The 72,089-nt window shown below is 47.1% G+C and overlaps 1 long non-coding RNA gene across 1 annotated transcript; it reads right to left on the reverse strand.

Moving 5' to 3' along the window:
• Positions 1-10,900: 10,900 nt before the first annotated feature.
• On the reverse strand, positions 10,901-48,005 carry LOC125939608 (uncharacterized). Its single transcript, XR_007464959.1, has 3 exons — positions 47,904-48,005; positions 29,334-29,456; positions 10,901-11,018 (listed from the first exon to the last, which is right to left on the reverse strand). It is a non-coding gene; the product is annotated as an uncharacterized LOC125939608 (long non-coding RNA).
• Positions 48,006-72,089: the final 24,084 nt, after the last annotated feature.

The following is a 72,089-nucleotide window of genomic DNA, read 5'->3' on the forward strand; positions in this document are numbered from 1 at the left end:
TCTTTGCAGCAAGAGTGAATCAGGTAACAATGTGCAAGGTGGCAATTACCTTAAATCATGATTGGATATTGCGAACCTATAAACATGGCCAAGCTACAAACGTAACGCGCACGTCTCGAGCGGCTGCTTTCCGATCTGCCGCTTACCGACGCAGGCGACGACCGCGGCTTGCATTAAATACGGACTCCTTCCATACAAAATACAAGCAGCGCGCGGCCTCTTTCGTTACCTCCACTAGTAATTTAGGACGCAGCCTTTGGAAAAGGGCAATAATTCTTTTGAGCTCGTGCTTGCCTATCGCGAGTGAGCGCACAGTACAATAAATTAAATCTGAGGGTTTTCAATCAATCATTTATTATTATACAGTAATATTGTTACGAAGTAATAGTAATACAGAAGGAGGTCCCAAAGTAAGAACTGTCAGGGGGACCTCCTGTTAGTGCATGCATAAAAATGTCGAACATACGATTAGCAACTAAGCTAAAAATAGCAGGAAAATACAAATCAATATAACCAATGTCAATAAATAAAATCATATCGCCTAAGCCTTAAGATTATGGAAAAATAAAAATCAACATATCAGAAGTAATGAATCAATCATATGGTATTTTAAGATTTGAGAGAAATGAGCAAGAATAATTATATTTTGAAATACACATGTAAGAACAAACATAAGAATAATTCAACAGGCCTATAATGCTTAAATAACGGCAACAGTGTGCAATCCATCGCACCAACAAAATGAATGTGTAAACTGATAATACTATGGGAACACAAACCGAGAAACACAATGAGACGTGGATACACCATAATGTGGGCACACACACCCACACACACGCGCGCGCGCGCGCACGCACACAAGTAGCTTGGCATCAATCTTCAGTCAAACTTATCATGGAATCATCTTATTAATCGTACCCTTGCCTCTTCAAAACGTACTCTCGGACTTATTAAACATAACATGAAAGAAGCCCCACTGCATGTTAAAAAGACTAGCGTACGCAACATTAATCCGTCCTAAACTAGAATACGCGCCTGCCATTTGGGATCCGGAACAAACTTCTATCATTAGTAACATCGAAGCCTTGCAAAACCGTGCTGCGTGATTTATTTTTTCAGATTATTCACGTTACACCAGCGTCACCTCGTTAAAGAATAACGCTGAGTTGGACAATTTCTCGCCTATCACTTTTCTCGCCTATCACTTTTCCATAAGCTTTATCACCATCCATCACTTCATGATGATTTTTTTCATGTCACCACCAGGTATCTTTCCACGCCGTGACCAATCCATACAAAGTCTTGAAGCATTAACTGCCAGTCATCCCATTATGCATATTCCTTCTTACCGCGCACAATAACTGAATGGAACACCTTACCATCAGACATTGCCACGGAACCAGACTTGACTAAGATACAAGATTTATTTCGCTCACGAATTGTCAACTAATCTCATTATTATTTTGGGACAGTGTATTCGATGTTTGTTGTTTTGCTTTTGATTACAGTTGCCTTATGTTATCCTAATCTGTACTAATGTTTTCTATGAAATAATTGTGACTTATTTTGTATATTACCAATGTTTCACTCTATTACTTTTGTTATATTCTCTTATTTTTAATATGATGTATAATCTATGGCCAGTGCCTATCTGTATAATCTATAATAGCCGCCAGTCATAGCGGGATACAATATCCACAAATTTCACAGAAACGAAAGAAAATTTATTAATCATTTTATGTTTGCATTTAGTTTTATTTCGTGCCAAAACCACGAAATCATTATGAAGCACGCTGTAATGGCGGTCTTGGGAATTATTTTTACCACCGGGGGTTCCTTAGCGTGCACAGAAATCAAGTACATGCACGGTAACAAGGGTGTTCTTGCATTTCGCCCTCATGGAAATGCGGCCGCCGTGGCCGGGAATTGAGCTCGCGTCGTCGAGCTTAGCGGCGCAACACGTATGCATTTACTGCTAAGCTAACACGGCGGATGTCACTGTACAATTCAACTACGCGACACGACTAAACAACGGCCATGCGCTAAAAAGAGGCATATTACTATTGCGTTTTTATCGAGCGGTTGTGATATTGCACGCGAATGCGAAAAAAAGTGACTTACTTGGCGCTCTGCAGTTTCCATGCTTGTTTTCTGTCCTCGTACAACCTCCCCGAAATTCTGTAGTACTTCCCGGGCACCTTTCGACCTTTCGTGTTTTCGAGGCTGTTGTGTGGCAATCAACAACACAGCAGTACTGCGTGCCACCTTTCCTGGTTGATGAGGTCGCGCTCACCATCGCGAAAACAACGCGCACGAGCGCTCGCACCGTGCAGAACACGGGCGCGCGCTGGCACAGCGACGACCTTCGATACTTCCATCGGTCCGCTAGGGGAGCATTCGGCGCTGGTGCTGCGCGGGCAAACTTTAGGTAGTCTCGTCTATTGACACTTTTCGTGACGATCCCATGGGCACTGCCACGTTTGCTCACGTGGGGACGCGTCCATTGCTTGCCTCAGCTGCCTCCGTGTTTGCAATGGCTGTACATGACGGCCGGTGCGACTCAGGAAACCTCTGCTTCGGGAGATGTCGTAGACGCTGACTGGGTGGTCGACACAAAACTTTGGCCACAGCTTCAGAGGACATGTAAAGGCGCTTTCGAAGCTCATAAGCTTTGTCCCAACAGCGCGAGCTGAGTATATGAGGCGAAAAATGTATTCCTAGCTTTTCGCTTGGGAATGGAATCACGATCACTGTGTTTTGCTCCTTGTTCTTTATTTGACAAATACTTGGAAGCAGCGGCGTGTCAGGTTTCTGAGTCAGTGAAGTTCGTAGGTGCCGTCACTATGTGATTATTTTTCTGACTAATCACTCGTGGGTGGGGTCAGTTGCAAGAGATTTGTTTTTGCTGCACACAAGGCTTGTAACGTAGCTGTTCTGTTCTTTGTAATAGCTGGCAGCAAATATGTAGTATCGCTAGCAACTCGCTTACTCCTGGGGACCGTCACGAAACATTCAGCTTCGACCATTCGTGTGCTGTCGGTATAGTCGCTGTTACCCATGCTTTGGCGCATTAATTCAAGTGTGCGCCCATTCCCATATTTTTAATACGTTGGCGATAGGGTGCGCATAAGTTTGCGTGCAAGTTGGGGTAGATGTGTGCAGATAATGTGCCCGATACGTACTATGCCAGGATGTGACGCTACTCCCTTTGTCATTGTTTAACGACCGGTACTCACTCTTGCCGACGTTCTGGGGGTTGAAGTCTTTGGATGTTAGCGATATAACGTTAGCGATACAGCGCTGACATGAATTTTTGTGAAGTGATTTTTTTTATCCGCGAGGAAAGTCGTACATTGAGAAGGGCCGGCAACAGATGCTGTCCGTATGTAGCAATGGTCCCTGAACTTGGACTCACACATTCATTCTATTCTTTAATATGCCAGCCAACGTTTTTCAGCCAAATACGGCAGATGTCTTCAATCCACCGCTCCACATTTTGCTGCAAGAATGGGGCACAGTGCTTGAGCGAAAACCCAGTTGCATTTCCGACAGCTGATCGCATGGAAACAGGGCAGAAGCGATAATGGTTTCGTATTCGTGAGCATTCGCTAAGGCAACGTATGGCGCGCGGCCGAAAGCGCCATCTCGTTTCTCGATAACAAACTGCTCCGCGAATAGGGTGAATAGCAAACTAGCAAGGTACACGCTGTACGCGTGCCGCACAGCCCGTTCCACGCCACCGTTGCCGCCGGCCTCCGCAACTCTGCGTACGCGCACATTGAAGCAAACTGTTGAGTGATTTCCACGTGCCTCGGCAGACGGCGCTACGCGAAGAGAGAAGCAGGAATGTGAAGATATCCACCCAGATACAAGTTTACGCTCCTCTGGCCTTCTTGAAGTCCTTGGGTTCCGAGATAGCAGGGCTAAAGTAAACATGCCCGTAATAGAGGTTTATAAGAAGTGATAGGAGGTTTGGTGCCAGAAAGGTAGGGAGACCACAAACAACGCAGACCTACAAAAACAGAGTTCCCAGTAATGGCTTAAAAATTTTGATGCTGGGAATTCTTTGCATCTGTGTGTTTTCTCAAAAAGATAGGTAGGTCATTCGGCAAAATAAGAAGGGCTTGGTGGCACAACCCACCACCCCCGTTTCAAAGGTGACGCTCATAACATCCATCCATCCAGCAGAAGGCAAGGAGAAAGCATGTGCGAAAGAGTGAAGAGTAGCTGAAGGAGAGGGCAAAGGAATGAGCTATAGACCCCCAGCGTTCGCGTTGCACGGTTTGTACCGAGCGAATGCGCTGCGCGGAGTTGGCTCTCCTTTTCGTCCTACTCCGTGGCTCGGGCCTAACTGCGGCGTTGCTTATTTAAGCAGAAATTCTTTTCTCAGATAAAGGCGAAGCAGATTTTAATGAAATGTGCTGCATTTGAGAGATAAAGTGTAGTTAGTATTGGAAGCGAAATTTTAATTTAGGGTCTGAATTGTTTTGCGGGAATTGCCGGACGTCAGCATGTCTGGAAAAAATGAAAGCGCGAAATTTACGAATTCGTAACTCTCCACCAAGAACAGATATCGCAGTTCGGTAAACTGCATCTAAATGGGACAAATTTGGCGCGTTAATTTACAGCTTACGTGTATTTGTTACGTTACAAAGTTCACAAGAGTATTGCAAAAGTTCGCACATTTTAGTGGTGTACTTAAAATTCATGCATAATACAACAATTTCGTCTGCTTCAGATGTAATGTAAGATGCAATTCACAGAATTGTGATGGACGTTCTTTTTATGAAAGGTGTACAATTGCTAGTTTCGTTTTCTGAAAATTTTTGCTATTTGCACAAATTTTTATTAAATTGAAAGCATAAATCGAAAGTCCTCTTTCAAGAGGATTCAGATTTTACGTTGCTTTTACATGCAACAAATGTGATGAAATTCGGCGCAGTGGTTGCAGATAAAAAGGAGTTCTCCTTTCCCGTGTATTTAGATAGAAGCCCCCAAGCTAAAGCTTCATCTGAAAATGGTTTTATTCAAAAGGCTTAGAAAACAGCGCCTAAAGAAATAGTACAAAAATTAGCAGCAAAATTTTCCGATCTTGGCCGAAATTTCACTGCTATTGCTTAATTGAAATTGAATTCTGAGGTTATCCGTGCGAAAACAACGATATGATTATGAGGTACGTCGTAGTGAGAAACTCAGGATTAATGCTGACCATCTGGGGTTCTTTAAGGTTCACCTAAATCTAAATATAGGAACGTATTTTGCATTTGGCCTGCCCGAAACGTGGTCGCACGCGATTCGGGGAGGCGAACCCGCGACCTCGAGCTTAGCGGCGCAGCGCCTTAGCCACTAGGCTTATCGTGGCCCGTTCCTGCTGGTATTAGTCGGTGTTTTACAGGGTGGCCCAACTCTCTATCATGAACCAAGATCTAAAAATATGCAAATGCCACGTAGCTGGACAGAAACCAAGGTAATGCTCTTTGCCGTCGCTTAGAGATACTCTGATTACTTTTTGCATTCCGCCTAATTACATAATTAGTCTTCCTAATTTGTTGACCTTCTCAAATATTATAATTAGATTAAAAGTGTCAATGAGAAAATTGCAGAGCAGCACGAAAAACTCCCGATACAGCTTTATGTTGCTCAATACGTGCTACATAAAAGTGTTTTTTCGAAGCATGAGAGAATACACGCAGTGCCTTAGCGGCCAGTCACACGGCAATTGCGTTTATTCCCAGGCTTCTTTCCCACTCGGAAAAGCACTTTTATGTAGCGCGTATTGAGCAACAGAAAGCTGTATTGGGAGTTTTTCATGTTGATCTGCAATTTTCTCACCGACACATTTCATTTAATTATATTTTAGAAGTTGATTGAATAATAAAGAGTTATTATGTAATTAGGCGGAGTGCAAAAAAATCATCTGAGTATCTCCAAGCGACCGCAAACATTAGCTTGGTTCTATCCAGCTACGTGGCATTTCATCATCATCATCATGAGCCTATTCATGTCCACTGCAGGACGAAGCCCTTTCCCTGTGATCTCCAATTACCCCTGTCTTGTGCTTCATCACCCCACCTAGTTTTCTGCCGTCCTCGACTCCGCTTCCCTTCTCTTGATATACATTCTGTAACTCTAATGGTCCACCGGTTATCCATCCTACGCTTTACATGGCCTGCCCAGTTCCATTTCTTCCGCTTAATGTCAACCAAAATATCGGCCATCCCCGTTTGTTCTCTGATCCACACCGCTCTCTTCCTGTCTCTTAACGTTCGGCCTAACATTTACCGTTCCATCGCTCTTTGTGCGGTCCTTAACTTGTTCTCGAGCTTCTTTGTTAACCTCCAAGTTTCTGCCCCTTATGTTAGCACCGGTAGAATGCAATGATTGTACACTTTGCTTTTCAATGAGAGTGGTAAGCTCCCATTCATGATTTGGCCATGCCTGCCGTATGCACTCCAACCCAATTTTATTCTTCCGTAAGTTTATTTCTCATCATCAGTGTCCCCTGTTAGTAATTGACCTAGATAAACGTACTCCTTTACACACTCTAGAGCCTGACTGGCGATCCTGAATTCTTGTTCTCCTGCGAGGCTATTGAACACTATTTTTCTCTTGTGCATATTAATATTCAACCCCACTCTTACACTTTCTCGGTTAAGGTCCTCATTCATTTGCTGTAATTCGTCCCTGTTATTGGTGAATAGGACAATGCCATCTGCAAATTGCAGGTTGCTGAGGTATTCGCCATTGATCCTCACTCCTAAGCTTTCCCAGTTTAAGAGCTAGCATGAATACTTCTAAGCATGCAGTGAATAGCATTTGAGAGATTGTGTCTCCTTGCCTGACCCCTTTCTTGATAGGTATATTTCTACTTTTCTTGTGAAGAACCAAAGTTGCTGTGCAATACTTGTAGATATTTGCCAAGGTGTTCACGTATGCCTCCTGTACTCCTTTATTACGCAATGCCTCGATGACTGCTTGTATCTCTACTGAATCAAATGCTTTTTCATAATATATGAAAGCCATACAGAGAGGTTGGTTGCACTCCCCAGATTTCTCTATTACCTGATTTATGACATGGATATTATCCATCGAAGAATATCCCTTCCTGAAGCCAGCCTGTTCTCTTGGTTGGCTGAAGTCAAGTGTTGCCCTGATTCTATTGGAAATGATACTGAATATTTTATACAATACTGAAAGCAAGCTAACGGACCTATATTTCTTCAATTCTTTAACGTCTCCCTTCTTATGAATGAGTAGAATGTTGGCGTTCTTCCAGCTTTCTGGTACATTTCAAGTCGAGAGGCATTGCGTATAAAGGGCACCAAGCTTTTTAAGAATGGTATCTCCTCCATCCTTGAAAAAAGTGACTATTATTCCATCTTCTTCAGCAGCTTTTCCTTGGTGACGTCTTCAAGGCCCTTCTAACTTCATCGCTAGGCATAGAAGGAACATCTGTATCCTGTTCACCATTACTTGGAATGAAAGTAGCTTGTCTGCTCTGGATACTGTGTAGGTCAGTATAAAATTATTCCGCTGTTTTTACTATGTCATCGAAATTGCTGATATTATCCTGCTTATCCTTCAGAGCATACATTTTGCCTTGTTCTATGCCAAGTTTTCTTTTCACTGATTTCATGCTGCGTCCATATTTTTCTGCTTCCTCAATCTTTTCCACGTTATAATTTCGAATATCCCTAGCTTTCTTTTTATTGATCAGTTTTGACAGCTCAGCGAATTCTAGCTGACCTATCGAGTTTGACACTTTCATATTTTGCCTTTTCTTTATTACGTCCATTGTTACTTGGGAGAGGGTACCTACTGGTTGCCTTGGTGCCTTACCTCCCACTTCAATTGCTGCCTCTGAGATCAGCCTAGTTGCGGTTACATTCATTACTTCTATGTCGTCTTCATCGTCCTGTTCTAAAGCTGCATATTTGTTTGAGAGAATCAGCTTGAATTGGTCTGCTTTTACCCTTACTGCGTCTAGGCTGGCCTGATTCTTCTTGACTAATTTTATTCTTTCTTTCTTCAAATTGAGGGAAATCCTTGACCTTACTAACCTATGGTCACTGCATTTTACCCTCCCTAACACTTCTACATCCTGAGCTATGTTGCGATCGGCAGAGAGTATGAAATCCATTTCATTCTTTGTTTCTCCATTACGACTTTTCCAGGTCCACTTCCTGTTGTTGCGCTTCCTGAATAAGGTATTCATTATTCGGAAGATATTCCTTTCCGCGAATTCTACCGACATCTATCCTCTAGTGTTCCTAGAACCAATGCCGTAGTTGCCAATTGCTTGATCACCAGCCTGCTTTTTCCCTACTTTTGCATTGAAGTCTCCCATGACTACAGTATACTGTGTTTCACCTTTCTCATTGCTATTTCAACATCTTCATAAAACAGTTCTATTTCTTCCTCGTCGTGACTGGAGGTTGGGGCGTAGGCATGTACTACCTTCATTCTATACCTCCCATATTCAACTTTAATACGACGACTGCTACCCTCTCAATAATGCTGTAGAATTCATCAATGTTCCTTGCTATGTCCTTATGGATTAGGAATCCTACTCCAAATTATCTCTTATCTGGAAGACATCTGTAGCAGAGGACGTGGCCGTTAGTCAGCACTGTATAAGCCTCACCAGTTCTCCTAACCTCAATAAGTCCAATAATATCCCAGGCAATGTCTGATAATTCTTCAAATAGCCCTGCTAAGCTAGCCTAACTCGATAGGGTGCGCGTGTTAAACGTTGCCAGGGTCAGTTTCCAGTGGCGGCCTGACAGGACGCAGAAATTCTTAGCGCCCTCTGCCCCGTCGCAGGTCTGACCGCCGCCTTGGTCAGTTGCTTCACGGACGCTGGGGACCGAGGGCCATATTAGATGATGATGCATGGTGTTTAATGGCGCAAGGGCCAGATATGGCAAAGAGCGCAAGGCCAGTGTTCATGAGTTGACAATGGAGCAATGAATTGCGAGAGGTAGATGTGTCGTGGCTGGAAAGAGGCCTTAAAACAATCGCTGTAAAATGCGTAAAATGTATATGTAATAAATTTATGGCAATGGCTAATGAGGTGTGCTATGATCACGAAAGAACAAATTGCAAGATAATGACGATACGCGAAAAAATATCACAGATAAATCGTTTTAAAAAGCACTACTGCCTTGACAGACCGTTTGAAAACGTAAGGCCTGGAGGCGCGTGCTATGCAAAACTACTATCGCGGCGACATCCTCTGAAGAGAGGACAAGCTACGAAACTATTGGGCAAATAATAAGCAGTACAACATCGCTCAGAAAATCCATAACAGCTTTAGTGCTAAACAGAGGTTCGTCGCCAAGAAACATAGCGGGGTGGAGAGGGAGACGGTACTGGTACGCTAGAGGGAAGTGTCTTTTCCTCTCTCTTTCGGCTTCCCTGCACTACACGAGCACGTGTAGCACGGTAAGCCTCTCTCCACATCTACCACAGGTTGGCGGGTCATTTCCAGTTAACAGAAAATTGTGGGTGCCATATGCATGTCCTATTCTCAGACGAGAGAATAGGACATTTGCTCTTCGTATTTTCGTAACAGGATGCCACGGGCCAATCTGTGGCTTAACTAAGTGGAGCTTATTGTTCGTTTCGCCATCCCAAAAGCGCTGCCAGTGGCTTCGAAGTTTCTTTCGCAAGTAGGGCTTGAGATCTGTGGCAGGGATAGAAGCGGTAGGGTTAAGGGCTCGCGATGTAGTTGATGGGGCAATTTGGTCAGCCAGAACATTGCCCTCGATGCCTCTATGGCCAGGCACCCGGCACAAAATAATATGCTGGTTAGACATGTATGCTTTGCACAGAGCAGAATACAGTTATGAGTACAGGGTTTTTGTGTCTATGTAGATTCATGAGGGATTTTACGACGCTTAGGGAGTCTGTAAATATTATTGATCTTTTGAGGTTTGATTTGCCTATACTCTACACAGCCGATAAAAGTGCATAGGCCTCAGCCGTAAAAATGCTTGTTTCTGGGTGCAGTACATCTCACACGGAGAACGACGGTCCCACTACTGCATAAGACACCCCTGCATGCGACTTGGAAGCGTCAGTGTAGAACTGAGTGCTGGACGAGTACTTGGACAGAATTTCTAGAAAATGCATTCGAATATGTGCCTCTGGAGCGTCTTTTGTAACCTCTACAAACGAGGTATCACACTCTACGAGTTGTCACTGCCACGGTGGCACTGGCTGTGCTGGGGCCATCGGAGTATTTTCAGGTAGTGGGATATCCATTTGTTCACTAATTTTCCTTACACGTACTGAGAAGGGATCTCTTGCTGTCGGCCGGTTATTAAAGAGTGTGGCGCTGGTCATATCATTTACGGTTCAGAAAGACGGGTGTTCCGAGTTCGAGTTAACTTTCAGGAAATAGGTGAGGCTTAGGTAATAATTATTGGAGTCATCGGGAGGTAGTGGACGAATACAGCACCAGGGACGCCAATTGCTATTCGGGAAAGGGAGTGACTTTGTTCTCGACGATATTTTTTTTTGCCGCCGTCAGGCGCCACTCCATGCCTGAAATGCGACGTAAAACTGAAATGCCTGAAATGCACGTGAAAACGTGACGCATTTCACGTGGCATTTGCGTATTTTTAAATATTGGTGCATAATAGCTTGGACACCCTGTGTACAGAAATACCATTCGAACTAGGTATATTGCATTATGCCGCGTATCCACCATTCTGCAGAACTTGCCGTGATTCTCATCTCGTCTTTTTGCGACCCAGTCGGGGTCAGGGTGGTGACTTCAGCGCCGGTGCGGGGTGGGGTCGTCGTCATCGGTGAGACAGGGGCGGACAGGCTGCCCACCGCCGTGACGCCCACCGTCTTCGGGCTGACGATGCCGTTGCAGGAGCTGATCGTCACCGGGCTGGGTGACGGGACTGGGGGCACCGCAGTAGGGCGCGTCTGGGACACCGCCCGCTGCTGAAGAGCCTGGGCGAAGGAAGTGCGCGCTGGGGGGGCCACGCCTCCGCCGGGCACTGCTGCGAATCACGGAAAAGAACGCCGACACTGGTGAAAGAGCTTGTAAATTGGGCTACTTAGCAGTGTATAATAATAATTGTAATAAGTTTATTCGCATCAAAACACATGCGCGATGCAAGGGACCAGCGGAAAAAAAAGCTGCCGTCATAGACAGCTCGACGAAGCCACAGGCCTTCACAAAATAGCGACTGCACAGCTATGTGATGCCATACAGATCACTCGCAGTGAGCTTACAGAAAGGTCTTAATAATGCGAAAGTACATACGGAATGGCGACAGTTTTAGGGGGGGGAAAAGGCGGTTTACATTACGGCAACCAAAGAAAAGACCATTAGCAAAACTAAAGTCACATCTACAGATAGTTGCCGTGGTAAGAAACAAATATATTAAAGGGGTTTGAAATGACTGCGTAATTCTCTGAAAGTTAGGCTCTCTTAAATGAGCTTGTTTCTGTGTAATGTATTCAGTAGTCTGGTAAAAACCTAGTATCGCAAGAAACACAAAGCGCCCTTTCTTGGGCGTCTGCGAAACAGCTGAAGTTCGCAACATAGTTCCGCACCAAGTTTATTTCGCTGTCAGGATAATGCAGTAATCGCCTTATGCAGTCAACTAGTCTAAAAGTAAGAAAAAAATTGTACAGATCGATACTGTGCACATGGACTATGTCGAACCAAGCTTTCCTGAATATCAATCTATTTCGCCGTCAGGGTGGTACTGCCATAGCCTAAAACTTGTACACGAGGTAAATAGCAATTAGTCTTGCTAAAAGCATAACAACGCAATCAGAACACTCACATGAACCTAACTTGATGAAGCAGCGTAATATCGAGGCAAGTGATCACAGGTGGCGGGGGCCAACGTGGCCGAACAAGTTGTTGCCCTCATAGAGGAGTGTCGAAACATTGGCTCCAGCAGGAGCATTCCTTGTTCGACCGCTGTTCGTCACAGGGAAGCAGTTGGTGTGACACACGGCTGCCACTGTACACCGTGTTGGCTTTCAAAAGAATTGTTGATTCATGGGCGGTTTTGCGGTTCAATGCTACCCCGTAAACCAATTTGCACTCTCGATTGATCGATCATTTTACTTTCGTGAAAGTTCAAAAGGAAGAATACTTTCTATCGCACACCCTTAACGGGTGTGTGAAATAAATACATGGATTTGTACCCTTAACAACCTTGAAAGGTGTAAATCTGTTTGCTCTGGAGAGGCGCCCTATATATATATATATATATATATATATATATATATAGCAGAGGGCCCCTGATTTACCACCTGGAGTTATTAAGGCGACAGCCTTAGATGGACCATGGGTCGAAAAATCCACCATCCGGAAAATTCAATGGCACCAAAATGGATGCATCGTACCACCATTAATTGTCGAATTCACGACGTTTGGTGTTAATTAATGCACAGTTAAGATAGAGTTCATTAAGACACTTGAAGCCACGACCGTTGGTCGGTGAAAAGTAATAGGAAGTTACAACGCATCCGAATGATTCATGGAGCCACCATGCCGTATGGTGCGACCAACAAGGCTCGTGGGTTCGAGCGCCTTAATTAACTATCTTGCTTAAGGTAAAATTAATTAAGGCAATCGAACGCATGGCCATTGCTGGTGACAACATGTGCATGGTGGCTCCATGAACCCTTTGAATGCGTTGTCACTTCCTATTGTTTTCGCCGCCCAAGGGTCGTGTGTTTGAGTGCCTTACCTCTCTTAACTGTGCCTTAATTAAATTTGCTTTAACACCAAACATCGTGCATTCGACCACCAGTGGCGGCACCATGCATTCATTTTGTTGCCATCAATTTTGGTGCCATTGAATTTTCAGGACGGGTTGAAGCCTAACCCACAAACTTCGGCGGGAGAAAACAATAGGAAGTAACAACGCATTCGGATGAGAATTTCAAGTAATTTAATGAATGTCTCATGCGCGCGCAGGCTTTCGGCCTTCATGCTCTTTGGCGTATGCTAAAACGACTGCCAACTTTTTTTTTAACGAGCACCTTAATCTTAAGTGCAGGTGTGTTCGACCTCCATCGGCATGCGGCTGCCGGGAATCGAACCTGTGACCTCGTTCTCAGCAGCAGAACACCTTAGCTACCGAGCTGTGGCTTTCTGTAAGCAAAACATTCGCAATGTTTGCGTCTTCGTCGAGTTAGCGTTCGGCCTTCGTTCACTGCACCTCTTCTGTATCGTCCGAGGCATAGGCCCCCACACTTATCACAACGACACGAACAAGCGCCGACTGGAAACCGCAATATTTATCCGTAGTGAAAGAGTACTTATGTGCCGCGGCACCGCCTAGGACACATTTGCAAATTGCACTCAAGATATGGCAAATCCCGTTGAGCCAAAGATACGGAACTCTATAGAATTGACACAGAATTAGTTATAGTTGTAGATAGCAAATGCTCCAGAAAATCTCGGGCGTTCTTCGTTCCCGATATCTTGTCAAAATGGTGCATCAGTCAAAGTCTTGGAATGCATCTGCCCACCCTCGGAAAAATCCCGCTTTCAAAAGTCAGCGCTCGTGTGTGCGTGTGTGTTATCGTATACCGTTCTATAAAGCGCCGTTTATTCGCTCAAACTGTACGTCAACCGCTTTCTCTCTCTGCACCCAGTAAAACAATACAGCAACAATGTTGGTCGCATATTATCATCACGTTGTATTGACGGTGAAGAAGTAAACAGTGCTAGAAAATGCGAGTTGAGGTAACCCTTCGCTGGACGAACTTGCGCCCAGAAATGCGAGCAAGGGCAACACAAATCAATGTTAGCGGTGAGCACAGTGGCTGTTCGTCAAATATAACTGATGGGTTAACTACCACCGCTATCATCATTTATCATTACATTTATCATTACATTAGAGTTCTTTTGTAGTCGTGTACAATCTTGTCACACAAGATTTCAGCTGTAGAATCGACGACGACAATACTCGAAATTGAGGATACTGCATGCAGGCGTGTCTTGCCCCGAGCGATAACACGCAGCGCATGACTTGGACTGCACGTTTGACATGCGCGACGGAGACTGATATGCGAGTTGATGCACGATAGAACAGGTGCGTCTGAGTGACCAAGGCCATTTTTTTAAATCTTAATCTTCGCGCCAAGTGACCTATCACTCAGTGGCGTAGCCAGAAATTTTGTTCGGGGAGGGGGGGGGGCTCAGGTTGCAGCGTGGCCTCCTCCTTATAAAATTTGTCGAGGGATCAAATGCTTGCATAATAACTGCATTGCCAATATCATTGTATATTAGATGCTGCAAACGAATTATTGAACGCTACGCACTGTCAAGTACAATATGTATTTTCTCATAAAAGAATTTATTCGTGTGTCCCAAAAATTGTGGCAGAAATATCTGATTCTAAAGCTGCCGCGTTCTTTTTGTCTATTTAATAAGTAAAGAAAATATCACACCAACTTTAGAACGATATCAGTTCGAAACCAGCAAGGCAGTGCATGCAGCTGATATGAAATGAATAAGTTGAGGACAAATATTTTGATGAATCTTTGTCATTCAAGAACCTTGTTTACATTTTTGCACATATGCAACGGCCAGGGAAAAACCTCAATGACGCTGTCCTTCGTTGCAATACATTGCGCAGGAGCAGCAGTTACCGGTCGTGTATTGTAATTGAACCGAAATTATAGTCGCAACAGTGAGTACATATAAAATCAGGAGTTCTGCAAAATATACATTAGAAATGCGAAGATAGAATGCAATAACAAATGCCAGGTACAGCTCGCTAAAGGGCCTCGAAGAATAGTATCCATTATCCGCTCAAAAGTCGCGGGCGCGTTGTAAAGGCCGAATGGCATCACACGAAATTCGTATAAGCCATCTGGTGTGATGAAAGCTGTTTTAGGCTTATCGTCTGCAGCCATAGGCACCTGCCAATAACCAGAGCGTAAATCGAGAGAGGAAAAGAGCTCTGCACCTTGTGAGCAGTCTAAGGCGTGATCGATCCGTGGCAATGGATAACCATTCTTTCGGGTTATTTTGTTGAGGCGACGGTGCGTAAGGCTCCACAGTGCCGAGAGATTCACCGCTAAGCAAGGTAATCGGGAATGGGAAGTGGTTGTAGACAGGAAGGTGAGTCGCACCTGCTTGAAGGCCAAGCAGCGCGGTTGGGAGTGGTGAGATGTGGCGACGAACGAAAGCAGTGGAAGGTGTAAAGAGTACGGTAGAGTCGGAGGCAATGGAAGAGGATACAGGTGCCAGAACGGATGCGTGCGGAGGTATCTGGATGTCGTCAGTGAGGGATAACTTGGTGCAGGAAAGCGAAACGTCGTCAGATATGGCATTGCCGAGCGAAGAGAAGGCGACTTCTGCACGGGAGCAATCAATGACAGCTTGGTGACGAGAGAGAAAATCCCCACCTAAAATTATATCATGGGAACAGTGGGGAATAACGACGAACTCGACGATGTAGAGCACTCCTTGAATTTCAAATCTGGTGGTGCACGCAGCCACCGGCTGGACGTGCTGTGGTGTGGCCGTGCGGAGTAATGGACCGAAGACATGCGTCGTGACTTTTCGTATTGAGCGGCATAGTTTTTCGGTAATCACAGATATGGCGGTGCCTGTGTTAATGAGGGCAAGCACAGAGACACCTTCAACAGCGACATCAATAACGTTGGGCGGCGAAAGAAGAGGGCTTGAGCGTTGCGACGATGACGCAGTTCTTGCCTCGGAAACTGCGCCACTTAGTTTTCCTAGGCTAGGGCTGGGAAGAGGTAAATCGTGGTCTGGAGCGTAAGACAACGGATGGTCGTACGCTACTGTGCGTGGGTCGTCACGTGGATGAAGTGGACGGCGGCGGCACTGGCATGCAACGTGTCCGGGAATACCACACGAATAGCAGACGGGCCGATAGTCCGCTGTGCGCCAGGAAATAATTGCTCGATGGACTGGAGGTCGTGGTGGCGTGGAGGTAAAAACAGGGCTAGGCATCGGAGGCGGAGCCCGGAACGTTGGTGGGCGTGGTCGTGCGACGGCGTCGGCATAAGTCAGTGGGGCGGTGAGTTGAGGCACCCGCTCCAGAGCAAGGACCTCGGACACTTGTTCTTCTATAACGTGTCATAGGGTCGGACTAAGGGACGAACTGGACTCCGGCGGGTTGAAGATAAGGGAGAGCTGGCGAGCAACTTCTTCCCGGGCGAGAGGCTTGATCTGCGAGAGGAGGTTGAAATCGTGAAAAGGAGAGGTCAAGCCGGACAACGATTCCTGATGGGGAACAGGACGGCGGGTGAGGAGGCGTTGACGGCGGAGCTCGTCATAGCTTTGGCAGAATTCAATAACTTGGCAACAGTAGAGGGGCTCTTTGAAATCAGCATCTGAAACGCGTCCTCGTCGATGCCCTTCAGTATATGCTGGATTTTAGTGCCCTCAGTCATGGATGCATCGACGCGTTTGCAGAGAGTGATTACATCTTCGATGTAGCTCGTAAAGGTCTCACCAGGCTGCTGAGAGCGGGACTGCAGACGCTGTTCGGCACGAAGCTTTTAAACAGCAGGGCGGCCGAAGACCTCGCTGAACTTTGTCTTGAACACAGTCCAGCTTCGGACTTCGCTTTCGTGGTTGCGAAACTACAAGTGGGCAATTCCGGTGAGGTAAAAAGGGACGGTGGTCAATTTCGTGGTGTCATCCCATTTGTTGTTTAGACTGACGCGTACGTATGATGATAGCCAGTCATCAACGGCGTGGTCATCAGCACCGCTAAAGATGGGAGGGTGCCGCTGACGGAGTGTGCCGGGGCATACGGAGGACTGGGGAGCAGGTGGTGGTAAGCTCGTGGCGCTTGCCATCACTTTCATGGCATGCAAAAGTTTTTCTTCGGGACTGTGCTCTCCTGATTCAATAGCGAACGAAGCACAGAGACCGCAGGAATGAAGCTTGCAGCGCAGTTCGAAACCTGGCACAGCACACAGCACGCGTAGCAAGCGAGTGATGCTACGCCGATACTGCTGCCGGTTTCCCCCGGTTGACAATTCTCGTACTAAGTCGCAGTTGAGCTGACTTAATCACTAGGAGTCCTGCAATAAATTTTAAACTATAAAAAGCCGGCAGATTCTACGCCCTGTGGGAATCGATGTTATGCGAAGCCGTGTGCAAGGAGCCTACCAAGTTAACGAAACGACCATGAGAGCACCAAGACGTAGGCCGCTCTTTCATGACCTACATGACACGCATGTCATGACATTCATGTCACGAGTCCTCCAGAGTCCCTTTAGCTACACCTAAGAGACCTTAGGGCGAAAGCCTTAGTCATACTCGCGACTATGACTTCTACCGCCATCCTTTGGTGTTTCCTTCGCTTAGTACCCACGTCCGAACCCATTTCCGTGTTTTTTGCGTGTTAAATCTTTTTTTCGCTGAGTCATTATCATTTTTCCTCAGTCGTGCTCATGACTATGACTTCTACCACCATCCTTTAGTGTTTCCTTCACTTAGTACCCACGTCCGAACCCGTTTCAGTGGTTTTTGAGTGATATACTTTTTTCGCTGATTCATTGTCATTTTTTATGACTCATGCTCATGACTACGACTTCTAGCATAATGCTTTAGAGTTTCCTTCACTTTTTACCTACGTCAGAAACCAGTTCAGTGGTTTTTGAGTGTTAATCTCTTTATCCTGAGTCATTGTCATTTTTGCTGCGTCATGCTCATGACAATGATTTATGCCATCATTATTGAGTGTTTCCTTCACTTAGTGTCAACGTCCGCACCATTCCAGTGATTTTTGAGTGTTAATATTTTTTCGCTGAGTTATTGTCATTTTTGCTGAGTCATGCTCATGACTATGACTTCTACCAGCATCCTGTAGTGTTTGCTTCATTTAGTACCCGCGTCCGAATCTATTTCAGTGGTTTCCGAGTGGTAATCTTTTTCGCATGGTCATTCTCATGACCTACATGACACGCAAGTCATGACATTTATGTCATGACCTATCACCTATGTTCGTCATACACTGCTGCCATACACTCCTGTCTTACTATACCAATTTTAGTACCTACCAAGTTAACGAAACAACCATGAAAGCACCAAGACGTAAGCGGCTGTTTCATGACCTACATTACATACTATTTATCTTCGCACATACTCTTGTCATAGTTTGTCAATTTTGATACATACCAAGTTAACAAAGCGACCATGAGAGCACAAAGTCGTAGGCGGCTAGATAGATAGATAGATAGATAGATAGAGAGAGAGAGAGATGGATAGATAGATAGAGAGATAGACAGATAGATAGATAGATAGATAGATAGATAGATAGATAGATAGATAGATAGATAGATAGATAGATACTGTCAAAGAAGCAAATGTTCGCCAAGAAATGCTTCGCATTTAAAAACAAACTTCAAGTCAATAGTGTTTCATTGCCCGGTTGCTTAACATAGCTTAACGGGGCCGTTGAGCGAAGGCTAGGCTGTCTTGAACATGGTAACCTAGCAACACTGCGCCGGGAGAAGAAACGCGCGGCGAGGCGCAGAAGCTCGTGCGTCATTCGGGTACTGTAAACACTGTAGTTTGAGTGCGCGCCCTCTTCCTCCGTCGGGCGCGACGCGTGCGGACGTGTTCCAACGCGTACGTCTGGTAGGCTCGATGTGACATTCCCTTGGGTGTTGTCGCCATTGACACTAGTGGCATGACTTCACCGCAACGAAGTGCCGCTCTCGTCAGTGGTGGAACGAAAACGTGAGAAGCGTAGTGCTGCGCAAGACGGACTCTGCGGCGACGATGGCTACGAGATGGCGCCAGAGTAGCGCGCGTCGACTGTATGGAAGCAAACCGCTGCATGAGTGGAGGTCTGTATGCGGCGGCTGCTGTGAATCGCACCCACGCGTCACCCACGCGCTGCCTCTCGCGATCTCCCGATTAGCGAGGCAAACGGGCCGCAACACTCCAATTGCTAGTAGATACAGCGTTTGACCGCTGGCGCCACGCTGCGCCGCTCGCGCGTACCGCGTTTCTAGGTGGTTTCTTTCGCCGAGGGCGCTAGAACGCAATCATATGGTTCGCATGAATGCAACCCATGGAAGCGTGGCTATATGGCTTGGGAGGAAGAAGAAGACGCCGTTTCGAACGGCTGTGTTTTCTGATGCTCTCCGCCGAAAAGGATCAATCGGCCTTTGGCCGAGGTACTACTCAGGCGTCAGCCAGTAGTAATAGTTACCGGACCGTTCTTCCCCGTCTACCTACGGGTAAGCTTGTTGCGAATTCCGTCTTTCTTCATGCCGATGTTGCTGGACGTCCATACCGTGCCCAGGATTTCAGAGATACTCTACGTAACGCCATTGACCTTAAAGAGATCAGCTCTATCGGACAGTTTCAGATGTCGCATGTTTGGATGGTGACATGCAAAACCAGTGTGGCAAAAACAACACTTGTGAACCATGGGGAGCTCCTAGTTAAAAACCGACGCTGCATGGTGATAGACCCCGAGCCAAAAGCCGTGAAAATGAAGCTCCTATGGCTTCCTGAGCATTTAGAAGATGGCTATATAAGGGAAGCGCTTCAGTTATATGGAAAAGTTACGTCAATCAAGCTTGAAAATTGGAGAGTCGCAGACATGGAAGACATGCGGACTTTGAACCGAGACGTTATGCTGTCATTGAATGATGGTGTCTCTGTCAGCGAGGTGCCACATCTTTTGACAGTATGTGGCATACAATGTCTTGTTTTAATCCCCGGAAGGCCACCACTGTGTCTTCGCTGTAATAAAGTGGGACACATACGCCGTCAATGTCGTACGCCTCGTTGTGATAGTTGTCGCCGATTTGGGCACTCAGCTGATGAATGCGCTTTGACGTATGCTGATAAGCTCCGGCATGGCACGCGTCCCCCTGATGAGGTTGTCCAAGAACATCTCATGGACGCGACGGAAGTCCTCGACGCAACAGGAGGTTTGTCAACAGAAGGAGTAACCGGATCAACGACATCCCATGTGGCTGAAGGCACATCAGCGTTGCCTAAGCAGGAAGTAAGCGGAGTTAAATCAACCGCGCTTCAAAATCATGCACCAGCGCAACAGGACATGTCTGAAGCTGTGCAGACAGTGTCCTCCCACCGTCCTCAGCAAGATGTAGTGGATGCCTCAATCGTGTCGTCGCAGGCACCACAAGAAAGTTGTGATGTGCGTTCCTCTGCCGTGTCATCGCTTGCTCCGCAAGAAAGTGGTGATGTGAGTGCCTCTGCCGTGCCTGTGCTTGATCTGCAGGGCGCTGGGCCACAGCCTAGCGAGCATCCTACTGCAGGTGTGCCTGGTTCTGGTGCAGTGGCAAAGCGTCGTGCGATGTGCAAGACAAAGTCAGGGGATACGACGGAAGGCAGCGATTCTTCCTTGAAAGGACCTCGTCGTAAAGCATCTAAGAAGTTGGGAGGATCTCGACGATCAAGGTCCAGAAGCCCAGGTGTCACCTCTCGAGAGGCGTCACCGAACTCGATGCAACATACCTAAAACAATTGTCAGTAACCATGGCGCTGTCACAGCAGCTGAGCTTTGCAACTTTGAATGTACGAGGGCTGAGATCTAGACAGAAACAGGTACAGCTGCGCCGATTACTATCTCATGGCCGCTTTGACTTTGTCGCCATTCAGGAGACAAAGTTGGAGAGCGATGAGATGACCGGCAATGCCCTGCAGCCTTTCCTCACAGATTACTTTGTTTGCGTATCACACTCTGTTGGCCTTTCCGCGGGTTGTTTTTTGTTTCTAAAGAGAAGTCTTCCTTTTTCTGATCTCATTTATAACGTCGACAGCCAAGGCCGCTTCATAAGTTGCGATTTTCAGTTGCATGGTGTGCTGTGGCGTTTACTTAATGTTTATGCTTTCAGTGATGAAGCTAATCGAGTTAAGTTTTTTGAAACTATGGGTAACGTGCTAGATTGCGATCGTTCTGTCGTTCTCATGGGAGACTTCAATTGTGTATGCAATCCATCTGACCGTGCTCAGTCAGTGAGCAGGCGCGATAGGAGTGCTGAAGTGCTAACATGCATCACTGATAACGCTGGCCTCATTGATACCTGGTCTTATGCTAGGAGTTCATACTCCTACACACATTTCCAAGGCTGTTACCATGCTCGTCTGGATCGCATATATGTCTCTTCAGCACTCCTAAATTGCCGGATTTCCTGTGAAGTGCAGCCTATTTCATTCTCTGATCACTGCATGGTGATCGCCCGGTTTGGTGATAATGGTCGCACTAATTTCAAACCAAAGTGGAAACTATGGAAGCTTAATGTAAGCCTAATTAGCGATAAAGAATTCATATCTCGAGTACGTTCATTGCTATCATCTTGCTTTTCTAAGAATTTACACTCATTTGCAGCCTGGGAAATGTTCAAACTGGAAATTCGAGACATAGCAATCGAAATTAGCTCGATAAGGTCGTATGTCAAAAAGTGCGAAGAAAAAATGTTGCGGCAAAGTCTTTATAACCTTCATGAGCTGGAATCATAAACACCTGGCACATATATAAATGAAATCACTCTTGTTAAAAGCCACCTTCAAAAATACGATGCTGAACGCTATAGAGGTGCTCGCATTCGCGCTCGTACAACCCGTGCCTTGCACTCGGAAGAACCAACGCGCCAGGCGTTACTTGATGAGCGTCGGCATGCAAATTCAAAACATATCTCAGATATATATTCTAATGGCGTGCTTGTGACAAAAACGGAAGAGATTATCAAAGAATTTCAAAGATATTATACAACGCTGTTCAGCTCAGCTCATACGCCAAATCCTGATATTCTGACACATTTCGTCTCCCTAGTTAACCCTCTCTCAGAGGATGATGGATCTGTGATTAGTGGACCATTTACCTAACAAGAAATAGAACTTGCCATTGATCAGTTACCGCTTTCCAAAACACCAGGTCCTGATGGAATCTCTGGAGAATTTTATAAAGCCGTTAAATTTATATTAAGCCCTGTTTTACTTAATATATTTACTGCTAGTTTTGATGAAGATTGCCTACCACAATCTTTTACTAAAAGCCATATTAGCTTAATCCCTAAAAGTAGTGAAAAAGAAAAATTGCGGTTTGTAGAATGCTATAGACCCATTACACTGACGAATGTAGACTACAAAATTTATGCAAAAGTCTTATCTAATCGACTCCAGTATGCAATGGCATTACTTATTGGACCTCACCAGACTTGCGGATTAAAAGGCCGTTCCATACAAACAAACTTGCATCTAGTCCGAACAGCTCTTCAGTACTGCTCGTCCCACTGTGATCATTTTGCATTGCTTCAGATTGATTTAGCGAAAGCATTTGACCGAGTAAACCACACGTTCCTTTTCAAACTTTTAGAACACGCCAATGTTGGATCCGTTGTTTATAACGGTGTTCGCATGTGCTACACTAACTGTTCTACCAATATAATTGTTAATGGAAATCTGTCCGAGCCGGTGTATATTCTTTCCTCTGTAAAACAGGGTTGTCCGTTATCACCACTTCTATTTGCCCTTTATTTAGAGCCATTGTGTATAAGCATTCTTAAATGCAGTGACATTCATGGCTTTAACATTTTGGGCAATGAACTCAAAGTATTGGCTTATGCAGATGATCTTGCCTTTTTCTGCTCAGACAAACCGAGCATTGACAAGGTGCTATCATTGACTGAAAAATTTGGTATGGCTTCTAGTGCCCAGATAAATTGGTCAAAAAGCTCAGGTCTTTGGTTTGGTTTATGGGGATGTACGCCGACCCAATATGCAGGTATAGAATGGACAACCGTGCCACCTAAATACCTTGGTGTACCTTTTGATGCATATAAGCTTAGTGCACATTTCTGGCGGGAACGTGTACCGGCACTTCAACGCCATGCGGATACCTTTACGCCACACCGCCTTTCAATATTTGGTAGGGCGGCGGCTTGTAACTTGTTCCTGGCTACATAAATATTTTATGTACTGCAAATACTTCACTGTGCCCGGACTTATATTCAACGATTTCACAGAATATTTGCTACTTTTGTGTGGTCTTCCACCTTTGAACCTATGAGACGAGATAATATCTTTCGACCCGTATGTGCTGGCGGACTTGGCCTAGTGCATCTATATGTGCGACAGATTGTTTGGCGTTTCTTCTTTTTTCGAGATACTTCACACCCGATACTACGATCATTCATACAAGTGAACTTATTCAATGCATTACCCAATCTGGTAGTTTCATCCCAATATTCTGAAAGACCTTGTTTGTGGGGTTTTATGTATGAAGTATATTTCGCTGTGCAGTTCCTCATGGTTCGATTTTCTACTGAGTATCTCTACGCAGTGTCCAGAAAACAACTATACAAAGATTTGATATCAATGATTTTCCCACCTCCACTTTACCGTTCTACATTCTCAAGTTTGCCAGGGAAAGACGTACTTAAACGAGTCCGCAAGATGCCTTTATCCCCATGTACAAAAACGTTTTTCTTTAAATTACACAGTGAAACATTACCTGTCAAAACTTGGTTGCACAAAAAAGGAATTTTTGTATCCACTGTGAACTGTCGCCTTTGTGATGTACCTGAGACTATAGAGCATTGCTTTATAAGTTGTAAAGACGCAATATTGTTCTGGGATGTGCTCCAAAAAACTCTCAAGAAAGACTTCATTTTGAATCACCATACCATCCGATACTTGATTGCACCCCACGGAGAAGACGTGCCTTTTGATATGTTTTTCTTAATTGGACTACACAGCTTATGGAAGACGCGCATGTTAGACCGAAACGCTGAACCTGTTGTTTCGGCGAAATTTCACTACGCTCAAATGATTGGTCACTTGAAGGACATATATGACTTGACAGATTTTCAACCGGACTGGTACCATCTCTTGTTACGTTGCTTGTCGTTGCCACCTTTTTAAGATCAAAGTTACTTGCCACTTGTTTAAGAACAAAACTACTTGTAGTTTTGTTCGGGTAGGGTGAGCTTAACGAGATTTTAGGCCATTTCTAGGCCATGAATATAAAATGTGTTGGCTGGTGCTTGCACGTTTTCCGCAGATACTATTTCTCTCGCATATACATGATGCAATAAATACCATGTAAGAAAAAAAAAAGTGGCTATATGGCTGAGTGGCTACGGCGCTCGCTTTGGGATCATGCGTCCGGTGGTTCGAAACCCGCCCGAAATAGAATTTTTTTTCTTAATATCACGCTTTTGTTTTTCTTTCCCTCTCTGTTTGCCAGCGCGGTCGCTTGAACCCCGGTGCCACGGCGGCAGCCGTGGTGCCGGGCACCGACGCGAAGCAGCGGTCGTTGGGGTGTTGCGGAGCGCAGCGTAGCAACACCCCAAATAAAAAAATACTGCACCAGTCAGGTAGACTGCTCCCTCCCCGATAGTGAGATTATATTTGGATCATCAAAACAGTGATGCGTTTATAATACCACCGATCCCAACAGCAGGCTAGTCACCACCAGCCCAGCGTTTTCTCCGTCAACGGCTCCTCCGTTCCAACGGCGGCGGCTAGAAACATGGTACGCGCGAGCGGCGCAGCGTGGCGCCAGCGGTCAAACGCTGTACCTACTAGCAATTGGAAATACGCAAACGGGCCACATTTTGCTCCGTTCGCACCTCTCCGCACGAGCCATGGTCCGCGCCACCCAGTATATCGCTAAATGAAAACACGTATAGAGTTGCGACCAAATTTCACATTATGGAGTATCGTAATCGTGAGCGAATTTTTACAGCGGAGCTGTTAAAGTCTCGCTGGGTTGGTCTCGTCGTGCGCAGCATCGCCGAGCTGGGAGAGCGTGAGCTGGGAGAGAGCGGCGGGTGTGCTTTTTCTCGCAGTGGAAAAAAGTGACGTGGCTCATTGTTTGCTTCTCTGAGCAGTGGCGAAGACTACCGTCAGGACTCCCGAGGTAGAAGCCGCTCGACTGGACCGCCGTCGTGAAACGACTCGCGAGTGGATGCGGCGACAGCGATCTGATCCTGATGCGAGAGCTGGGGAACATGAATCTAGGCGTAGCTCGAGCGAACAAAATCATGTAGTTAGATTGAGAGAAGCCGTGAGTCTGCGCCACCACCGAAATGAATATCCAGAGGCTCGTGAAAGCAGTCGACTGACTGCATCGAGATACGACGCAGAACATAGGCGGCATATTTTCATTTACCCGGGGGGGGGCTTACCAGCTTTTCGATACCTACCCATATATATATATATATCACAATTTTCTATTTCTTGCTTTATGGCGAAGGCAATTATATCGACACTCGAGGCAAATTATCGCTGGTGTCGTCACCGTGATGCTCCGTTATACCTACAAAAGGTATATAAATGAGCGACCCATACAGTGTGGGTGCGGGAAAAAGCACGCAACATTGAGCCGAAAAGGATGACGCTTGATGGGCATTATCTTCCCACGCGCTCAATATTCGGGTTAGTTCTAGGTCCCATAATCAAACGCGAATGGGAAGGCGAGCACGCGTCTTCTCCTCCAGCCCTGCCGTAGCTGTGAATGAATGTGCGCGGCTGACTCTTATGCGGCCCGCTTGCCATATCTAATTGTTGGTAATCATTGGTGGATGCAATGATAAAGGGCGAGCAGAGATGGCTGCTAACTTCATGCGCGCTGTCTTCCTTGCCGGGTTGTCCTTCTGCGCCCCTAGTGTTGCAGAGTTAAGAGACAGAGGTCATATTGCGGATCACTAACAGAGGCCATCTGTAGTGTACATAAATATAGGAAGGTAATAATGATGAATCTAATTTTCGGAGTTGCGGTAAATCGCGCGGCTGTACGAACCGTTCGCGAGGCTGCCGGCGTTCTTCATAATGCTTGCGTTGTGAAAGCGAGTGCTCGAGGTCATCCACTGAGGTATTTAAAGGTTTACATGGTCCGTGCATTACACTATGCTTGGTATTTTAATTTTAGGTGAATGTTTACTACAATTTATATGGCCACTATAACTAACGTATAGACTCGTGTAAGGGCCGCACTTTTCTGTCGCGATTTTGACGGGCCTCTCATAGCTAGGACCGGGCCATTTGACCTCATTTTTCCAACTACGAGTATGAAATCCGCTGTAAACCTCCCCGATCGCCTCCTCTCGACATCCAGTTGCGACGCGCGAAAGTACGCTGCTCGCGACAATTCGCTGTTGAGCCCGATCAGAATCAGCGCACGGAACGCGATTGCTTCTCGGTTTGATCTCTTTTTTTATTATAATTAGCTGTCAAGATGGGGGTGCGGCCCTTACACGGGTGCGATCCTTGCACAGATTTACACGGTAAGAATCTTCCTTCGTATAATTATCTTCGACTTCGCTATCACTAATACTGCTTCGCCTTCCCGGCCAAACTGCACTCTTTTTAAGTACTTTGAGTCCGAGTATAAGCGGTGCTGCGCATGATTTCTAAACTTCTATTTATTTGATTTCGAGTGAATCTGGCTTGGCATCATTTCGGTTACTGAGTGAATTCTATATAAAAGGTGTCTCAGCGAGCACTTTCAAAAATTTTTAAAGGTTGCCTGTGACAGATAGCACAATTCTAGTTCATGAGCTCGTCTACTCGAAGATGTGGACATTACATGCGCAAAAAAATTGAAATGCATATTTGACTAATTAACAAAATTAACCAATCAAGCTTTTAGCTGATTACCTTATTGCCCACGTTGCAATTTACAAATTCTAGCCATGGAGTTCCGATCCACTTGGAACTAATTCTCAGGCTGACACCGGTGTCGAGATATTAATTCTCTAACTTTGCGGAGAAATGCATTGGCGTGCCAGTCACTTTCTTAACTAAAGGTCGTTTTATGCATCGAAGCACAAAAGTGTGAATAGATATATAAATTATGGGGTTTTACGTGCCAAAACCACGATTTGATTATGAGACACTCTGTAGTGGAGGACTCTGGAATAATTTGGACCACCTGGGGTTCTTTAACGTGCACCTAAACCTAAGTGTACGGGTGTTCTAGCATTTTACCCCCATCGAAATGCAGCCGCCGTGCCCGTGATTAGATCCCGCGACCTCATGCGTAGCAGTCCAACACCATAGCCACTATGCAACCACGGCGGGTAAGCACCAAAGTAACTGGCACCCCAATGCATTTGTCCGCAATGTTCGGTAATTAATATCTCAAAACTGGTGACATCCTGAGAATTAGGTCCTAGTGCATCCTACTCGCGAACTCCACGGCTAGAATTTGTAAATTGCTAAATGACCCATAAGTTAATATGTTAAAAACTTAATTCGTGATTTGTAGTTATTTAGTCAATTATGCATTTAAATTTTTTGTGAAAGTAATGTCCGCCTCTTCGAGTAGACCAACTCATGAACAAGAATTGTGCTATGTGCCACACGCAATCTTCAAAAAATTTTTGAAAGTGTTTGCTGAAACATCCCGTATTTATGGCCTCTGCATGCAAGAGGCGATTTTTCCATCCCTAATGCGTAAAAGTAAATAATTAGACGACCTTTTTTCTCTTTCTTTTGCGTCAGTCATTACCATTCTCTACTGGAAAGAGAATAAATACTGAGACACATCACTCACGTGCTTTTCACACGCCATTGATAGAAGACTCTGCCGAAGGGGTCATTGAAGTCAGCAGGTTTTTTTCAGGGTCAAAAAAGCACGCAAAGTAATTTGAAGAGAGGTGAACATACATCAACACATTCATTCTCTAGGCATAGTCTATCCATTTAGTTGGCTACCTCTTCTCTTTAAAAAATATAATAAATCTTGTCCTGCGTATATATTTAAATATATTGTGTCTGTGCATTGTGTTCTCTGCGGAAATTGAAATGTTGAATTGAGGAAACCCGGATGAGGTAGCCGCCGCTGGTGCCTCTAATGCCCTTGTCTACCTATTGTCAGGATTTGCCGAAATAAACCGAAAGTATCAAGTAAAAACCGTGCACGTCCGCCCCAACAATGGAGCTGCAAGCTTTTAGCCCCAAGAAAAGTGAAAAGGTAGAGGCAACGCACAGGATTTCTCAAGTTATGTGGGTAACAGAACTCCGGTAATGACGCTTTAGGGACAGGGGGGGGGTAGTGTACAGATAGGGAGGGGGGGGCTCTGGCCCCCCGGGAAAGCTCCGGAGAGGGCTCGAGCCCCGGAGCCCTCCACCCCCGTAGTCGGCGCCTATGACGCCGAACATCGTGCTGAAATTGAGCGTCAGGAAATGGAGGCGACTGGAAGAACCTGGGTTGCAGGTGCTCGGGAACTTTCACAAGATGGGACTGACGGTGCGAACGGACGACTTAAACGTGAGTTTCTCGACGTGGAATTTGGCCACAGCTAAAACATCTTTGGCAGACTATGGTTTAGCAACATGCTTTACAAGAATAATGCTGTGCGGAACGAGGTTGCATGAACCAAAGCAATTGAAACGTCCTCGAAGATCTTCCCGGATGAGGTAACGTCGGTGAACTCTGTGTGTGTAGTACTTGCTAGACTTGTCTACTGCAGGAAAAGTTACCAGCTATGAGTGCAGTGAATGGGTACCGCTGACCTCCAATGCCAAAGAACTTGCAATGTCATGCCCCAAACTTAGAAAAGGGACGAGTTAAAAGCTAAGAGAAAACGCATTGATTCTGCCGCGGGGGCCGCTGGCCTAAAAAGGGTGCCGTGCGCAGCGCGCCCGCCAGTGGAAGGGTGAAATCCGTGGAGAATTGAGGATTTTTCTTCCATGGGAAAGCGCGTGCGCAGAGGAGAATGTTGCTACCTACCGGAATAGAGGAGTTTTAGGGTGGGTGGATGGATGGATGATATATGTGCGTCCCCTTTGAAACGGTGTGGTGGGTTGTGCCACCACGCTCTTGTTCTTATTTTACCTAATGTCCTACCTATATTTATGAGAAAAAAAGAAAACACACCCACACACAAATTATTACCAGCATCAAATTTTCTGAACAACTATTGCGAACCTTGTTCTTGTACGCCTCCTTTGTTTGTAGTCTCCCTACTTCTCTGCCAACAAACCTCCAATCGCCTCATACTAATCTCTATTGTGGACATGTTTACTTTCCCCCTGCTATCCCTGAACCCAAGGGCTTCAAGGAGGCGAGATGAATGTAAACCAACAGCTGGGTATCTTCACATTCTAATAAAACATGGTCCGTCGTTTCCTTAGCTTTGCCGCAGCAAGCACATGCTTCTTTCTTGGTGTACCTCGCTTTATAACTACGCGTTTTAAGACATCCTGATAAACTCGGCAAACGATGTAGTTTTTTCAGGAAAGCGTGAGAAAAAAAAACATGCGTAGAACGTTGTAGGGCATTTCTAGTCGCACTAATAGTTTCGCTGTAAAGAAGAAAACCGTCCCTTTTTTGTCTTTTTTTTCGAGATATAGGTACCTGCTGTAATAGAAGCCATGACCTCGATTCCTCACGGTGCAGGCATTATACTCCGGACGCCGGAACAAGGCGACTGCTCACAGGCGCGTGGAGAGTCCCGAAACTGGAGCCGGTTGTTGACGTCTGCCTGCGAAGCGAGAAGTAGACGAAAATAAAAAAAGGAAAAAACGTTGCACTGCCAGCCTAAAAATAAAGAAGAAAAAACAAAACAAAAAAGCGTGACAGGTACGTGACGTGGCAATATCGAAAAGGATGAATTATGAAAAAAGCGCCCACGCTGTGATGGCAAGCGGTAGTCATTTCGCGCGTGTGCGGGTGGCGCGGACGACCCTGACAACATTAACGATGGGTCAGCTTGTCAGCAATGGTCGTTACACAAGCGCCGCAAGCATGTTTTTCATCACAGTAACCGGTCAGGTGGTGAAGCTTTTCGCGGAGGCTACGCGGAATTACGAAGCACAAAGAGAGCACCAATTCAACTTAGAATAATAGAATAATTTTACAGCGAAGTTATATATGACTAGGCTGAAACACTCGTGGTCCGACCACAGAAACGCTCCACCGGAATTTAACCTATCGAAAACCTATCGAAAAGTCGCGTCTCGTTCACTTGGTATATACGGAAATTGGCATGGAAGGGTATGAATGTATGACTAACATGACCGATAGGTCATGACATCAATAGCCTCACATGCTCGTCAATTACGTCTGGATTACCCATAATACAATTACGTGTGGCGCGTGACCCGCATTGGATATGCGGGTAAGAGCCAGGGACAAGAAAAAGGAAAGAAACGAGGAAATCACGTGTGGCTCGCACCGGGACCGCACATTTCAGCTTCGCTGGTTTACCATCTGTACGGGGTGCGTGGGTGGTGAAATTTTTCAAAACTCTACTTGTTATTGTTAATGTACAAATTCTTATTAGAAGAGAAAAGGAAGGTCACATTTTCATTTCTTGAATCGAGAACAAACAGCATGCACTTTGATTTTAGAGCTTCCTCATGCATGGGCCGTCTCATTAACCCTTTGGATGTCATCGCCGTACATGTATGGTGGAGGACAGCGAGAAAAAACATTTATTCGGACCATCGAGGTCGTTGCTCTTGAGGTCGCGAGTGGGTGGTGTCCTCATTCCAGGACTCCACTGGTCATGGCTAGGCTGAAACACTCGTGGACCGATCATAGAAACCCTCCGGCCGAAATAAACCTATCCAAAACCTTTCGAAAACTCGCGTCTCGTTCACTTTGTATATACCAAAATTGGCATGGAAGGGTAGGAATGTATTACTAACATATAATCCCAGGTACAGCGGCGCCGAAACATTAAAAAAAAAAGTTGCAGTGGCTTAGCTCGGCTATGCCAGGATATACGTAGCGTTAGCAAAAGTTCAGCTGATTATTCTTAGCTTTCCTGGTTGTCTCCTACGCTCAACCGCTAATTGCCAGGCAACTACTTCGGGATCCGATGAGTCAAGCTTCTCCGTTCTTCTGCGCTATTGAGCAGCATTTGCGCTCTCCTCTCCTTCTCCATGGCTATACCACACTGGCAAACGCCAGTCAGAAGCGCAGCGGCTCCAGCGCAGTGTCAGACGGCGACTGCACAACGAGCGCGCGCCGGCACCAGTGCGTCTACCGCGGCTGCGACGTCACTCCTCTGGAATGCGCAGACCGGCGGCGGTGAGTCGCGCGCGGCGGCGGCGAAGTGCGCGAGATGTGCCGGCTCCGGTGGCTCCGGTGCGCAAGCCGTGTGACATCAGTGATCCTGGCGTATCCGCCGCACGGCTCTTGATGTGCCGCGCGAAACGGGCTTGGCTAGGCCAGTGTAGCTAACGCTACAAAAACCAGCTTTTTGTTTTGAGCGATATGCTGCATGGCGTCAACTGGAGGCACTGCAACCTCCAATCACAGCAGAAAAGAGTCCTATCGTGGCGCCGCCCGTGGGCCTCCGCTAAAACTTATCTTTCGCTTCGCTCTATCCGACCGAGGTAGCTTGGGAGTTTCGCCTAGTTTACTGCTGCATACTCACGCCCGCGTCTGCGACTTTATGATAGGCATGCGCGCGCGTGTTGTTTCTTGCCATGGCCGGGCGTCGGGAAAAGGAATATCATTTGTAAAGCGACGCTTTCTGGGTGAACCCTCCCGGACTTAGCTAACCGTGGCTGCTGGCCTTGGTATGTCTTGCACATAATAGCTCGCAAGATGTCCCATTATTACTTTGTACTTGGCAACCTAGTACAGAGTTATTGAAAGTGTAAATGGACAACCAGGAGTTATCAAAGAGAAAGCGACAGAAAAATAGAGAGTGAATTGGATGGACGAAATGGAAACCAAAAAGACTACGGATATTTACAAGAATGAGATGGAATGTCTCTGCGATAACACAAAGGGCATTGCCTTACTATTCCAGGCCCGAGCCGGTTGCCTAAGGACAAAAACATACCTGAGCAAATATTCGGAAGTACATGAGGCATCAGTATGCTGCAGCAACAATTCGGAGACCACTCAGCACATGCTGATGGAATGCGAAGGAATCACCCACTGAGAAGCGTAGGTAACGTGCACCTTCCAGGAGTGCTTGAATTTTAAGTGGACGGAAGCATCAACTGGCAAGCAATCAAGATAAGCCAGAGACGTTTAGAGCATTGATGAAAAAAAAAGCAGGGAAGAGATTGATACAACCGGAACTATTACAGGCGTAGGCAGCGGTAGAAAGTACAGAAGTTTGGAAGGGGAAAAAAGACTAATGCGCCAAACGCGCGGAAACAGCGGCACGCAACTGCATGAAGGGCAGGGTCTCCATGAAAGCGATCAACATACTGAAATGTGGCGACACCCTCCCCCCTACACCTGCATCACGTGGGTTCCAAGACACGAGGGACTCGAAGGGAATGAAGCGGCACATACAGCGGCCCGCGCAAGTGTCAACCGGGCCTCCCCGCACGAAATTCTAGACATGTCCCACCCACCCACATCAGCGGAGGAAACGGAAACAACATCACTAACTTACCAAGCACTACTGCAGCACAATCGGCTTGGACGCAGGGTACACTTTCCACCACATCCAAAACTAACTAGAAATGAAGGCACCGACTACAGGCGACTCCAGAGCAATACCTTCACCCACGGAACCTTACTGCATCATTTCCAACCGACGCTATATACCTCCACCTGTCCACACTGCAACGTGACAGACACCCTGGCGCACCTCTACTGCAATGCAAGAACACAGCGACATAACCAGTAGCAGCAGACGAAGACCCAAACCTCCTCACTGAAACATGGGAATGTCCAAGCCGGGCCTGGTCGACCAGCGCGACTCGTCGCCCGGGCCCGGCGGGCGATCCAGGCCCGACTTCCACCTCGGCTGACGAGTCACTGTTTCAAATAAAGGTTTATTCATTAATTCATTAAGGAGATGCGTACAAAAATGCTACAATGAAAAACATGTATAGCATACCTGATTGAATCACGCAGGCTCGGTGACTATTTGTCACCGGCCCGTTTCAAAGGGGATGCCAATAAATCATCATCATCGTACTATATACTACGCTTATGTCTGTCCAGACAGCTGGCCTTGTTTTCTACGGAATTAATCAGTTATAAAACAGATGATACCTAAATATCTACATTGAAACAAATGGACATCATCGAGAGTACATTGCTTTTCGATAAAGGAAACCTTCCTATCCTTTCTTTGTCTATTTTCCTAATCATTAGGCAATGCATGCACGCCTAGTTCTATTATGCCGATTCCAGCTACCTCTTTGAGATGATCGCGTCGTGTTGATGACGATTTCCGTACTGTGGCATACACCCAAACACGAGTGTCGGCCAAGAAGTTGGCGGTAGATTTAAAGTAAACAAGAAGAAAGGAAAACAAAAACACAAAAGGAGTCGTCACACATGGGCACGCGCCAGTTTCCTGCACCCAAGAGACGCAGGAATGAAATGGACAAATTTATAGCATTTCATCAACCGCTTTCCACAACCATCGCTTCGCATAGATTCCAAAAAATGAGAGCATGGATTTCCATAATCTTTCATCGCTCAAAACATTACCGCGAGACGGTCGCCCTGCGGCTCTCCTGCAGGTGTGCGATCACTTTGCTTACAGCTCGCGCACCGGCGTTACTGCCGCGAGCGACGCACGTGCCCAGATAGAATTTCGTCTATTGATGTAATATGTAGGCACTGCATGCTTTCAACGCGACAGCGTTAAGAGCCCCGTGTCGCAGAATATCTGGAGTCGGCGGCGTTGTCCGTTCGAGAAAAATGATCCCGAACCACGCGGGCCCACCGCGTGGCGCATAGGCGTTACTGAACTAATTGGATTTCTCAAAGTAAAATGCGTCAGAATATTCTTAAAGTACGACCTGCACGCAACCTACAGCCATGATAGCGTCGTATTGTAACTTGAATATACGAGGAAACATAAGTCTGTTACGCGGAAACTCAAATACAAACCGTTTTTCCAGCTACCGTTTGAGGTCTGTCTAAGTGGGAGTGGGGCGCCCCGCTCGATTGCTTGCAACACCGTCCAGAGGGCGCTCGCATCCGCGCATACGCATACGTAGGGTGCCTCGATGCCCAGCGCCGCCGTTCAGGGTGGAAACAACCCCGCTGGCGCCGCCATATTGAATCACACGAGCTCCGACTGAGCTGTGCTTGCGTTCATAAATAGTGTTAATTACTCGCGGCGCATTTCCAAGTGCTTTGCCTTGATGAGGATTTTTATCGGTATCGCATCTGCACATCTTTATAACCAATAACCGTTAACTCGTCAAAGGTCCAAGACGTAAATGTATGGCGCCGGGAACATGCATGCCCCTAGTTGCCTAATTCAATCACATTTTATATGCCGTGTGTATGTTTGAAATACGCACTATTTTTTGCGCTTCGATGCTTGGGATATAAGGTTTGCGACCCCCTGTGTGTGGATGTTTTTCTTTTTTGCTGTTGTATATTGGTTTACACGTCACGGCTCCTTTACCGTAGCCAGCCACTCGCGCACAGCGGTTAGCTTCCCTTGCGTTGCGCGTGCTCTTCGCGTTCGTTGCAATTATTTGACGATATCTACACGCAATTGTGCTTTTTTTTACCCACAAAACTGTGTGCTGACAGGATTAAGCTGGTGTAAAAATAACTGCGATGTGAAAATAAGGTTTAGTTAGTGCTGTAGAGAAAAATGTAACGTAACTTGTCTGTGTCAATCTTGCGTAGTACACACAAGAAACCAAACGATGCACAAAGTACATTTACTTATAATGTATAGTACAGTCAATCATGAAAGAGATATGTACATGAAAAATTATATGTACTGTGTGGCGCCTGAAGGTTATGTTGAAAGACGAGATAAAAAAAAATCGCATGGTAGGCTCGACACACACAATTCGGGATAGAGAGAGTTTTTTTTAATTTATTCATTACATGGGGGGGGGGTTTCAAGTGAGTACATCAACCTTATTACACACAATATAAATCGAAAACAAGAATACAAACAAGAAAACGCAACCGCGGGTAATATTAATCAAGATATCCAGCCAGAATACATCAGCTACCATCGAATACGTCGCATCAGCCAAACACATCGATGGTGAGTACAGCACATTTTATAAATAACCATTAAAACACTGATAACTACATTGAAAAAATAAACAACACTGCATAAATATTGCGTACAAAAACCGTAAATGAAACTAAGACAGTCACATACAGATTAGCAATGTTTTTCACTTCGAAAATATAGTCCATGATGATGTAAGGCTGTTGACTTTAACAGGCAGCGCCCATCCTGTTGATTTCCCTCGTACTGGTCCTCTTCAAACTGTTTCTAAGTACAAGTAAAACAACAAAAGTGATTGTTGATATGAAAAGTTGCCTTGTAAATACAGAGAGCCCATTACAGTGCTTATAAATAAATTTTCGATGAAGTAATGCTGTATTACCTCGCTTCACACGTTTCGAAGAAATGCACAGGCTACAACAGACACCATGCCAGAAAGCGCCGAAACATTTTGGTTCCATGATGCCCCTTAACTCTACTACACCTGGGCATACCGTGCACAGGCATTTAAAGACCGTCACAGTACCCACTATGATCGGGAATGAGCCGCAATGACCATCTGCTTACGAGCACCACGCTACAAATATATTCGTCTAAAAAATCAGCTATATAACGTAACAACCTGAGATCCGCAAGAAATCTGCTGAGAATAGAGAAAATCACAATGCTTCGCTTGCCACGTACACAACAGCCGCTCTCCCCAGTAGAAGCACTGCGTTCTTTAGTCCCAAATAACCAGTAGCGAAAAAAGAAATTAAGGGGAAAAAAAGAAACAAGAGACACACGATGTGTGCTTCCCGTGAAAAAGTAAAATAGGTGGTTTACATGACGATTTGCAGCTAATGTAAGGCTATTTCGCGGCGAAGCATTATCGTCAGTCCTTAAAATAAGGGTACTACTCGCATAGGCTGCGCCGATCAAAACGGCAAAAGCCTATGCGACGCGCGCTCGCAAACCATAGGCTACTCAGACAGTATCGGTGCAGTGCTAGTTCGTGAGCGAACAAGGTACATGAGCGAGGATCAGAGAATACTTTCTTATTTAAATGAAAAACACGGGGCGATAGTCTAAACTTTTTTTACACTTACCTCGCAAATGTAGGAGCTACCCGTTGCCTTCCAGTGATACCGCTTTACTTGGGCTTCCCATCTCTTTCTTCGCTCTGGGTCCCGGGGGAAGCGTAAACAACGAAGCCCTTAACGCGTCGATCCGGTGCACTTGGGAACACAACAGCCCGTCATGTCGACTCGATGCACTTGACAAGCTTGTCATTCATGCGGCTGAACACTCTCCAGCAAGTAGAAGCGTCAGCGAAGCATCCGCGCGCACTGTGTCTCGAACGTCTTGAATCGCCATCTCGCCATCTTGAATCACGCGAGTGCTTGGCGCGCACCGGCACCAAGCACTCGCTGTGATTCAAGATGGCGTCGCAGCGAGAAAGCGGCGGCGCGGGGGCGGTCAAAGGATGGCACCACCCTGAACGGCGGCGCTGGCATCGAGGCACCCTACGCATACGCGGCAGCGGCGGCGCCCGCTGAGCGGGAGAACGAAAAAAAAAAAAAAAGAACCAGAACGCTCGCCTTCGTGCATACCGTTTGCCGCCAGCGTTTGCAGGTAAACATTACGGTTACATAATGAGCATTTGCCGGGAAGCATGAGAAGCAGTCAGGGATCTTATATCGCGTTCTCAAGGCGAAGCTTAAGCGTCCTCCAAGTTAATTTTTTTTATTTTTTGCTCGCTTTTTTTCTGACGAGTGTGCTCTACTGTATTCGTTTGCTTGGGGGCACTCAGTGTGGCATGCTTCGCATTCACATTAGCCGCGTGTCCTATAGGACCGTGTTCTCTAACGATGCACATCATTTTCGATTCCTCTGGTCCATCCTCGTCGCTTCGGACGTAGCTCGGATGTCGCCGCAGCGCCGTCGTTGCTGGGTTCGCACCCATGGAACGACACATGATAAACATGGAATATGAATTACCCGTTTGAAAATGTGAGCCTAATGGTATAAAAGCTATTTAAAGCACAAGAAACAGTTCTGTGAAGATTGTTACACAAAGAAAACTAATGATGCTAGTATTTTCACCCATTCAACGGTAAACTATAAAATAAAATTTCATGCATTGAAATATTTTTTAAGTTTTATTCTCACCTAAAAATTTTTTGCTTGCTTTTTTTTCGAAATAAGTCACTCCGAAGAATTTAGATATGCGATTAAAAGAAAAATGCGAGCCTGGGGGAACGCTTTTTCCGAAAAAATGTGAGCTTTTAGATGCAGCACACAAGCAAATGCTTTTCGCGAACACAATTAACTAATCGTATACTTGAGGCAACTTTCCTAAACCCATCCCAATTTCGTAAACATTACGGAAAATTAGGGGTAGTTGACATGCTTGAAATTTACATGAAAAAAATTCAGAGCCCTTCCACTACTGTGAAATTGTGCAGTTTTTAAATTTTGTTGACCTGCAAAAGAACTATGAAGGTCTTAGAAAGGCAAAGTCATTCGTTGCTGCTATTGATGGTTTTACGACAGCTGTGGCTGAAATAGCCGGGAAAGAAGGCGACAATACCGTCATTGAACTGGCAAAAGGTGCCAACGTTTGAAGACACAAAGGTTTTGGTCCCTAACGATGGCACCATGCACATGTATTTCACAATAAGGGTTTAGCACAGACAGCTAAGAAAATTGAATAAAGCGTAAAACTAGCTATTCTCGATCCATGCTAACAGGAGGCGAATGCATTGGCAGGAGCAGCCATAGCAAAATGTCTCAGTGAACCCAGATTTCAAGGGCGGGTGGAAGTGCACTCTAATGAACAAAAAGGTCGCCGTAGTTACACGCTACAAGTTAGTTACTGTTAGAATATTCACTACATTAGTAGTAACATGCAGTTAGAAATGGTAGTGTTAGTAGCATTTCTAATAAAAAGAAAGGTGTACTTCCATTAACGGAGTACATCAACTCCAAAACGTAGTTACCGTTGCTAATGCAAATGCACTATATTACCAGCAACATATTGTCATCGGTAACGAGGGAAAAAAAGGAATCGAGAAAAGATTTTCGTCATATTTATTAACCATCAATTATTGGTGTGTAAAGGTCATAGTTACCAACCGGGGACTGTGTAAGGAGCTCCACATGTTGTGACGGAGGAGGAACAAGAAAGTTCGCAAAATGAAATGATCACGTCGTCTTCTGGGAACATTTTAGAGCGCAGCTATTGGGCGCCCGATCTTGCGTCGGCGTCCCTCGTAACCGAGCGATCAAGCACAGCGAAGGATGAAAGAGCGAACGCGGAACGCAGACGGTGATAGCGAAGAGGGCGCGAGGAGGAAAGCGGAGGAGGGCGGTATGGCGAACGCATGGGAACAAAAGCGTAGAGCCGCGAGAGACAGGCTCTGCGGCGGTGATAGTTACGAGATGGCGGCAAAGTCGCGCGCGTCGTCTGTTTACGGTGGCTAGCTGGGTTGGTGTGCCGGCCACGAAGAGTAGTTCAGCGCTTCTCCGCATCATGACGACAAAATTGGCGCTGCAGTCGGGGGTTTGTCGCAGGCGGCGCGCGTCGTCTGCTGCTGCCGCCACGTTATACATTGCAACTGCGGCATATTTCTCATCGTATTTAAACTGAAAACCACATTCACAGTGGTACCATAGACAGTTACAAATTTCTGAATGCACCAGAGCTCCGTCACTTGCGAAGGTAACGTACTTGCCTTTTCCGTCGCCTGTTTGTTTAGAGAATATAAGATCTATTAACGCTTTTTAGTTCGATAAACACGTTAAACTTGAGTCTACGAGGAGAAGCACAAACTTTGAATGAACGGAATAGCCCTTCATCAGTTCTTCTAAAGCGAGAAAGCGAAGTTTGCTTTGCAGAATAAATGTATACTGTAGTATATGTAGGGGCTGTACGCGAACGTGCAGGGCGTATTCTTATACCACGGAATGTGCAAGAGAAATGCTTTGGCTTGAAAGGATATAAAACACAATGGCATAAATATTGATATTCGTACAAAAAAAATCATTTGGTTCAATTTTCTTGACTGTATTGGGGGTATTATAAATTTATGACATATATTGTTAACTTGTTCGTGATGAAGAAAAAAAGTTCATACGCGGTGCGATTATGTATGATGAGAGCAGTAGCTCGTAGAATGAAAAATCATAGTTTGGACTCGTGAAGATCGTATATATGCATATTTCAATACAATAACAATTTAGGTAATTCTTCGGTCACACACGCAAACCATGCAGCAACACCAAGCTTTTATTGCAACTGTAGCTTTAACTGAAACACTGCACTGCATCACAGCGCTCAAAATGCACGTAGCGTAGCCGCAGCCTAAGGTGCTTTTTTCTTTTCAGGATTACGCTCAGGAGCCAAGTTTTGGTCGTCACAAGGAAGTGCAGGCGAGCAATGTATTAGTTTGATGATGCTGTTCGTAATTTAGATTTTGTGCTGCTCTCAACCCATGACTCTTGAGCGCTTCAGCTGGCGAAAGGAAAAAAAAAATACCAGCGGCAGGGCATATCTGCCCGTCGTTGAGTTGTAAACCGCGGCCGCTGCACTTGAAGCTGAATTTTTTGCACACACAAACATTTCGTCGGCCATCTTTGAGCAGGTTCATTTCTTCACCTGTCTACAAATACTCATTCTTCACCTGTTGAACATGCGACATTTCCATTCACATCCTATTTACGTGGAGCTTGTGTAAGTTTGGCCAATGTCTCCAGAGGAGGCATTGGTTTGGCTCGTTGTCTCTTCCGGATTATTTCAACGACCGAGATGCCGTTGGATCCTCGCTTGTTTTTTTTCAAGAAATTTTCTTCAATATGTAAGGCGCAGCGTCGGGTAGCACCGAAAGAAGTGTCACTTTAAGTGCACATACGCCATCGGAATCTGCACAATCTTCCTGCCGGTCATACGCTCGATGACATGCTCCTTGAAGTGGCGCTGGCACATGACTAATACGGTTGAAACATTTTTTCAGCACGGCGAAGGGAAACGTCACGTCTTTCGGAAAGTTCTGGGTCTGAGCGCATCGAAACCAATGATTCTTTCGCGCGCGGCTTGCATGCTTGTAGCCGAACTTACAGTTCGACAGAGAGCAAGTGGTGCCCTTCCGCTGTGTTTTTTTCTGTGCAGGAACACTTTCACTCTGTCGCGAAGTCTCACAAGCTTGATATTCACGAATATCACCCGCAGTCTTCACTTCGCTTCTTAAACGTCTAAGGAAATTTCAAAAACTCTGAGAACTATCGTGACTGCGAGCGCAGCGCTGCGTGCCATGAGCGTGTTGACAGACGATATAAATGACCGCTTTTGAAAATTACTCATTGCAACAAGAAACATCGCACTGTTAAGCACTCTCTCAACATACTTCGAACATTTTCTTTCAAGTGTTGCTGTGAAAACCTGTTATCGCAAATATAACAGGCGCGCATAACAACACTCTCAGTAGCAGATGACGCGCGCTTCACGGCAAACCTCTGTCCGCAGTGCCACTCCTGCTGTCATGATGCGGAGAAGCAGTGAACTACGCCGGTCGGCACTCCTACCAATCTAGCCACCGTAGGCTGTTCAGAGATGACGCCACCGATAGCATATACTGTAACCAAGAGCTGCGTGAGCGAAGGTCTGTCTGCGGCGGCTGCTGTGAATCGCGCCCACGCGTCACCCACTCGCTGCCTCTCGCGATCTCCCGATTAGCGAAGCCATCGCGCCACACTTCGCTCCGTTTGCAACGTGCCGCACGAGACACATTGACCGCGCCTGCCAATATATCGCGAAATGAAAACACGTATAGAGCTGCGCTCAAATCTCCAATTAGGGAATATCGTGATCGTCGGTGAACTTTCTTTTTTGCAATTTATGCAGACGCATGCACATTCGAACCTTTATTAAAGTGGTTGAATATATGCCTTAAAACTACATGTGATGCGTACACTCGAGTTTGTTTTCATCCTATGCAACTTTTATTCTCATGCAATGTTCATATTGAGGCCTTACACCGTATGCAAGCTGTATGCCGCAGTGCAAAAACGAGTTCAGGTGGATGCACTGAGGGAGCCGTCGACGCAGGGATGTCACGAGGACGAAGATGATATATGATGTTTGTCTAGAAAAGAATGGCGATAAGGAATTTATATGCACAGAGGAACGCGACGCATTTCTAAACTAAATGCATTTAGGTATTCCAAATAACCCTCCTTTCGCAGTGGTACATAGCCATTCTGGAAGCCTGGTTAAAAATGTGTACGTACACCACGTATATCCGATGACCCCAGAATAAAGAATGAAAAATGAAAAACGAAAAAAAACTAGCAACGCTCACAAAAACAAGAACGATAACGACATACGCAGGTGCGTGTGTCAGTTTTTTATCAGTCATGTTTGTGTGAACGTTTCATGTTGCCCGCCCTCCAAGTGCCTTGCTTCACCAAAGCCATGTACTATACCATCAATTGTGCTTTAGAGATACCTGACAGCTGACATTGTATGTCAAAGGATTATGCCGTGTTTTATTGTTTCATTACGAAAGACATAGGTGTGCACATTGACATTGCTTTGTAGGTAAAAATTAAGCCATGCTTGCCCCTGCGTATGCCGTTATCGTTCTTGCTTTTTCCGAGAGTTTTTCGTTTTTTTAATTCATTTTTCATTCTTTACTGCAATGCTTCACCAAAATCATGGACCAGCTGTCCCACCAGAAACTATATTATGGTAATGTTATTCCTTGACTGCTTAGACTAGTTTTTTAAAATTCTTATATTTCAGCTACATCATTCCGGGGTCATCGTATATACGTGGTGTACGTACACATTTTAAACCAGGCTTCCAGAATGGCTATGTACCACTGCGACAAGAGGGTTATTTGGAATATTTAAATGCATTTAGTTTAAAAATGCGTCGCATTCCTCTGTGCGTATACATTCCTTATCACCATTCTTTTCTAGACAAACAGAGACATCGCTGCGTCGACGTCTCCCACCGTCCATCCACCTGAACTCGTTTTTGCATTTCGGCATATAGCTCGCGAATGGTGTGATGCCTAAATATAAACATTGCATGAGATTAAACGTTGCATAGGATGAAAACAAACTCGAGTGTACACATCACATGTAGTTTTTAAGGCATATAGTGAACCACTTTAATAAAGGTTCGAATGTGCATGCGTCTGCATAAATTGCAAAAACGAAGAAACCCGGGAAGCGATCTCGATAACGTTTCGCATTAAAGTTCGTTTTCTCACGGGGATCGAAAGCGGGACCGATGCCTTTCCGGGATGGTAGCTCTCCCATCTGAGGTACAACCAGGACCTAGCAGGACACTATAGCAGAACAAGGTAGAATTAATTCGGCTACTCGAAGCACAGGGAAACAGAAAAATTATGCAGGGCTCTGCTAGCGAAACAACAGAGACCAGCGGAGTTGGGGAAAACCTAGTAAAGTAGTGGCAAACCACACACTTAGTCTAACTTTTGCTGGGCTTCCCCTATCTCCGCTGGTCTCTGGTGTTTGCGATAGCAGAGCCACGCATAATTTTTTTTCACTGCGAGAAAGAGGACCGCCGAAGCGAGCGCCCATTAGCACCGCTAGTCCCGAGTCGTTGCCTGTTCCGAAAGTTCCTGAGCCCCGCAACCCAGGCTCTTTCAGTCTCCTCCCTTTCCTGGCGCTCAGAATTTCTTCGCGATGTTCTGCGTAGTATTGCGATGAATTCAACTGGCCACGTTCACGAGCCTCCGGATCTTGATTTCTTCGCCTACGTGAACTCTCGGCTTCCCTCAATCTAAACTCGGGATGTTCTCTTCTCCGACGCTTGTTTTCAGCTTCATCAGCTCTCGCTTCGGTCTTTCGGAAGCGACGAGTGTTCAGTTCTCTGGTCGAAACCTGCCCAGCCACCGCCAGAGGCATCGGCTGTAGTCACGGATACCGGGCGCGTTCGGCGCTAACGCTGGGAAACGTGGTCGGCGTCGGCAGCAGCTCTACACGTCCCATTACCACCTGCCTCACTCCTCCTTTCCTCTCTCCACCTCGCATCCGCCTCCTGCGCGATGCTATGTTGTTTTATTTATTTATTTATTTATTTATTTATTTATTTATTTATTTATTTATTTATTTATTTAGAAGGTACTGCGGTCAAACATCAAGCAGGGGGGCGTAGCACAAGCAGTTGACAAAAAGAAATTCAAATAGCAGTAAACATGAAACAAAAACCGCAGTGAAACGGTAGAACACAGTATAAATACATAATTATACAGGCATCACTCTGCTTCCCCCCTCTCTCTCTCCCAGCTCGGCGAAGCTGCTGACGACGGAACGATCGTTATAGCGAAGTTCTAACAGCTCCGTAGTAAAATTTGGAGGACGCTTAAACTCCGCCTTTAAGAGTGGAACACGACAGCATTCAAAGATCCCCGACTCCTTCCTACGCTTCCCTGCAACTGCAGTTTATGTAACCGTAACGTTCACTGGGAGACGCTGGCGGCGAACGCTACGCACGAAGGCGAGCTTCCTGGTAGAAACGCGGCCATTTACGTGTGCCGATCTTGTGTATCGCACTTTTAATACTTCGGTCTGGAAAAAGTTAACATAAAAAGCATGCGCTGTCGGTTTTTTTTTTCGTGACATTTCTTTGTGGGCTGTCTTTCTCAATATTCCGAGGACTAACTTTGTAAAGAATGTAAAAACTAAGCGTGAGCAACTTTGAGGGTAGACGTACTTTAGTGGCATAAAGAATATTTTTTGCTCACAGGACGTCAACGCCGGCTACGGCACCGGACGTCCACACCGGATTTTCTGCCACACTGAGGCCTCTTAACGCACTCTCGCGTTAATGGTGCGAATAAGTTAAGCGGAAATCCGCAATGTGAAGTAAGCTTCACGAAAAGGTAAAAATTGTCATCCATCTGAGAGTACAAAGAAAACCCATGCCCGTTTCTCCGAACGAAAAATTCTCTGTTGAAGAACAAATAATAATTTCGTGCTTTATACTTTTAAAATTTGTTTTTGTAAAGTACATCTGAAACACACCCTGCCTTCATCTTCGTAGTCCGGACTTCAACTATCCCATCATGCCCCACGCATTCCGCCTGCAACAATGACTTTTCCGGAGCACATGCAGGAGCAGGTGGGCTGGTGGCAAAATGGTGGCAAAGTGCTGGTACGAGATTTAGAGGTCTCAAGTTCGATTCCGCCTCTATACGAGGGCCATCTATTTGTTCAGTTGTTTACATGGCGACCATGTAGATGATTATTATTAGGTATCTTTGAGGAGTATAACGCAAACCATTCCTTCCTTTCATAGAACTGTGCGAAACATTGCTGGCTCTCCCGTTCTCGAGAGTAGATGTAAGCATGAAATGACTACCATATGGCGTCTTTTGCTGCCTGTGGTGCCAACGCCTTCAAACGCGTTTCTTCTAGCAACAGTCCAACGCGCTCAGTGTCTGCCGCCACTTTTTCTTCTTGTCGCATCTAAGTCGTCGGCTGCAAATGTGCGGCCTTTGTGTCTCTTGTATCTGCCTCTTGAACGTCGCTATGGGAAATGACAAAAAAGTCGCAGTTTCACCCGAGATGCGGAGCATCGATTGTGATAGCAAATTGGTAGGGAGCTATACGGAGTAGGCATAGTAGTTTTATCGGCTGCATCAACTTGGACACATTCGCTTACTAACTAAATTAACTAGCGTGGCGTCAGCGCGTACAAGCAAGCATGAGTAGATCACAGTCGATGACCGCAGACAACCACTGTAAAACGGTGGCATGAACAAGCGCGGCCGACGCAGCGAGCGAAGGTTCGTGCGGTCTGTCGCTTCAACGGATACTGCGCGGCTGAAAGCACAGCGCATACAAAGGTTAGAGCCTTCTGGAGATCGCTTTCAAGATACGGCGTGCGACAGCCCGCACCGGCGCCAAGTACGCAGTTGTTAGAAGACTAAAAGTCACCCCACCCCCTTCCCTCCCGCGCTGCCTTCCCACTTTCCTCCTTTTGCGTGGAAGATTGCGCCGCCAGTTCCCCTTGCGCCCGGCTGCAAGATACGCATTTGGTTCCGCCGCCGCAGAACAGCGTCGCCCCCCTCCTTCCCTCCCATACCCCGACTCCCCGACGGCCTTTCGCCCAACGGAAGAAGTCGCGTTTGCTCTCCGTGTAAGCGTGCGTCCCCCGAGCGCTTTTACTCGCACATACAGCGCGAGGCGACGATTTTATCGCCCTTAATTGGGCTTTATATGGAACCTCACGGCGGCGACGCCGACGGCAGAAATCCGCTTGAAGTGTCCATATAATTTCTATCGCAATAATAAAACTTCAGCGTACTAGAAGTTGCAGCTTGAGTGATATTGTAAATAAACATTAGGAAAAATTCGGAAGCAATATTTTTGTAACTTGTTTGGAGAGTAAGTAGGGCGTATGTTATGCGGCCTTGTACAAAAGGTTGTTCGAGAGAAACCGCATTTTGTTAAGTTTTGACTGGTTGCCCGTACGACCTCGTTTTTTCTCGCAACTTGCCGGAATGTTCTCGTTATGAGTGCCTGGATGACGGCTCTGGCTTTTGACTAAAGGTCACTTGAAGGTTGCCGACAACGGGAGCTAAAAGGATTTCATGCTTAAAAGTCGGTTTGCTTCTGAGATGGCGTCGTGAGTACATGGGTATCAGAGAGAATTCTGACATCAGGCCGGAGTACCTGGAGGGAATTACCGGCGTCCGAGCGGCGAACGCCCGACGGCCGGCGTCAAAAAATTTGACGCCCGCCGCCGACCACTGACAGCCAGTATAGATATTTTATTGCGATAGCAATTATATGGACACTCAAAAGCAGATTTCTGCCGTCGGCGTCGCCGTCGCCGTCGCCGTGAGGTTCCGTATGACGTCATTTGGAGAAGAAATCGTCGCCGCGCGCCGAACGCTGTATGTGCGAGTGAAAGGGCGCGAGGGGCGCGTCTTTCACGGGGAGTGAACGCACGGCGGAGAACAAACGCGCGTTCTGCGCCGTGCTCGCTTAAGGGCTGCAGAAGTAGGCGTCTCTTTTCTCCTTTACAATCACTATATATGTAGAGCAAACGCGCCTTCTTCAGACGCGTGAGAGGCCGTGGGGGAGGGGGAGGGAAGGGAGGCGACGTTTAGCTGCGGCACCAAGTGCCTATTTATATCAGAGGCTCCAGCAACAGTCACCAACGCCGCACGCATTTTGAGCTAACGCGGGCAAAACGCCGATGGCGTCGACAACAGTTCTGCGTGTTGTTGCTACCAAAGCCGCTCACCTTACTTCGTATGACATTGCTGTGTTGCTATCGCATTCATTGCTTCGCCCTTAGGGCGAAACTGTGACATTTTTTTTGTTGGGCGAACGCCGCCAACAGAAGCATCTAGCATGCAGCGTAGGACGACAGCCAATCAGGAGGCACCAGTTCCGGTCGCCATTCATGCTGGTCTTCCGCGCACGGGTCTTTTCGTGTCGTCTGCAATCGCGTTGGTGTTAACGTGTCTGCGTGTCTCTGCACCGATTAAGTAGTTCCCAATATGATCTCACAGGAATCGAGAGAGGCAGTGGAAGTGGAGCCTAGAATCTATTTAAAATCCGCACGGCTGGAGTACAACGACAAGCTTATTACAGCTTTTCTGGCTCTGCGCACTGCTGCCCGCGTCGCCTCGGTACACGGTTAGCAGCCAAAACTATTTCACATTTCTTTTTACACCAGAGAACGAGTTTTTGCAATAAAACAATAAATATATAAATACACAGTAAGAAATTCTAACTTTTCAACGTCACAATGCAACATAACCGTCTTTTGCTAATTATATTTACGCGAAGCAGTGAGCCGGACCCGGCCACAATAGACAGTTTTAATTCAACGTTAGCGTAATAGCGGTGTTAAGGGAAATGGCGTTTACCGTTCCGCAAACGAACTTTGCAGAAAGAGACTTCTGGTATAGCGTAATAGCGTAGTTTACGTGCGGGACGCTATTCCATTACGCTTTGAATTTAGCATACATAGTGCACTTAAGTGATTCTATCTGTGTGGGCGTCCGGAAAGCGCGAGAGGCAGCGCAATGGATGCCAGGAGCGCGTTGTACTTGTACGTCCCATATGTGCCGATCTGCTGCGAAGCAGACAAGCAGTACAAGCTGTCTACCACAGCCTTGCACGGAAACCTTTCGATCTCAGAGGCCGCATGCCATCGTCACGCTTATCTCCCGACTTCCCCGATAGGTGGCGCTGGCAACGGAGATTTCTCTCGTTAGGCTTAGACGTGTTCAAAACGAGAAGCGATCTCGAAAACTCCTCAAGGTTATCCATAGTAATATGTCGCCGAAGTGGCCTGAGACTAAGCGAAATCCGTTTACGCAGTCATTTGCTACGCTACGCAGCGAATATTCACCGTCGGGCCGGCGCGTCCCTTCTCGCCGCGCGGTGTTCGCCGTGAAAATTCGCTCCATGTAGCCCACGCTACGCAGGGAATATTCAGCGTCGGGCCGGCGCGTCCCTTCTCGCCGCACGGTGTTCGCCGTAAAAATTCGCTCCATGTAGCCCACGCTACGCAGGGAATATTCAGCGTCGGGCCGGCGCGTCCCTTCTCGCCGCGCGGTGTTCGCCGTAAAAATTCGCTCCATGTAGCCCACGCTACGCAGGGAATATTCAGCGTCGGGCCGGCGCGTCCCTTCTCGCCGCGCGGTGTTCGCCGTAAGAATTCGCTCCATGTAGCCCACGCTACGCAGGGAATATTCAGCGTCGGGCCGGCGCGTCCCTTCTCGCCGCGCGGTGTTCTCCGTAAAACTTCGCTCCATGTAGCCCACGCTACGCAGGGAATATTCAGCGTCGGGCCGGCGCGTCCCTTCTCGCCGCGCAGTGTTCGCCGTGAAAATTCGCTCCATGTAGCCCACGCTACGCAGGGAATATTCAGCGTCGGGCCGGCGCGTCCCTTCTCGCCGCGCGGTGTTCGCCGTAAAAATTCGCTCCATGTAGCCCACGCTACTCCGGCGTAAGACGTATCCGGGAACTTGCCTTGTTAGTGGCGACGATGGAGTGCCGGTTGGAAGGAGACGGTGGGTGGGGCCTCTCCGCACGACTTGACCTTGCGCCGTCACTTGACCTGTCCGGCCGCACAATGCAATTGTTCCAACCTGAACGCGCGGCCTCTTTCTCTTTCAAGCTACGCCCACATGTCCTCGCGCTGTCGAATTCTCGTGCATCCCTGTCCGAGGCGTCGCGTGCTTCCGGAGTCGTTGATGTTTATTGATGATAATGATGATGATTGACCAATACTGGAGTTCCGCAGGCCGAATGCAATAATTGAGTGGACATATATTGCGATATACCCGCGGATAACTTCCTGTGGCTACAAACGGAAAGCTACGGTGGTGTGGCTGCTGCGCGTGTCTTACCGCGCCTAGTAGTATAAAGGGCAGCGCGGTAGAGACCCTGAATCGACGCAGCTTCCATGCACGTGCGACGGTTTCGCGTTTGCCTAGACGCGGAAGGGAAAAGCGCTCATATTAGTGAACACCCTCAGTGTGTGTTTCCGGAATATTTCTGGAACACACTCAGTGGTGTTTTTTGTATTATTTAACTGTTGCTAATAATGTGTTTATTTTTTGTCTTCCCCAGCCTAAACTAAGGTGGCTTAAAACGCGGGGCTGTTTTCAGAAGCGCTCTCATTTGTGCGCGCTTTGTCTCTGCAGCTTTCCCCTCATAGCCACAGTCTGCGAGTATATAGCAGTTAAATATATATGCGGACACTCGAGTCGCGCCTTCTGCGCCACCGTCACCGTCCCGCCATCGACCGCGCATGCGCGTGGAATGTTAGGTCTTCAGAGACGCGCAGTGCGTTTCGCCGCAAAAACGACGAAGCCATCCTCACGCTCCGCTCAATATCGGCTCTGCAGCTGAGCCAGCATTCTACCTCCCGCTGCTGGCGTGAGCATTGTGTACACCCAAACACTAGTGTTGCTGCTTATGCAGCTGTGTGCATACCACACCGTGGCGCATACAACGCGTGGTCCGAGTGGAACGGACAGTATACTTCAAGCTACAAACGCTGACAGGCGACATTCTTGTACACAGAAATTTCTGGAGGCAGGGCATGTAAGTGCCCGATGTGAATTGTTTTACTGTATTCTATAACCAGTCAGACTAAAGTGGTACGACAGCCGACGGACAAAGCTTCCAAACACAAGATTGTTTGACACCGTATAAGTCAAGCGTCCTTATAACGAAGCGGATGTCACAGACCCCGTGAACGAGGCGCAAACGCCGGACCAAATTCCAAAGCCGACTTATGAGCTTCCTAAAATAATCCCACGAAAGCAAGGACAATTAAGAATGGGCCTTCTGGTACGCCAGCGAACGCCTGTTGCTGTCCAAAGACCGAGTCAGAGCCCAGAGTTGTCGAAACACAACAAAACATATTCTTCACACAAGGCAGTTACACACCCACTTGCACACTTAGGCTAGACACAACACAATACAATTCTGATGGGTATTCACAGAACACAGGAAAATAATTCACCACAAGCACTAAGAGTCCAACACGTAAAGTACAAAATGAATAGGAACACTAAGTGTCCAATCGTATTCACCGTCCTGGTCCTGGAGTCAGACGATCTCGGCGTAGCTCGGAGGCAAATCTCGAAGAAGGAACTTCTTCCGGAAATGCAGACGCTCGATGCACTCGTCGACTAGCCTGCCGGGGAATCTCCTTCTTCCGCAGACGGTCAGCCTTCCCGTTACATCTCTTTACAGGAGCGGTCTGGTCTGAACTCCTGATTCTCGCACGGCGGTTATATAGCTTCCACAGGCGCTCTCGAACTTTCTTATAGGAGTCGTGACCTCGTAGCATGGCCAAAGCCTGGGAACCTTCTAGTGTTTTCTCGCACGTTCGACCGCCGCCGTCGGAGCGTCGCCGAGGGGGTGTGATGACTGATCCCGTTGGAGCACGCTCAAGCTGCAGCAATCTCTTTCTCGAATCACCGGGTTAGAAGGTGTCTCGGCGCCACGGTGGAAGAATATTTAGGTGTTGACACTGCGCGCGAGCGAGCGTCCAGATTATGTTCGGCCGCGCGCGGGCGCACCGAATAGCTCTGCTGCGAGCAGATAGAGGGCGCCGCGGCCAGCGGTCCCAGCTTAGCGGCGCCGGCGACTTGGCATTCCTCTGCCTCCGCTAAATTTTCGTTCGTAGTGGAGTGAGTAAATCTCGAAGCGCGAAAAAAAAAATCGTTATTTCACATTAAAGTGATAAGTGTACCAGGCTTCGCTAACATGAAGGTTCCTTGTGCAGGGCGTGGATGACGTGAACACGGATCAATCGGGCAGCACTCAAAGCCCACTGAAGTTACCCTAGCGCGCGCAATTTGTTTCGTCCGGTCTAGCCGTTCATCCAAGCATAAAAAAATGAAAGTGTTAGCCCACTTGCTACCCCTCGATCAGAAGAAAATAGTGACTGCACCAGAAAATGTATTTCATGCTTATCGCTGCTTCCATTCACACTCAGAAAACCGTTCAATCATCTTTGCGCGAATTCAATGTGGCCGCGATATTAATTAAGAAATGAAACGGCGCAAGCTTCCGATATACAATGCACTAGAGCAAAGTGGCTGTTCATGGCTAGAACTTAACATGAGAATGCACATCAGCTATGTAAAAACTCTTTCAAATGGGAATTTATTAGGCGGGACGAAGGCAGGCGTCTATCTTGAATTAGAGCATCACTACCACAGTTTACTGATGAAAACCTGAGCAAATGCCTTTTTTATTCCAATTCAACTTAACATAGACCGTCTATATTATTCATTGGGCTTTCGTCCATTGAGGACTGAGTGACTCTTGCAGGATCTAAAAAAGAAGAGGTAACTTTCTTTTATTGCGATAGCAATTATATGGACACTCCAAAGCAGATTTCTGCCATCGGCGTCGCCGTCGTCGTCGCCGTGAGGTTCCGTATAACGTCAATGGAGATGAAATCGTCGCCGCGCGCCGAACGCTGTATGTGCGAGTGACAGGGCGCGAGGGACGCGCGCTTTCACGGGTAGTGAACGCACGGCGGAGAACAAATGCGCGTTCTGCGCCGTGCTCCCTTTTAAGGGCTGCAGAAGTAGGCGTCTCTTTCCTCCTTTACAATCACCATATATGTAGAGCAAACGCGCCTTCTCCCGACGCGCGAAACGCCTCGGGGGGGGGGGGGGCAGGGGGAGGGAAGGGAAGGGAGGCGACGTTTAGCTGCGGCACCAAGTGCCTATTTATATCAGAGTCTCCGGCAACAGTCACCAACGCCGCACGCATTTTGTGCGAACGCGGGCAAAACGCCGACGGCGTCGACAACAGTTCTGCGTGTTCCCGGTGCTGCTGCATGTCGAAGTTTATGCAGCTGATAAAGCTACTATCATTACTCCGTATAGCTCTCTACAAGTTTGCTATAGCAATTGATGCTTCGCCTTTCAGGTGAAACTGCGACAACTTTTTTTTCCTAAATTGCATATGAGAATGTGCCAATGTAAGCGTGTTTGACAATGCATGCTACAGCCTGTCCACAAATACACTTATACCCACCACACAATAATCCCATAGACCCTTTTTTGCATAGACACAATACGAAAAAGCTTGTGCATGAAGCAGCTCGATAATTTTAATAGGTGATAACCATCCCAGAAGCTTGCGGTCTCATACACTCCCACAATAGAAAAATGTATAAAAACATGCAAGCGTGTAATATACACCGCACGTGCATTGTAAAAAAATTCAGTAGCCAGGATGGAACAAATTTGAAAATCAGGCACACATCTGCACAGAAAACAGCAGTATATTACAGGGTGCACAAATATTTCAAAATATGCAAATGTCACGTAGCTGGACAGAACAATAGTAATGTTGTTGCCGTCCCTTGGAGATACTCGGTTATTTTTTACATTTCGCCTAATTAGATAATTAGTCGTATTTATTGATCAACTTCTCAATTATTATAATTAGAATAAAAGTGTCAATGAGAAAATTGTAGAGCAACATCAAAGACTCCCGATACAGCTTTGTATTGCTCAATACGCGTTACGTAGAAGTGTTTTTCCGAGCATGAAAGAAGCTCACGAATACACGCAAAGTGCCTCGAGCGGCCAGTCGCGCGGCAATATTGCTGTATTCGCGGGTTTCGTTCACGCTCGGAAAACACTTTTATGTATCACGTATTGAGCAACAGAAAGTTATATTGGGAGTTTTCCACGCTGCTGTACAATTCTCTTGTTCATACTTTTTATGCAATTATAGCATTAATAGAGTTGATTAATCAATTATGAAAATAATTATGTAATTAAGCGGATCAATAAAAAAATAATCTGAGTATCTCCAAGCGACGGCAGACAACGTTACCTTGGTTCTGTCCAGATACGTGACATTTACATATTTTCCAATCTTGGTGCATGATAGTAAACCACCCAGTATATATCTTTTACATGCAGCAAAATTTGCACAAACTACTGCGGCACACAGGAGGTTCTCTCTTCCGCAGCGGCTTTCGAGGTTTATTTGACCGTGTGAGGTTCTTTGAACAGTTTGGAAATAAGGTGGGAATCCTTCTATCGAGTGCTCCGCCTAATATTGCCACGTGTCTAGCGCGGCGATGACGACGGCATAAGACACATCGGCACTTATGAAAAACATAGCAAGAAGAAGAAGAAGCCGTGACTAGCGCGCGCTATTTTAAAACCGTCCGTTCTTGTTACTGCCTCTGCCGACAAGTGCGTTTCGTTTGTCCCTCGAGCTTTCGACGTCGTGACAATATGCCATCGATATCGTATCCTGTGAAAAATGGCTGGTGCAGACATGGTCGGTAGGCGTTTGAGTTCGGTCTGCCATCACATTTGCACGGCGCCACTGCTGTAGACGACCGCTGTCGGACGGCGCTTTGTATAAAGGCACACGCTCCGCACAAGTCAGGTATCCAGAATTGCAGTTCGGAACGAAGCACTTTCTAGCCATTTCAAACGCCCCTCAGAAGGCCGCTGCTACCTTCGTCGAGGGCCCGTGGCGACAATACCCAAGCACAAGCTCATGAAACGAACACGAACAAAAATCGTGCCTTCAAAACAGCGCAACCGCACATGCAAGCAGGAAGACGAAGCAGCGGCAGCACGCGCCTTGGCGGCGAGGCTGGGACCGCATACCGCAGCGCCCTCTACGACGGCGCCGAACCAGCTGCAACCAAGCCGAACATAATCTGGACGCGAGCGAGCGGCGCTTTCGCGCGCGTGGGGGGGAGAGTGTCAGCACCTCTCCTTATTCTTACACCGTGCTCGGCACGCGCGTGTGCTCTCTCCCTCTCTCCGGTTAACGTCGCTTCGTCGATGTTTTGGACGTCTAGACTCCGTTTGTGGCGTCGGCTGTTTGAGGCATATACGCTCTATCCCTCGGTTGAAGTTGCCGTGGGGCCGGCGTGTTCTTTCGCTGGCTTGCGTGACGCGCTGCGCGCGCTTTGATTAAGCGCTCTTTTGGGACACGGGACACATAGAAATAATTTATATAACGAAGTAAGTAATTTTACCCTTGAAATTCCTGCGGAGATTCATACTGCAGTACGTGTCATAATTAATAGGTATTGTTACGGAGCAGTTGTATAACGAAGAACGAAGTAATTTTCGATCCCCCTTAAACCTCGTTAAAACGAGGTTTTACTGTATAGTAGGCTAAATGATGTCGGCTTCTTGCGTATAAAAGCAGGGGAAAGGTAATAATATCGGGAAAAGCTTCACTGAAATGTTTAGTGGGGTAGTGAGCAGAAAGAACTGGTGTTCAAACACTTCTGCATATTAATTCAATTGCGTGCTTACATTTCTTTCTTGGTGCAGAGAAACGTCATGCGTGTTCAGTCTTTGTTGGCAGCATGGAATAGGGGCCACGGCGGCCGCATTTCGATGGGGCGAAATGCGAAAACACCGGTGTACTTAGATTTAGGTGCATGTTAAAGAACCCCAGGTGGCCGAAATTTTCTGAAGTCCCCCCACTACAGTGTGCCTCATTATTAGATCGTGGTTTTGGCACGTAAAACTCCATAATTTAATTTAATTTTGTAAGCATAGAATAGGAACGCAGTCTGAGCTTCGAGACAACTGAGCGATATGGCTTTCAATGCGGCATTGTGAGACTTTCCTGGTTCGAGCAGTTTGTCTGTGCCTTCCAGACCTTATTCGTTACCGTACTCTGTCGTGAAACAACGCAATAAAAATAATATAAATTATTGTTCTCCATTTAATTCATGCATGTGCACGTTTACATGAAGTTCACACTCATTGACTGCTGCTGCAGTTGGGGCATCACGTTGTGTCGTTTAACAGAATAAGAGCGGAAAGAAACGATGTGGACAGGAACGACGCTCACTTACAACTGAAATTTAGTTAATAGTTTCCAAGGAAGCGCAGGGGCGCGCAAGCCCAGTCAGAAGGCAGACACAAGGCTCAAACAGATTCACATGCAAAAGTTCCAAGAAACCTATCGGCTACTAAGATAACTTATTTCTTATCCATCAGCGCTACTGACGGGGCACTAACGCACGTGGTTGATTGTGCGCGTACTGGCCAGCCTCGATAATTTCCCTCGCCAGTCTGCCATTAAACTTGCTCACAAGTCTCGCCTTGGAAACTACTCATCAAAATTTAGCTGCAAGTGAGCGTCCGTCCTGTCCACATCGTTTATTTCCGCCCTTATTCCGCGCAACGACGCAACATGTTTCCATGTTATTCCACAGAAGAACGCCTAGGCTCTGGGGCTTTTCCTGCTGATACCTACTAGACTAAATAACTTTTTATGCTGGTAGTTATGTAATTCAATGCAATACAAAACAGCGTTATAACGTATGGAAAGTCAGTGCGAGAATAAGCCACGGCAAGGTGTGTTTAGACAGATGCCGACACCAAATTTCTGGAATATGTATCATTAATTAAACCTGGTTTATTTTTCTCATCTTTAAGATACGAAATGACTTCTTTTCATGTCCATTTCACATATTAAATTAGGCTACGTTTTACACGAAACAGAGCACTGCTGCATAAAAAAATGAGAAACGACCCTAATTCTTGATGTCTGCTACTCGCACTCGCCCCTCGGCGTTTAGTGCACCCAGGTGTAGGGCTGGAAACCGAACTCGGAGGAGCGAGCGAACGGAACTGGCGGGAAACCGCCACGCACAGAGGTAGGTAGGTAGGTAGGTAAAAAGCATTTATTGTGTGTACAGAGAGGTGTGGGCCCCCCTGTGGGGCCCTGCATACTGGGTGGGATCCTTAGTCTGGGACCCCATTAGTCGAAGCCGCCAGCCTGGCTCTCTGGACCAAGGCCTTTTGGGCCTGGAGGTCTGAGCAACCAAGCAGGGCTGCCTCCCAGTCCTCTCGGGTAGGGTTGGGGTTGGGGGTAAGGGCTGGATTACTTTGGCAGGCCCAGACCATGTGGAAAGTGTCTGCCACCTCCCCACAGTAGTGGCACGTGCCGGTGACCATTGGGTCAAAATGTTTGAGGATTGCTGGGCAGGGCATCGTGTTTGTGAAAAGCCGATAAAGAATGCGTTCGTTGGCCTTCCCCAGGCCCTTGGCGGGCGCGGGGTACATGCGATGTTTATCCTTATAATATTCTGAAATCTCCTTAAATCGAAGCAATAGTTCTTCCTCTAGGTCATTGGGGTTGTTAGGAGGTACCCGGGAAATGAGTGCTCGGGCAGCTGCATCAGCAGCCTCATTCCCCCTTACGCCCAGGTGACCTGGTGTCCATACGACATGTTTAGGGGAGGGATCTGTGTCCCTCATACAGGTTCGCAGTATTTTCTCAGCAAGGGGGGTGACCCAGCCTGCCTCATAATTTCGGCATGCGCTTCGCGAGTCGGTTATGATATGTTTAGATTGAGAGTCGGATGCTGCTAATGCAATGGCTACCTCCTCCGCCTGTGTTGTTCCCGGTGCTCTAAAAGAGAGTCCGTCTATCTGCCTTTGTTCGTGGACCACCGCTGCCGTATACCACCCCCGTGGATTTGGACCGGCGATGTCCACGTAATAGACTCCGTGTTTCTGGCTATAGTATCTTTCTAAGGCTTGTGCCCTAGCTTGTCGGCGTCCGTTATGGTCCTCTTTGTCCATTTTCGTGGGAAGTGGATGAACTATGGTGGCGCGTCGCCATGGTTCAGGTATCCTTACCCGCTCCTGTATGTGTACGTCGTGTTGGATGTGTAGTTGGGCCAAAAGGTTTCGCCCGGATCGTGTTTGTGCTAATCTTGTGTATTGGTTTGTAAGATGAGCCTCCTTGAGCTCCCTGTAGGTGTTTACCACTCCTAAGGCGAGGAGGCGCCCGTTGGATGTGGAAACCGGGAGGTCAAGAGCTCGTTTGATCATTTTGCGTATGATGACCTCTATTTTTTGCTCCTCGTGTTTGCGCAAATAGAGGTAGGGTACCGAGTAGAGGATTCTACTGGTGACAAAAGCATGTGCTAGCCGCACAGAATCCTTGCTTCTGAGCCCTCCTCGTTTATTGGATACCCTGCGGACCATCCGGCCCACCTGATCTCCAATCTTGCGTAATTTGTGTAATGTTGTATCCACTTTCAGTTGATTGTGGATGAAAAGGCCAAGTATTCTTATCTCTCTTGCCTCGGGGATAGGTCCACTCGGCAAAGAGATAGTTATGTTCGTGGTGTCTTTAGGAGATGCCCTAATATGGACAAATTCTGATTTGGTCGGTGTACATTGAAGACCACAGTGGCCCGCATAGGATTCTACCATGTGGGCCGCTGTTTGCAGGCTTTCTTCAATGTGTCCTAGGTTGCCCTGAGTAGCCCACAGAGTGATGTCGTCGGCATACAACGCGTGTTGGACGCCTTCAACCTCACTCAGGCGGGCAGGGAGGTGCATCATGGCGATATTGAAGAGAAGGGGGGACAGCACTGCGCCTTGTGGTGTCCCTCTTGTACCCATTTGGTAAGGTCCGTATTCATCATTCTGTATGCGGATCAGAGCTGTTCTGTCTGATAGGAAGTCTTTGATATAATTAAAAGTGTTGTTGCCACAGTGCGTTTCGCTGAGGTGTTCAAGTATTGCACTGTGCTTAACGTTGTCAAAAGCCCCTTTAAGGTCCAGGGCCAGGACGACTCTGTCGTTGTGGGGCATTGCAACTGGCTGTATTACCTCTCTGTGCAGTTGTAAAAGAATGTCTTGGGCGGACTTTTGTGGCCGGAAGCCGAACATGGTATCGGCAAACGTATTCTTGTTCTCCAAATATTCGGAGAGCCGATCTCGCACCATCGTCTCCATGAGTTTCCCCACGCAGGATGTGAGCGAGATCGGTCTCAAATTGTCTGTGTTGATGGATTTTCCAGCCTTCGGGATGAAGGTGACAAGAGCGGTTTTCCAATCTACTGGTAAGGGGGTTTCCCCTTTCCAAATAGCATTAATGTATTCTAGGAGGTGAATATACGCCGGATCCGGGAGGTTAGCCAAGAGCTTGACTGTGATCCTATCTCTTCCCGGCGCAGTACCTCGCCTCATTTTGGCAAGAGCCGCTTTGAGATCATGGAGCTGGAAATGTTGATCCAGTTCTGGATTATCCCTGCCTGCATAGGAATATTCCGGTCCCCGCGGGTCTTGTTGTTGACTGAGATACTTATCTCTAAGTGTCTCTGCTAGTTGTGTTGTAGTGCCTTGGAAGTTGTGTAGGGCTCTTTGGAGGTGTCGTTGTGTCTCCCCCCTGGTCTGCGTTGGATCTATCAGACTTCTGAAGAGCCTCCACGTGTTCTTGTTGGACATTTGTGATGCTGCTGCATTGCATCTGTCTACCCAATTAGTGTCGGCTAAGTGGGAAGCGTACTCTGCTGCCTGTTGGGTGACCTCTTGTATTCTTTTGCGGAGCGTTCGGTTGTGTTTTTGTCGCTTCCATCGTTTAGTGAGGCCCCTGCGAGCTTCCCATAGGTGTAATAGGTGGTTATCTACTGCAGGGTTTTCCTCAGTGATCTGAATCAATTTCTCATGTTTCCTGAGTGCGGTTGTTAGAGTGTTTGCCCAAACCGCGAAGCCCTGAGTGAGTAGGTTGGCAGGGAAATGGGATTGGCGGAAGGCCTGCCAGTCTGGGAGTCGGGCCTTGGTAAGGGGTCGTTTTAGGGGCCTGGTGTTGATTAATGTATTGATAATGCAGTGATCACTGCCAAGTGTGTCTCCCATGTTATTCCATTGTACATGTTGGGTGTTCTTGGTGAGTGTTAAGTCTGGGCATGTATCTCTGTTAACAGAGTTACCCATACGTGTGGGGTTGGCCGGGTCGGTGTGCAAAGTGATACCTAGGGTGGATATAAGCTCCGCCAGCTTACGTCCTCGTGCCTCCTCACGCTTGTAGCCCCAGAGCTTGCTGGGAGCATTGAAATCCCCTACTATTAGTAAGGGTTCCCGGCCAGCTATGCTTAGCGCCCTACTAAAGAGGTCCGCGAAATTGACATGTTTCGTCTTAGGTGGGCAATATATGTTTAGGATGTGTATGGAGGGGTCAGTCCGCCTCAACGGGAGCACTGTGACCATCGTATACGAGTAATCAATTTGCAAGTCCAGATCGATTTGCTGTGCCGTGTACGATTTGTGCACAAGCAGGCAGGTAGATGGATCTCTTTGATACGTGTTGAAACCTGTGATTCTGGCTTGAGCACCGGGTTCTTGTAGGGCTATGACTGTCGCTGGAAATTCTAACGTTTCATTGTAGAGGCGTAAATGAGCTTTTTTGTGCCGGTTCCGGAATCCCCTACAATTCCACTGTATTATTGATAAGGGTTCAGAGCGCTTTTTATGCTTTTTTGTCTGATCCATCGCCATTGTGATTTGTTTTTTGAATTTCTGATTGGGGTATCTCTAGAACCACTCCGGCACCTTGTACGGTGTCCAGTGAGTCTGCAATTTCTTCATGTTCGTTTTCCTCTGTACGGGGGTACTTGCTAGAGCGCCCGGCCTCCCTAAGGGGACCGGTGCGGCGGAGGAGTTTGGGGTTATTTTGAATCCATGTTTTGACCTGCTGGGTCACCTGCTGAGTTACTGTGGCAATAAATTGCTGCATTTGCATCTGTATTGTGGCCTGTACTGCCTGACTAATCAGGTTTGGGAGCTGGACCATTTGCTCAGCGAAGGCTTGTATTTGCTTTTCTTGGGCGTTTTGCCTGGCTTCCATATTAGCATAGAAAGGCATGTGCGCTGACGTCACTGTACTGCCCGAGCACACCGACGCCGAGTCCTCCGTATCATCCAAGTGAATTCCTGGAATGGGGGTGTCTGCCCTATTGTTTTCGAGTGTCGCGATTTTGGCTGCTAACTGCGCGTTCTGATTTCTAAGAATGTCGAGTTCTGCCCGCAATCCGTTTTCAATGGGAGAGGGGGTAAGAGTGGAGGCTGGAGAGGACTGAGAGGTCACCCCTGCCCAGCTGCTCACCTGTTTTGTTGGCCCTTTGCCCAAAGGTGGAAAGTCCCCGGCCTTGAATGCTGGCGTTTTCGGCCCGGTTCCGGACTGTTGATTTTCGGGTGTCTTCTTGTGGTGGGCGACTTGCCCAGGCTTGTCTGTCTTCGATGGCTGTTGTTGGGGAGCTTGCCCAGACTTGTTCAGCTTTCTGTCGCGAGGTGGTTGATCCGTCCGCTGACGCTGCTTTGAGGTAGTTCCTCCTGATTGGTTCACGGGGCGGCGGAGTTTCCGGAACTTTCCGGTGCACTGCGCGGAGCCCGTAAGATGGGCTTCCCCGCAAATCATACAGATAGGCTTGCACTCGTGTTCGTTGAGGCCCGCTGGCGTAATGCCGACCTGTTGGCCACAAAATCCGCATCTTCCATCGTCAGGGTGTGGGCAATTGTCCACCCTGTGTCCTATAGTACCGCACCGGTAGCAGGCAGGGATCGTCTTTTTGTAGGCCCTCACTGGGACGCATTCATGGTTGTAGTGGATATATCGTGGGAGCCGCCGCCCGACGAAGGTCACCACTGCCACATTTGTGGTCCCCAATTTTCGCACGAAGGCTATTTCGCCTTCCCTCCAGAAGAGCTTCGGTTTCAAAGAGGCAGAAGTTTCCTCTTCACGGACGTTAATCACGCCCTTACACACTTCGCCATTGAGTTTCAAGTGTCCCTTGAATGGGTAGGATGATGCGCCTACCTTGAGGTCGAGGTCTCGTGCTAGTTTGTCAGCCACTTGCGTTGATTGCGTGCCGCACACCACTGTGTTTTGGTCCCACACTGGCCAAACGCTAAGGTCCCCACAGGCCACTTCGCCCACGTAGTGGGCCACTGCAGAGCCGATGTCGCCGTGTTTGAAGGATGCTTTGAGGTCCAGAGTCCCGCGGGGCTTCAGGACCACAACCAAGTCTTCATAGTGCAGTCGAGGTGTCTGTCTCGGTCTCCACTGGTTGCCCGTTTTCTTTTGCAGCGGCGGTGCAGCGCGAGCATCGCCGGCGTTTCCGTTGGTTGATGTCAGCGGCGTCGTGCCGGCGCCGCCGTTGGTTTCCGCGTTGTTACCTTGCGTCCGACGTTGCCGAAGGCGCACTAGGGCTTGAAGGCATTCATTTTCGGTGAGCATCTGGTCCTCATGTTGGGTGGTTTGGTCAATTTGTGCCCAGCTCATGGCTTCTGGGTCATAACCGATGATCTTGCTCACCGCCATGGAGAGAAAGTTCTCGAAGCCGGCAGAGTCGAGCCGAACCCTAATGAGGGGTTAGCTCACCGCGGCGTGGCGTAGGCAACACATTGCTCTAGAAGTGCCGAAATTGGGTCCACCTGCACAAGACTGGTGTCCACAGGTGCCTCTTGTCTTCACGCATCTGATGGTACCAGAGTTTCGGAGATCCGATGTCTTGAGCCGCGGTTCCAGCCAAAAGTTGGCGGAGCCGATGCACCGCTCGTCTGGTCAGCGCGTCCGAACCTGCGTCTCCTCACGCACAGAGGAGCGGGCGACAGAGCGAAGCAGGGCGCGACGCGTAGCCCCCTAGCAGACCGCGCACGAAGTGCACATCCGCCGCTGAGGTGAGAGCAGGAATTCACTCTAAGGAAAAAAAAAGGGTCAAAAGTGAGTCACCAGCAACTTGATTCTCTTTTTCTTAGCTAAGACCCCTTTTTGCGTGCGTAGAGGCACAAAATAATGGCCAAGCCTTTTGCCTGAGTCAGTTTGACTCCCAATGGCTTGCGAAGACTCGTCGTGAACGATCGCGACTTCTTTCTGACTCGAGATGGGTCTTGGCGAGAGAAACATTATAATGCAGGAGAAGACATACTAAATAATTGCTTCTTGCTTTATGCTCGCTTCTGGTTTAAGCAGTCACTCATGGTTTATGTCCTGGTTCTAATGCAGTTTCTTTTGTCCTTGTCATGTTCTATTATGACTTCAAACTTTAAATGTTGTTTTTCCTTGACCATGTCTGTTGATATTTCACACGCTGAAGCGATAACTGGTTTCCTGTGCTAAGGAAGACCTTGATTTGTCACACTGGATTCTGGCCACATGTAATCATCATCATCAGCCTATATTTTATGTCCAGTGCAGGACAAAGGCCTCTTCCTGCGATCTCCAATTACCCCTGTCTTGCGCTAGCGTATTCCAACTTGCGCCTGCAATTTTCCTAACTTCATCACCCCATCTGGTTTTCTGCTGACTTCATGCTGACCATATGTAAATCCCCCCAAAAAAGGCTTGTCTACCGAACAGAACATAGCAATGAGATAAGTTCAATAGACGCACTAAACAGTGCCGAATGTAAATGTAGTTCCGCGACGCGAAATTAAATTTTGAGGCTTTCCGTGTTCAAACCGAGATCTTATTATGAGGCCCACGGTAATGAGAAACTGCACATTCAATTCCAGCAGCTCGGGTTCTTTAACGTGCGCGGTCTGCATTCTGCCGCCATCGGAATGCGGCCGTCGCGTGACGGCCGCATTCCGACCGCATTGGACACGTGACCTGAAGCTCAGCAGCGCAATGCCATAGACACTGGGCACCGCGGTGTGCGACAAGAAACATTCGTGTGCGCAACACTGCTTTTGGGCCCACTTAGAAATAAAAAACCAAGAATGTCGCAGTTTCGCCAAGGGTGAAGCTTTCATAGCCATAGCATTGTATTAGACAACTGCGAGAAAGAAGGTTCGTAGTGTCATCGACCGTATAAATTGCAGTAAAAATTCGCTTACTAATTACATTAGCAAGCACGGGGTCACGCGCGCACTTGCAAACATCAACAGATCTCACTCAATAACCGCGAAGACCCGCTGTCACATCGTTGGCGTGATGCAGATGTAGAGCATAGAGTGGCGCGTACCCACTCTGGGGGATTGGCCAAGGCGTGATGAAGAGCGCAAACAGAGGGAACAGAACGCTTCTGCTACCTCTTCCTTTAACGCGGCTCCGAAACATTAAATTACGCTGCCTCGGCTCACCCTTCTTTTGAAGCCACAGGAGATTACCTCCAAGACAGGGCGAGGGTGGCGTAAGAGGAGGAGCGTGCTAAACCAGCGCTTCACTTCCCCCGGCTTGCGCGCGTTTTATTGCGAGACCTCCTATATATGTAGATACATACTTGGAACACCTATCAAGCCACTATCCATCTCCGCTCACCCTCGAACACTTCCTTTCACGCGCCCAGCCAACGGCGTGGGATAGGATTTTATCGCGGTTCGACTTTATACGTAAGCTCACTACAATGCCGACACACAAATTTCTCCGGTTGTGTCCATATGATCTCTATCGCAATAAACGTAAAACATTTTATGAACAACCAACCCCGGTAGTTCTTCACGCCATGAGCCAGCGCTGAACGATCTTCCTAGAAAATGTGTGTGGCCAAATCTCCGCCAAATGACTACGCCGGCAGTTGGTGACAGCGGACAGCGGCACACAGACGCAAGAACTTGTTGAGGAAATGCAGCAGTTTTGGCAGCTTCATGTGCACTAGATTATTCTGTAACGTGGGGGTCTTTATAGTTCTACCTTACATCAGTGAAAACTGCACTCGATAGAGATCGAGTGCAGCCGCACCATTTAAGTTAAGCAAGTTAACCACCAATACGCCACTTCTTTATTGCAGTTTGAGCGCGCTCTGAAGCCCAACCTTAGATATTTCAAATGTAACCAGACTCGGACGACCAAATTTTGCTTCTGTAAAATTAACGTAGCGGGTATTTCAAGACGCATGTTTAAATTCATGGTTGTTGCATTCGTGAACATTATTTACGTGATGAAAAAGTAAAATTGAGAAAAACATTTTTCTGTCAGCGCGAGGGAAGGAAACCGAAACTAGGCATGTGTTATGCGGGTCCACAATGATGCTAAGCCGAAGCTACGGTGCGAGAACAGGTGCTCCGACGGAAGCATGCGGCGCGTCTCACTAACGTTGGGCCGCCGCTAGGGGGCGCAAGCAACTAGGATGCTCTAAAGTCCTTATATAAGAAAAGCACCGCCATCTACTCTTTCCTCCGCCGCCTCCTCTCCTAAAGCGCTTGCTTTTTTCTTTATTTTTTGCTTGCGAAAGCCAAATCGACGGGGGCGCACCTAGAAAGTCCTCGTTGAAGCTTTCAGGCCGGGCGCGCGCCGCTGCCGGCGCCAGCGACTGCGGCTGCGCAGAGGACTTTCAACATGGCTCTGAGGCCGAAAAAAAGAAAATATAAAGAAGTGAAAAGCGAGCGCTATCATCGTCCAATCGGAGATACAGGAGAGAGAGAAGCGGCGTTTATCAAAGGATGGCGGTACTTTTCTTATATAGGGACTTTAGGATGCTGAGGCGCCGGGGGCCAGACCTTCCCTGCCACCGTGCTGGGAGCCCGTTTTGCGCTCACAAGTGTCGGCGGTGTTGGTGGTGGTGGTGGTGTCACGCTGAAATGTGGGCCGATCCTGGTGGTGGTGCAGAAAGGGTGCAAGCTCAATGGCACATACCAAGGACAAAAATAAAGAGAAAGAGTTAAAGACTGGACTGGGAAAACTATTTAGGTCCTGCAGGATGCGCTTAGGGCGTAGCGGGCGTCTCCCACGTAGGGACCGACAGGGAATACCTGGCAGCCGCTTCGTAGGCCTCCTGGACGGCCCATTGCTGGTTGGCGAGAAGCGAGCTTCTGAGGGACTTCTCCCACTTGTCCGAGGTAGAGTCGGGATGAGCGTTTCTACACTCCCAAAGCATGTGTGCGAGTGTCGCCGTGTTTCCGCACGAGGGGCACATGTCGCTGGGGTACGCGTCAGGATAGAGAACGTGAAGTTTGGCGGCGTTTGGGTACGTGTCTGTTTGTAATAAGCGTAGGGTTGAAGAGTTAAACAAAGAAACTAAATCACCAGGAAGGTCACATACACACACGACGAGCTTCGCTTACCCCCATTTTCTCGACAGGGGAAGGGGTGGTGTTTCCTACAGTGCCTGCTACTGTTTTTAGCAACAAACCTTAAGCCACTGGCTCTACGTTACTAAATCTTAAACTGGGATTTTTAATTTCCGAGGTTCAGGGCTGCATTTTCGAAACAAAAGCGTATATTATGTCTCTCAGTGCCGCGCTGACAGTTATTAAATGTTCACGACGGAAAAGAGAATAGAGATAACTACAACTTGTTACCCCCCCCCCCCCACAAAAAAAGCGAATTGATGTGCAGAAGGCACGCATACGTAGCCATGTGGCCTACTTCGTAGCCTAGTATTACATATGCTTAGCCAGATTTATCAAATTCGCTCTTATGGATGTGTTGACGAGAACAAACTTAATACAAAGGAAATACGCAACACCCCAAGGATAACACAGGCGAAAGGAAAGAGCGTCACTCGCAACTAGCTTTATTTCGAGAAAGCATCGCAATATATAGCCAAGCCACACATGCGCGGCTTGGTGTGTTGCGTCTTTTCGTTGTATGAAGCATGCACCAACCAGCCCATGTTTTATTATGACGAGAACAAATTTATGATGCACTGTTGTCCATGAATTTGTGACGTACGCCGGGTCAAAGTGCTTCTCGCACACGTACTTTCCTGTTCGCAGGACTTGGTCTCCACGACCAAGAGCATTTTATAAACCATGCAGTCGGCTCTTTTCACTCAGCATGGAAACTCTGTCTTTGGACATGCAAGACCCACTGTTGCAGTTTGGTGCGAATGAGTTGCCGTCAATCCGTCTCCACCAGGCAACTTCGCAGCTCGAGATGCAGACTTCGCTTCCTTCTCTTGAGATTCAGACTGTTTCTCTGAATTTTTAAGCGCATACCAAGAACGACGAAGATAGATTGCTCAATTTTGAAGTAAACATTGCTTAACTAAGAGCTTATCGTCTGCCCGTGCCGCTGGTCGGCGACCGCTTCTAAGGATCAACACACACCGTCTGCAGTCTGCACTCATGGAGTAATTATCGTTTGTTTCAACGCCTGAGGGATTTTAATGACCATGATGGAAGGAAGAACATTAAAACAGTAGTTCTTTCTTTCGACGCGTTTTGCATAAAATTGCAATTCCACGTTCGAATTTCCCGCTTTTTCAGCCTCCTAATGTGTCCTGCTATGCAGCGGTGCAGACTACCATTAGGGAGACGTGTTTCTCACCAGCGGCCCCGCGTCGTCGGAGCGCCTGGTCTTTTTACACCGTGGCCGAAGCCATCAAAGCCATCGCGCCATAGGGCCGTATTCTGAAACGTTCCATTTGGGCGAAATTTCTTTTTCCGCTTTCAGGCGCGCGCTGACAGGCTGGTTGAGCAAGACCGGAATAGAAGGCGCGCCAACTAGTAGTTCCAGAGTACGTCATTTTGACGTCACGGTCTCAGTGCGTGCTCCCGACATGTATTGAATAAACGAACGCGCCTGTGTCGCACTGCGGCCGATACATTCGAAAACAACACACCCGAGCCGCTCTGAACTCGCATGGTGCACCCTCTCGTGTGCTTTGCGAAGCGTTCAGGAGCGCGTGTTGGTAGTGCATGCTGACGTCACGGGTAAGCGGCCGGTTGACTTATTGAACGCGACTTCCGCCTAGACGAAATATCGCCGAAGGGAAATGTTTCAGAATACGGCCCTATTTGCAGTTGTGTTGCAACATGCGCGAGTACGTGGTCGAACTGTTCTCATTGTGCTGCGTTTGGGGGCGACTGCAGCCGGACGTTAAGGAAAGTTACGGTGGGAACTTCTTACCGTGCTATGTGATTGCGACGACAAGTACCGCTGGCAGCAGCGTGTCGCCGATTTCGTCTTTGCCGACATCGAGCAAGTGCAGCTCGCCGGACCGTGACAAGCACCCGAAGTGTTGCGGTCTGCACTGCGTCGTCTTCATTTCGTTGTGAGGAATCGTAACGCACTGAGGTTGGCACATGCATGCGAAAGCCTTCCAGCGGGAATGACTGTGCCATTTTTCTCTTAACGTCTCAGGTGAGTATATCAGCTTTTGTTCGAGTTTGCAAACGGCGCGTACTTGGCCCTTCCGGTTTCGCTACATTTTGCACGACGTTTCTCTTGGCATTACAGACGTTTCCTAGGCATGCGCGCGGATGCATGCGACCATACTACTGGCATCTGAAATTTTAGCAAAGCTGGGCCGGTATTTTGTAGCGATGCCCTTCCGTAAATAATGCCTTTTCGCGCTAATCGCCGTTTGTCAGTGGTCAGAGCGACGGTCCACTCGCGTTATCAACGGGATCAGCCGGCCGTGAGCGGTGGATGATAAGACTAGTGTATAATAAGTCATAAAGCATCGCTACAAAATCGCGGCCCTGTGCTGCCTAAAGTCCCTATATAAGAAAAGTACCGCCATCCTTTGATAAACGCCGCTTCTCTCTCTCCTGTATATCCGATTGGACGATGATAGCGCGCGCTGTTCGCTTCTTTATATTTTCTTTTTTTCCGCCTCAGAGCCCTGTTGAAAGTCCTCTGCGCAGACGCAGTCGCCGGCGGTGGCGGCGGCGCGCGCCCGGCCTGAAAGCTTCAACGTGGACTTTAAACTTGGCCCTTCCGGCTTCGCTACATTTTGCGCGACGTTTCTCTTGGCATTACAGACGTTTCCTAGGCATGCGCGCGGATGCATGCGAACATACTACTGGCATCTGAAATTTTAGCAAAGCTGGGCCGGTATTTTGTAGCGATGCCCTTCCGGTAATAATGCCTTTTCGCGCTAATCGCCTTTTTTCAGTGGTCAGAGCGACGGTCCGCTCGCGTTATCAACGGGATCAGCCGGCAGTGAGCGGTGGATAATAAGACTAGTGTATAATAAGTCATAAAGCATCGCTACAAAATCGCGGCCCTGTGCTGCCTAAAGTCCCTATATAAGAAAAGTACCGCCATCCTTTGATAAACGCCGCTTCTCTCTCTCCTGTATCTCCGATTGGACGATGATAGCGCGCGCTTTTCACTTCTTTATATTTTCTTTTTTTCCGCCTCAGAGCCATGTTGAAAGTCCTCTGCGCAGCCGCAGTCGCCGGCGGCGGCGGCGGCGCGCGCCCGGCCTGAAAGCTTCAACGTGGACTTTCTAGGTGCGCCACCGTCGACTTGGCTTTCGCAAGCAAAAAGTAAAGAAAAAAGCAAGCGCTTTAGAAGAGGAGGCGGCGGAGGAAAGAGTAGATGGCGGTACTTTTCTTATATAGGGACTTTAGTGCTGCCCTGTCGCATTAAAATATCCGTAGAATAAGAAGTACTGCATAACTTGAAGTGTGAAGAAAGTCGTAGCACAGGTGAGACATCAGCTGCCGAAGTCGAAAACATTGAAGACAGTTCGTGTATCTTGAAGATTCGCTAGCGTTTCAGGTATATTACCTAGAATAATGAAACCACAGCAATGCTGTATGGAGTGTCGGGCAATGTGGTACCACTGAAATTTTGGTAGTGGCAAAGCGACTGCATGCACAAACGTATGAGGCACAATGCTTTAACCGCTGAAACAAATTAAGTTTAATGTGTATATGACTGCAAGTTAGAAAAACATTAGCTGACAATCTAAACCGATATATAATGTATTAGTTTTCGCATAATCTATTCAAAAGCATGAATTTGCTGCAATCTTTGTATAGTAAAACATACTAGGCTTACAAAACCTGGGTGTGTTCTGCGGTGAACTTAAAATAATATTACTGGATTTTCTATTTGTGCCCTGTGTTCTGTGGAAAAAAAGGTATTTTTATTTTTATGTCACTGATTCTATTTGGCAAGCAGAACTGAGTTCATTGCAAAGTTGTTCCTCTCAGTGCGCTGCATATGAACCCAAGTTAATCTCGTCTTGGCTATTGTAATGTGCGTATAACAATTTTAAGTAAATACAGCTGTAAGCTTAATCGCTGTAGGAAATTTTGTTGTATAAGTAGAAGCCTATTTATTATTTTACTGCTTCCATGCAGAAATACGTTTTTTCTTGTACCAAGAAACTCTGCCAGTGTTGAATGAAGTATAATTAAGTGCGGTGTATTCTACTAAATGATTTTAAAAATTTTGTCTGTCATGTATCAGAGATCAGTTTACCTTGGACGAAACAGTGTTCTGTCATCTGCTCCTCTACTGCTGTTGTCGTGCATACTTAAAAATTTTTGATATGTATTTTCTTTTAGGGTATTCAAGAGCGCTCGTCCGCTCGCTATTCAAGCGCTCGTCCGTGTCTCTTCTTGTGTCGTCTGTTTGGCGCTTTAAATAATTTAGTAACATGCACCAACTAGCCCAACAAAAAGTTCTGCCTGGTATTCAAGAAGCGGCAACAGCCACAGGAAGTAGCCATCTTATCCAGCACGTTATGGGTGAGACAAATCGTAGCAGGCACTTTGGCATATCTCCTGAGCAGTATGACGCTATTTGTAATAACTGTGTGACCTCATTCCTGCCTTGATTCATTTTAGTAATATTGTGCAAAGGGTAATACGTTTACATACAGACCGAGTAATCACACAAAGACGAGACATGGCTGGAGGAGGCAAGACACACAAGCATCCTTTGTCCGTGTCTCAATGTTGCGCAGTTACTCTGTCGTTATCTACCAACAAGCCGAAATTCGTCTTCAGCTACGTTTACTAATTCTCAGTTATTACAATTTCATTAACGCAATGTTGAAAACACAGATGTACAGCGGAAGGCATGACTTGAAATGATTAAAAGCCGTACAGCAAGGAGCATTGCTGAAGCCAATATTTCGACAAGGAGACAAGTCCTCTTGTTGAAGCGTTGGCTCCAGCGACATTCCTTGTTCTACCGCTATTTACGGTTAAAAGGAAGCATTATTGCTCTTGCTGAAGTATTGTGAATTATGGAACAAAAATTAGCAGGGTGAAATGTCAAGAATGTGAATGTTGTCATAACAAGAAACGAGCAGAAAAACTAGAATAACATATAGAGAAGCACATTGTTATCTTCCACTTCCCAGTTTGCCAGCTTCATTCTCGGCTTGCACTTTGTTGCATTAACACTCATGGCAATTCGTTAATTGAATTATCTTGGTGATTTACTTGTGGTAGGAGATGTTGAATGTCGATTGATGCAGCTTAAAATTAACAAAGGTTAAGCAAATATACAGCGGCATTTTAAGAGGGCAGGCTAGCTGTTGACTCTTGATAACTTGATGGCATGACCTCAGGTTCCAACCGAGCTTCCATGCACAGCTTGGCTGCACATCCTTTTTCATCTTTGCTTGCATTTTCATAAACTTAAATGCGGGCTATTTTTGTCGGGGTTCTAGTTGTGTTGTAGGCCCTAACCGTTAAACTTTATTTGTATTCATAGCGATGTTACGCAGACAACTGCTGCATTTTTCTTGTAAATTGCGACATGGTAAGACATGATCCATTGGGTGACCATAGCCTTGTTTATAACGCTGTAGAGCACAATAGTAGTGTCTCGAATGCAGTCTGCGAAAGTGCGAGTGCGCTTGCAGCAACTGTAGCGTAAAAGCGGATTGTGCTTCGCAGGTAGAAAAAAAAAGTTGTCGCAGTTGCACCCGAAAGGCGAAGCATCAATTGCGATAGCAACTTAGTAGAGAGCTATACGGAGTAAGGATAGTAGTTTTATCCGCTGTACAAACTTGGACATGCAGCAGCACCGGCAACACACAGCACTGTTGTCGACGCCGTCGGCGTTTTGCCCGCGTTCGCACAAAATGCGTGCGGCGTTGGTGACTGTTGCCGGAGCCTCTGATATAAATAGACACTTGGTGCCGCAGCTAAACGTCGCCTCCCTTCCCTGCCTCCCCCCCCCCCCCACGGCCTTTCGTGCGTCAGAAGAAGGCGCGTTTGCTCTACATATATGGTGATTGTAAAGAAGGAAAGAGACGCCTACTTCTGCAGCCCTTAAGGGAGCACGGCACAGAACGCGCGTTTGTTCTCCGCCGTGCGTTCACTCCCCGTGAAAGCGCGCGTCCCTCGCTCCCTTTCACTCGCACATACAGCGTTCGGCGGCGCGCGGCGACGATTTCATCTCCATTGACGTCATACGGAACCTCACGGCGACGGCGACGGCAGAAATCTGCTTTGGAGTGTCCATATAATTGCTATCGCAATAAAAAATGCGAGTTTGTTCATTGTGGTTAATATGCCATTAGTTACCGTAGTAAAGTGCCGAAAATACGGAAGTAGGCCAGCGTTCTTGCATCTATATATTCTCAAAAACTGCTTGTGACTCCTGCTTATATCCTTCTTCCTTCATTCTTATAGTGAGCATCCCATCCCAATCGCTTCTCATCTAGAGATGGGCAAAACGGCTCACTTCAGTGAGCGGCTCGGAACGGCTCAGCTCACTGAAATGAACCGGTTCATTTGAACGGCTCACCGGTTCACTTAAATGTGTAACCTGTGTTATGCATATTCAATAGTTATGTGACTTTGAAAAAAACGATATGTGCATAATTTAGTAAACGTGTTATTGGTATTTTCGCTATGTTTAGAGAATATTCTTACATATATTAAAAGCGTGAATTTTTCGTTGTAATGAAGCTTTCTTTTCTGATATTGGGGATAAAATGCTTATGATACTGTGACAGGCAGAATGCGATGTACTTTTTTCAGAAAGAAAATGTGTAACTTCATCGTCATTACAGAAGCTTGTCCGTTTTTGTGGTACTTTAACATCAACTTTGTCAAACTAAGAACACAAAATGATTGTACATTATTGTAAAGATTTCACTAGGGTACTGTACGTAGAACCCATTTATTACTACATTCTTCCCTCTAACCTCTTCGTCGTCTTCTCTTCTTCATAACTGCGCTGGCGATGTGGTTCGCCACACACTCCCAATCGGCTATCTTGGTCCCCACGAGGATAATACGGCAGCACATTCCCAATTGAAGCCTTTTCAACTTTTTTACTGGGTCCTTGGTAGTATATTGTCTTCAGGAGTCCTTGCTGTCTGGCTGTCTTGACGACATAGTAAGGTCCTGTAAAGGGCGTTTTCGAATCAAGTCCCTTTCGAACCAGAACCCAGGAATCTGGTTCAATCTCCGGCATTTTTGTGCTGTGTCTGCGGTCAAAATTCTTTTTCATTGTCACTCTATATCTTTGTCGCTGCTGAGAAGTCTTGGGATGTTCCTTCAGATCAATTAGTTTCACTAAACCCAATTCGTGATCAGCTGGCAGCCATGAACTCGTGCCAAACGCCGCAAAATGTGGGCTGCATCCCAGGCCCGCTGTATACGATCTGTTGTGATGCGCTACGGCTCCTTCTAAGGCGCATTTCCAGCCGCCTTTGAATTCGGGGTATAATCGTATGTACATCTTCAAGTCCCTTATCATTCGCTCTGCAAGGGAATTCGCTTCCGGATGGTAAGGTGCTGGGAAACGAAGGGTGATATTTCTTTTCTCAGCCCAAAGTCTTACTTTCTCGCTTTTAAAGGCTGGGCCATTGTCTGCGACGACGACTCTGACGTTCTTGAAGAGTTCTCGTTCCAGCAATGATATCACGCAGTTTGCGTCCTCTTTCCCAGCTTTGGCGGCGACAAAACGCGTGCACTCATCTACGGCGACAAGGAATGCTTGCGTCTTCTTAACTCCCTCCCCCTTCTTTTTGACTTCAGCGAAATCAAGATGAACAACCTCGAATGGGATATCGGAATACTCTGGCAAGACCATCCTGTTGCCTCTAGGCTTGTACTTGGCTTTAACAAGCTGGCACTGATGACAAGTCTTCACATAATTTGTGATGTCTTCTTTCATGTTTTTCCAAGTGAATCGCTGGGCTATTTTGTGGTATGTCTTCCAAAATCCGTCGTGCCCTCCTGACTCTGGACTGGTGTGGTAAAGCTTCAGGACTGTCGGCACTT

The sequence above is a fragment of the Dermacentor silvarum genome, chromosome 1 (assembly GCF_013339745.2).
Source record: "Dermacentor silvarum isolate Dsil-2018 chromosome 1, BIME_Dsil_1.4, whole genome shotgun sequence".
Lineage (NCBI taxonomy): Eukaryota > Metazoa > Arthropoda > Arachnida > Ixodida > Ixodidae > Dermacentor > Dermacentor silvarum.